The sequence below is a fragment of the Phragmites australis genome, chromosome 11 (genome assembly GCF_958298935.1).
Source record: "Phragmites australis chromosome 11, lpPhrAust1.1, whole genome shotgun sequence".
Lineage (NCBI taxonomy): Eukaryota > Viridiplantae > Streptophyta > Magnoliopsida > Poales > Poaceae > Phragmites > Phragmites australis.
The window spans coordinates 24,101,429-24,172,356 of record NC_084931.1 but is presented as its reverse complement, the minus strand read 5'-3'; the positions used below and the strand labels follow the sequence as shown (position 1 = coordinate 24,172,356).

The following is a 70,928-nucleotide window of genomic DNA, read 5'->3' as shown; positions in this document are numbered from 1 at the left end:
AAAAATCTAAGCCCATACCTCTGTTCGGTTTCCCTCTGACTCTGAGCGTCCGCCGTCCGCGTGACCGCGTGCGGCGTCACGGGCGTCCGCCGTCCGCGTGACCGCGTGCGGCGTCACGGGCGTCCGCGTCACGGCCTCACGGGCGTCTGCATGGCTGGCGACTCGCGATTCGTGAAGACCCGCGGGCAGCCGGCAGCGACGCAACGTGCCAGCGTCTGGGCGTCCGGCCGTGCGCAGTAGCGCTGGCGCTGACGCGCTGTGGCGTGAGGTGTCCCATCCGGCCGTCCGGCGTTCGCACTCCGCAGAGCGGCAGAGTCGCATATGATAATCGCAATCGCCAGATGAGTTTGTGACCGCGTCAGGCGAGGATTACGAGGAGTCGAGGAGGCGTTGATTTGGGCTGTTTCCATTTTTTTAATCGGACTAAATATTTTAGAATGGGCTAAATTTTGGGCTGGATCAGGGTAGTCCTGGGCCTACCAGGACCACCCTGTGGGTCCGCCCCTGTTCGTACGCTTCCCTTCTTCACCGTGTGCTTATGTCGACCCATCACTTCTGGTCCTCATTTTGCTCCATATCGAGCTATTCCATAAAGTCACAGATAGGTGTAGGAGACTGGACAAATAAAATAAGATGGGAGATTAGTAAGACAGTGTATGAAATTGTATGAAAAGTATCACATGAGTGATCTATGTCGCTATACCGATGGGTACTCACACGGTCCATGTTGAGACTTGTCGTATTGATAGTTGGCACATATAAAAAAGCATAGGCTATAGGTGTAGGAGATATCCTAGGACTCACAAAGCCTTCAAAGATCGCTATAGAAGCACATCGGCAATTTGACCCCCTGAGGGATGAAAATCCCCCAATATTTATTGGGTGGGCTTGGTGGAGCTGGCCAAGACATTACAATTGAGAGAGCCGAGGAAGGAGTGGTCTATCCATGAAAGAGGGTTGAGTAATTTATGGTGGATGATGGCTGGTGCATGGACTGAATGCATGAGCTTGGCTGGGGGCTGGAGCTTAGGATTCCCTGTGAAAGCTGAAAAATTATGGCATTGATACTAGACAGAGATTCCCTGTGTGAGGATAGATGTGCTGTCATTTAATTTACGATTGAAGCTCTATTGTGTGGTCGCTTCATGTCTATAGCCTGATCTCTAAGTAATGCTTTTCATATATTGGAAATAATTGTGATGGGATAATACGTTCATATAATAAACTTACCATAACATTGATTAGACATAAAGTTCACAAATAGTTCATAACATAGTATGTTAATATAAGACACTAACCATATACCTATTGAACTAAACTAATGAAATAGAAATGTAAACAGAATAAATAGTCGTGGCTGGTATTTGCATAGTTCTTAGTACATAGATGTTGAATACCTAGATCATCTGAAGATGGTGGAGGAAAGTACCGACGCAAATTAGTGAAATAATGCAAGCTGTGCCAGTCAATGCTATTAGGGTAATATGGTTGTCATCTCCGAGGTGGTGATGAAAAGTTGTAAGGATGAGTACTAGCAAATCTATCATCATTTTTAGGGTCGTCAATGTCCTCCGAAGATGGAGGCGCCGAAGGGAGGGGTCGTTGTGGCATGAAATCGTCATTGTCATGATCAACTTGAGCTATCTCGGTAGTAGCATGTTCTATTTCGTTGTCAATTTTATGTCATCTCGATATGGTGCTTGAACGTCCTCTTGCAGTGTTTCTTGAACCTTCTCCTGTATTGCTGCTGGAACATCGAGGCATTGGGGGCATGAAATCATCATCTTTATCGTCCTCATTACTTTCTGGATGAGTAGTAGATGGTGCCCCTTAGGTTCGCTGACCATCATCGTCTTCTACGCAAACCAGGCATCACAACTCCGCCGAAGAGCATATACATTGCCAATAAGTTTGGAATTTCTTTGTTGATCAACTCTGTGTCTTTCGGGAATGCCTAACATAAAAGAGGAGCGTTCGAATCAATGGAAAAAAGATAAGTAAAGTGACCAAATAGAATATGGTGAACCTGAATATGGGATGTATACTGGTCGGGCAACATCGCTATCCTTCTTTGGCTTCTAGAGAAACCTAACACTAAAGGATAGTAGGCTAGTTCGTACACCATGAGGTACCTTTGACGCCGCTCGTACAATAGGATCCTAAGGTCATCAATGGTTACATGTTAGAGCGGAATTGTTAACGCAGAACACAAGGGTCTTGCATGAAAGTTAGACATGGCTTGAATTAGGTTGTTCTTCTTGAAGGGATCATCCTTCCCTCCACGTACAACCTGCAATGAGGCATTAAGTGCTATATCAATCATTATAGGTGTCCATGGAAAACATATACTAGAAGATTCTACCGTAGATTTATTGATCCGTGCCTGCAACGATCTGCCTCTGCACTAAAGCACAAATCCTTAAATATTTAAGAAACATTAAACTAGTACTAAATATCACAATTAATATGTAAAAATACTTAAGAAATAACTAATAAATAAAGTTATGTGCCATAATTATTTGACAAAAGGTAAATAAATTAAAAATAATTACATTAATAATACAGTCAATAAGACATAGTAGGGATGACTATGACATTAAAATGAATAATACATGTTTCATGAACAAGTACAAGTACACTGATGGAAGAAGTGGTCTATCTATGGATGAGGGTGGGGTTATTTATGGCATGTCTAAAGCATGAGTTAGGACAGAGGTGTTGTTATTTCATAGTTAACACTGAGTCATGTGGTCACTTCGTGTCTAAAGCCTGACTCACGACAGATGTGTTGTCGTTTCATGCTTAAAGCTTAGTCTTGTGGTAACTTCGTGTCTAAAGTGTGGGTCACGATAGAGATACTGTGTTGGCAGCAAGGAGTTGTCACTTCTTGCTTAAAGCTAAGACGTGCGGTGGAGATGAAGTACTCGGTCTGTATGCACTGAAGCGTATAGTGAATGCATTGGATGCCAACTTGAAGTGAGAGGTCAGTGGACGCTGAGTAGTTGGCAGCGTCCAGTCATATCGCTCAGAAAAGGTGGCAGTATGCGGTCACATCCCTCAGAAAAGGTGGTTTCGTCCATATCTAAGAAGCCACTAGCGTGCGGTTACATGGGATTAAGAAATACATTAATGACATAGTAAGTAGTACATAGAAAGTACACACGTCTGAATATGTAAGAGTAGTTCATGAATCGAAGATGCATAATTAAACAAACATGCAAGTTACAAAAACAAAAGTAAAATCCTACTGTTGTCTTCTCCGCTACCGTCTCCCGTTCCCACCATCATGGTCTCATAGCCACTGCCTCTGGTTCGCCCTCACGTGGCCCCTAGAGTAGGTTAGGGCATCCGATGGACGAACCTGCCTGGTAGGCCTCGTAGCGATCACAGGTGTCAAGGCCTCCTCCTGGGTCTGCCACGTCAGTAGTGGAGCATTGGGCAACTAGGACCGTATGACGACATCGTAGTTCGGTGTGCCCCCCCCAAGAAGTCCATCACGAGATCGACGAGGGTCTAACCCAGGTATCCTCCTGACTTGGGTATGATAACTGCGATGGTGCCGCCGTCGTCCATGCATAATCACTCGAGGGGCCTGGGAACACATGAATTTATTAAATACGGTAAATGTGAAAATGAATGTATTAGTATAAAATGCAATGTTTTACCTGTATGGTATGCATGTGCAGTAGTAGACAGCCAGGCATGAGTGACGAAGTAGGGTGCGACCGGTGGAGGTTCGAATGGTGGAGGTGCGAACGCTTGAGGTGCAGATGAAGATGTCTTGGCTTCATCACCGTAGTAACCGGTGGACGGATGATTATATTAGATATACTATTGAATATATTTAATACAAAAGTATATTGGTGCCTTTACCTGAGAGGCATTCGAATGGTGAAGGTGTCGGCACTGTCCATGGTCTATGTGTTAGCATCGATAAGTGTGTAGATGCACCTAATACATTTTTAAAAAAGTGACGCATTAGTAAAAAAAATATCGCTTACCACCATGCGTAAGAAAAATTCGTACCTATTGTGTCCAACCCTGGAGGCCATGGTCGAGGTGGCGGTGTGGATGCCGGTCCCGGTGGAGGTCGTTTCACATTAGACCTCCTGGACGACTCTGCGTGGACCCCACTGGACTTGGAAGGAGCACTAGTGACGTCTACGGTGGATCGGCATGAGGTAAGCTTTAGGGCCCACACGATCTTGTCAAAAATCTGCTTAACAAATCCCGCTACATCCGCTGCACGAAGCTGAATCTCTTGCCCGAGGCGCTCCATGGTTCTATCCGTGTCCCTATAGATATTGTATATGATATCGATCTCTTGAAACAAACATGAAATATGAATTTCAGTTTATGGTGGTTCTTATGAGATTATATGATAAACAATGAGACGTAAATTAAACATACCTCTAATGCAGCATCCTCGTCTCAATGGCCCGGGTAGGCCTCCGTAGTCGAAGCGACGTGAGACCGGACAATATCTGGGGTGTAGGTGGCTTATGTACGTGTATGCGGGACGTACCACCATAGATACTATTCGAATCTCGGGTTGGAGAAAGGATGAGGTTCCTCGATGACATCCTCAAGGGCATAGGCCCACGCCGAGACGTATGGCGCCAAACGATCTGCCCAGAAGTTGCCACCTGGTTGGCCCTTACGTGTATATTTGCAAGTCAACCATGTTAGATAGACTATAAATGAGATGAATGCTATGGATTATATATTTGATTTTAGTTACTTGTTAACATGGCCCGGAACTGTGCAAACGTTGATGAGGGGGAACGCCTAGAAGCGTATGAACTGCCTCATGACGCGGTGGGGTGAGTACTCCTCGACGTAGATATCGAAGACAAGTGGCTTCTTCGTAAGGCAGTAGTCCAAGTCACGTTCGCAAAATAGAGACAAAACAAAAGGCGCACAGACTTATATAATCAAGTTTTAGCTTGCAGGGGGTCCAGACCACATCCTTTGGATTCAGATGGCCGAACTACAACCTAAAATGCTCGTACGTGTTGTGGGTCTACTCGTGCGCCTAGTGCAGCTATGGAGAAAAATAGTAAGAAATCGGACTCAAAACATGTGGAAAGTAAAACATAGCTATGTTTCTTACGTACGTGATGTCGACACCACAACGAACCTATGGCGGGCCTATCCTCCTCTAGTTCCCTGTACCATTCCTCAGGGTACGGGGACTGATCCACAACGGGTCGATCGACCATGAACCACTCATATGACCACAATTGCTGTAGCAGTGGGCACCCAACAAATGTGGCCTACGGCTCCTTCTTCGTGCACACATCGCACAAGACCCAATACATCGCCGCTAGGACAACGGAGGTCCAGCTCAACTAGGGGACATCATTGGGCTCCACATCTGTGATCCTCCTTGCGTACGGAACAAGGGTCCTCGACACTAGGTGGTCTTGGCTGCTGGTGAACATAACCCAGTCGAACAACCAAAGCAGGTAGGCCTCCATGTACCTTGAGACTGAGTACGCACCGGCGTTCGGGTGCATGTATGCCGACTTGAAGTAATGCAAATGATGATGAGTAAAATATCTTGCAAATCATAAAGTAAATGGCAAGGTACTTGGAACCGGAGGATACACTTCTTTGTGGGCCCTCATAGATCTGACAAGAACAACAGGGGTGAACCGCGCGAGCATGACGTTCATCTAGTCTGCATCCACGTCGACAACTCCAACGACGACTCGAATGCAAGGTAAGCCTAACAGGTAGGCTACATCCTGCAACGTTAGAGCCATCTCACCACAGGGGAGATGGAAAGTGTGGGTTTGAGGCCTCCACCGATCGACCAATGCAGCAATCAGCGAGCGATCAAAATATGCCTCACGGCTGCCTCAGGGTTCTCTGTCGCTAGGGCCTCCACCAAACGACACAACAGAAGGACTCCAGATGTTCCCAACCTGTACCATTTGGAATATTAAGTGAATGTAATACATGTAATAAATAAATAATCAGGCACATACGCAGCTAACTCGCAACATATTGGTGCTTCCAACGATCATCGATCGTAAGTAGCTCCCCAGAGGCACGTGGTCGGAAAACTCCTAACTCTATTTGGTGAACCGCATACAAGAAGCTGCGGTGCTTCTTATTCACTATAGATCAAGAAGCTCAGGGGTCGGTGGGTGCACAATATCTGCATTGAAACACAATATAAACATTCTGTTATATGAACATATTACATATACACACAATTACGTGAACAATATATAACATACAAGTACATAAAGTTACATGAACATATTACATATACACACAGTTACGTGAACAAAATATAATATACAGGTACACAAAGTTACATGAACATATTACAATATATAGATACAGAATCAAATACAAATGTAAAGTCCAACAACAACGTACATACGTAAGGTAAAAACTTTACAAATATAACATCGAGATACACTAAACACATTCACACCTGACAGCTGTCTTGACCCCAACTACACACCAAGTGCATTTTTCGGACAATACTTGTATGTGTGACCTGTTTCATCGCACTTGCTCCATCGCTTCACCCTTGGACCCAGCTCAGATTCATCCATATTGTTCTGAATCTGTCGAGTTTGTCGACGTCCCGGTGTTTACTTCATCTTCTCTTTGTCTACAACGTAGATTCACGTGGGACCTTGGTTACTTATAAACGTATCAACAATGTCATAGCTATAAAGCTCATGGTTCTATGTGTTCAGTATCTGATTCTTCATAAAGTAAGGGGAAACATATTATCGGGGTAGCATATTGTGCTCCCCACATGTAGCTATGACGTGTGTACACGGCCTGTGTAGCAATTGTGGCTTCTGGCACATACAGATGCATGTTCCAATCCTAAGTACGCACTCTTGCACATGGCGCTCTCGTCTGTCTTCCCTACGACCCTTATCCCGGTACAAGATACTGAACCTATGTTCCGTAGTTCCCTCCTGATTTGCGTGGTGCATATGTGCCTTCTTTGTGGCATTTTTCATGTACTCACATAGCATTGATCCATACAGTATACGGTCATCTGTCATTGCCTTTGAAGCAGCTGCGTAGCAATCAATGGAATATCTGCAAGTTTCATGTAGAATACCTTAAATAATTCTAACAAGTGGGAGGGACCTGATACCCCGCATAACCCAGTTGTAGATCTCAGCAAGATTAGTTGTCATTATCCCATACCTTGCCCCTCCATTGTCGTACATCAATGCTCATTTCTCTCTTGTCTCATTTTGTATCCACTGAGAAAAGTTCCTAACAGTTGACACTGACCAAGTTTCTATCTGGGGAGTATCTGTTGGGATGGATCCAAGAGCAACCAGTTCATCTCCAGTGTCTGCTACATCAGCTGTCTGCTTCGTAGTTAGTTCATCTAGTCTTGCACATAGTGTGTTGAACTTTCTCTGCTGGTTTTGGCTGCATAATTTCTTGAAAAGACTCATCAAGTCTTTATTTTTGAATTGTCTGTAAAAGTTTGTACCCATATGCCTTATGCACCACCTACTATTCAAGTCGGGCCACTTTGCTCTTACACACCATCGAACACTGCCATATTGCATATCCAACAAAGCCTGCAACAACCATGTATGTCTATCATGAATCAAACACACATCGGGCTAGTCCAGAACAATTGCATGCTTGACCTGCTAAAGGAACCAATACTAGCTCTCTCTGTTCTCGTTCTCCACGAAGGCAAACCCTAGTGGTATAACTTGGTTGTTCCCGTCTACCTCAATTGCAGACAATATCTGTCCTTTATACGTCCTAGTGAGAAACATCCCGTCCAAACAAATAATGGGACAAAAATACCTAAATACCTTGATGGTTGCAGCAAATGCAAAGAAAACATGCTGCAATACTCGCTTTCCAAGCTTCTCACTTGAGGGATAATACTTGATGTCAAAGTAACTTCTAATGTTTCTCACACATATTGTGGCTAGTTGACGTGGTAAGTTATCATATGAATCTTCATATGTCCCAAACCTCATCTCAATAACCTTCTATTTCGCCCTTCATGCTTTGGCGTAGTTTATTGTGTATTGGAACCTTTCCTCAATAATTGGATTATTGATCATGGCTCATACTTTAAGTTGTCCACAATATCTCCGTACAGAACATTGGCAACAAAATCAGATGACAGGTTCTGATGGAAGAATTCTATTTCCTCAATGTGACAGTTATGCTCCCTAACTATTGAGCACTGCTAGTGGCCAACCCACTTCCCCCTAAATGCGGGCACATGCCACGAACAATTAGGAACCAAACACTTGACGTCGTACTTCCTTTTGCTTGACTTCACAAACTTGAACTGTCTCTGAAGAGACAGTGACCAGAATTTCACTGCATCAATAACAACCTCCTTACTAGGGCACATAGCACCCTAGGACACCTCGTTCTCATGATATTTCCAAGGTGTCCGATGACCCTCACTGACCACCAGCTTTGAAAAGTCCTGATTTCTCCACTTTGCACGAACATGAGCATTTCCCTACTCGTTGGATGATCATCATCGACAATAGCTTCCTCTAGCTCCTGATCCTCCATCTCCATTTATTCAATTATGTTAGGGATTTACTCCCCCTCATCGGCTACACCCCTCAGTTGCATCTCTCGCACATTCCCACGTCTTGCTCGTCCCTCACAGTTGTTGAGTCTACTTCATTCACCATTGCCTAATTTATTCCTGCTGCTGCTTCCCCAACGTTTATCTCTGTTGGATCCTTCTGGTACGCCTCAGCTAGTAGCATAAGAGGGAAACCACGTTCACATGCTATATCTATGTACTACCTCCAAGTAGATGTCGTATTAATTGGGATGAGCTCTACGAAATACCCCTGAGTAGCACGGCTTGGCACAGCTCTTAGCTTAAGCTCATGTTACTGGGGATCTAGTTGAAAATAGTGCATCAGCCACTTGCACACGCTCACTATTGGTCCTCTCATTAGCTCTACTAAGTCTCTTCACGACTTGCTGAAATTCAGAGAGGTCTACACCGTTAGTACCATAACCATATGATCTTCACCATAATATGTCTGAAAATATAGCTTATCGGACATCCCTGAAAACATACAAAAATATGTCAAATGTTAATACCGAAAAACAACTTCTGATTATCGAAACTCTGACAAAATTACCGAAACCAATAATCACCTAACAATACGTTTAGTTCACTACAACCAATATTGCTCCTAAGCAAACTAACCAACCTCACTAATTTACTATTCATCTACTTAATAAAGTTTCTAATTATATATAATTATAAGGTACATTATTATTTTATAAAATCTAGATAATGGATACTACCGTACTCTTAATACCACTATATATCTGATGGCTATCCTATTATATTGAAATAGATCTTTATAATATACTATAAAAGACAGAAAATATCATTTCTGATTATCCTTCTAATCCCTAGTCTCATATAATGCAACTACTGTTATCTTGCTAAACCCTAGATCTAGTGGTACTTTAATTACTAATAAAAACATAAGTCTAGAAAAATTACAAAAAACTGAGATCCAAAATCCACAGATAAAAAACAGTAGGGCTTCGCTGCACTACCTCCCTCTACTCTCCTCCCCTCACCTCCCCCTCCCTTTCTTTTTTTTTCTGGATTTAAATTGATATTTTAGCTGATTTTGAACCATTTTATAGTATGTGGGCAGTGAGGGCGGCGTGAGTGCAGGGGCCTAACCGCCCACTGAGAGGGTGGCAAGGGGCTACCCATCCACCCTCTTAGTGGGCAGTAAGTGGTAGTACGACCGACGGGCTCGGTGGGGCCTACCCACCATTTCAGAGGGCGGTAAGGACTAAGCCCCTTCTGAGAAGACGGTAAGGGGCTCTGTTGTCACGTTGTCGTCCTCACCGCCCTCTGAAAGGACTGTAACCCTTTCAAATGGTTGTATGCGCCTATTTATGTAAATATTGTCTTGCAACTCTTTCAGAGAACAGTAGATACCTATTATTATAAATATTGTCATCAAAAATCTATTTATTTAAATATTAATGTTAGAAAATATAAAATTAAAAAAAACTCTGAAAGAGGCAGCCGCGCAAAGATGCACCCATCTTGGCTAGTCCCTTTCTCCTCTTTAACTCCACACTTTATATATATATCGTCGCCAAATTATATGTCGTCGCTGACGTTGCGTGTCGTCAAGCGGTTGCTATGTAAAAAGGATTTCCGTTACACCATCAAGGTCTGTTGGGTAGGCAGATTTGGACTATATATACTAGAGTCCTTACGATTTAATTCAAAATTCAGCAAAATAAATATTTTGAGCAATCTCACTCGTCCAATGCCCCCTTAATACCCATTAATTTAGAAATCAACTTATATGAATTTTTTCGCAATCCGAGCTAGTAGGATGAATTTATGAAATGTCCTGACACTACTACAGAAATAGTCATTAGTGCTGACTCAAAAACAATATCAGTTGCGGTTTTTTAACCGACACTAATAATAGCTGACTATCAGTATCAGTTTATTAACCAACACTGATAATGAGTATCAGTACCAGCTCATTAAAAAAGGTACTGATACTGAGAATATCAGTTCCGGTTCATAACAAGTAACTGGCCCTGATACTAAACTATTAAACGATTTTTGGTACAAGACGGTACTGATGGCCTCCGTATCAGTGCCGATTTTTTTTCATGAGCCAGCACTGATGGCCCCTCCCATGTACAAAATCTATTTAGAGGTGATTTTAATTTTTTTACTAATTCACAATTGGAGTTAGGTTTTAATCTATTTAGAGGTGATTTTAATATTTTTTCCTTAAATCACTACTGAAAAATTAGAGATCTAAGTAATAATGGCATAATCATATACTTTTATGGCTTACCAATAATCAATATGCAGTTTCACCAATTTTAGACATACTAATAATTAATTCTGAATAACCTAAACTTAAACACATTTAAATAATTAAAAGAATTTCAGTACATATATCATGGCTCCTAGTATTTTTAATATGAATAGCATGATAAAAAAAAAGCTAACAAAATTGGTTTCACATTTGGAGCTATTTTTAAATTCCTATGTATTTTGCAAGTTTCAGATGATTTAATGGTTGAACAATAATTCTGTTTGGTAATTTTTGAATTAACCGATTATTAAAAAGGCTCTAATTCATTTTTCACCAGGGACTGGCTAGCAATCATCACTGACCGTGGGGCCAAGCTACGCTGACCTGGGTCAAATTCGACCCACACCTGGAGGCACTGGCGAGCTCGCCGACGTTGAACGACGGCGCGACTCAGCCATCGAGCGGCACCAGCAGCACCAACACACTCTCACGAACTAGCCTGAGGTACAGGTGGTTGACAGCGGTGGCCGGAAGGCGGCTAGCAATGACGCAGAGTGGCGATGATGGCTTGATTGACGGGGACAAACATGCCGGCAGCGAGCGACGGCAAAAACGGCCCTACCGAGAACAGCTAGAGCATCTACATGAGCATGCAGTCTCAATGGCGTGCCTATTAACCGATGGACCCAGCTACGACTTGGTCGGCGGTGAGCACACAAGGGCGGTGAAAGCTCGTCCAACGTGGGGACCTGCGCTGGCATCGGGCAAACGGGAAAGCGACGCATACTAAAGGAAGAGAACGACTCAAGCAAGCTCACCACGAGCTCGGTCATGGTGGAGGAGGTTAGAGGTGATAGTGCGGCGGTGATGTGGTGGAAAGGGGCACCGGAGTTAGGGATGACACGTTAGGGGGAGAATAAGACGCTTTTTTAGACTATAGACTTATTAGTTCCAGCCTGTAATATGAATTGGCAGTAATACTCAGTATTAGTGTCGGCTCATGGTTACCAGTCAACACTGTAGTATCAGTGCTGGTTTGATCCAAGAGCCAACACTGATATTGAGTATCAGTGTCGGTTCAATCCGACTCGATCGTTAATTGAGCATGAGAAGTTATGACCTGACATTGATACTTGATCAGTGTCGGTTTTATCCTAACTGGTACTTACCAAGTGACACGAATGATTGTTTCTATTGTAGTGTGAGTATAAAAAAATCATGATTTTTTGATATAAATTTGTCATCAGGAGAGTACTTTACCATTGTTGTTGGTGAAGTTATTATTATTCTATATGACAATACCTATAGGTTTTAGAACTGCAAAAGCATTATTAGAAATATTTAATATTCTCATTAATTAATTACTAATTAGTGTCGATAGCAAAACAAACGCTTGGCCTTGTATACTAAGAAGTTGGTAGAAATTTAAATCGATTTATTGCAGACTGCGGTTTCAATGTGATGGTATATGCATTTATGGCTAGTTTTTCTTTAGTCCTAGATCTTTAATTGCAGGAGTTTATTTCTAGCAGAAAGTTTGAAAATAATATCACTAGCAAAGGACATTCAGTCTTGTTTGGCCAATCTCCATCAAAGATTTTTAGAATCTAGAGCCTGTGTTACCGAAGAACTTAGCTTTTTTTTTTTTATCGTGCGATGTTATCTACATGATTTTTATTAGAGATCTTAGAGTGAAACCTTAGCTAAAGCTCGACTACACTGTAGAGTCAAACCTCCACGTTCCGTGCATGCCCGCGAGAAAAAAAAATCGAGCTGGCGCATATCTGTATGAGCACCCGCGCTCGAGCACGGGCTAGCTTCTACAGAAGCTGAGGACCTGAAATAAAGCTTGTGGTTATTTCAGTCTAAATTTTGGCTTTCTACGGTTTGCGTCACATAGGTGGAGGAGAGAAAAACCTACTTTGGGTCAATGGTATATAGTACCTTCTCAGCTCTAAAGAAGTGCTAGACTTCTCCGGAGCATGGCCTCAGAGCTGGCCCAGATGTCATCTCATTTTTTCTCTCAGAAAGAACTGCATATCGTTGCATTAAAGAATGGGAAGAAAACCAGTCAAAATCACAAACTTAATGATGGCGTCTCCGAGCATCTCGCACAACATATATAGCTCTTATCTATAAAAGTAGTACATATCACTGATAGATAAATATAATAATTAATTTCTCTTGTATCATAGTTACAGTATTGGCTATAAAATTAATATTTGCTGGCATGCAATAGACTACAATATTTTAATGAGTAGACTATTTACTAATCAGTAGTTAGCATTTTCCTCTCTTCATTCATCATGTCCTCAACATAGGCAAATTAACTCTTACGCAATGTTCATGTAGATGATATCTAGTCGCTAGTTGAAGCCTCGATGTCAAGTTTATGACTTAGACGCAACTCTAGATGGCTAGACTGTCTAGACAGTGAACTCTAGTCAAAGATGAACTAGTCAGTGAATTTAGACGGTAGCTAGACACGACTAGTCGGCTAAACGAACGACTAGACACCTATCTTGGATATGTAGAGTTTGGCGGGTCCACGTAAGAGGATTGGTTTGGCCGTGCGTGGGACCAAAATTGGGCCCTAAAACTATTCCCTTCATCGCACATAATCTAAACTAATCCATCCATTCCCCACTCATCTCTCTCCTCTCATTTGTGGTGACGGCGCCAGTTGCAACCCCCGCGCCTATGCCCGAGCCGTCATTGTCACCTACGCCATCACCCACACCGGTGGCCTCGTTCGAGCCATCTCCTGCTCCCGCACTATCGTTGGTCGCCTGCGCCTGCGACCTTGTCTGAGTTGTCGCCCATGGCCGTGCTAGAGCCATCGCTTTGCTGACGCGCCCACAACGTTACCCGCGCTCGCACCGTCAGCTCTCCGCTCTACAAATCCCTTGCCATGAACAGGTACTAGCTCTAACCCATGAATCTATATATGCTCCTCCTCCATCGGATCTATACTCTAGCTTCCCTCAGATGGCACGCTCCAGCAACCCACGTGCGCTTGCCACGGCTAGCTCAGGCACTAATCCAGCACCCACATCTTGGGTGCTGTCTTCATGTGTGTGGAGTGCGTGCTCTACTTTGTATCTTCTATGTTATAATAATTATTGATTAATGAACTAGAGGATAAGAGATGATTGAAGTTGTATTTTTATTTTTGAAAGGTATACCTCAAATCTCACTTAAAAATATATTTATTTGTATTTTTACTACAGTACAAAATAGTCTAAACAGTCTAGTCCCGAGTCATGAGGTGGCTGGCTATCTACGTCTAACGTCTAAATGAACATGGCTCCTATGTGACTTCCGCTGTACTGTTTAGTCATTAGCCTCGAAAAGAAGTGGTCACTGCATATATATCATTAATTAAACAAGACGCGTCAACTATCAACAGAAAATGATCGATTCGTATGTTGTTTGCAAATTAACATAAATCATTGCAACCTCAAATAGTAGCAAACTGTACAAATAGTCGAATAGTACGCCTAGTCTCTACCATAGAGGTAGAAGGGCAGTAGCCATCACCAAGTGGACACTGGGTGGCGGCAACAATGGCCGATCAGTAACCAAAACCTCCACTCCAGTATATATCATTCATCAATCGTGCAAGCACCACCCTCTTATCCTCTTGTCCCACTAGCTTGCAACCCCCAAATCCCTCGCCGTCTCCTCCTCGTCCTCCTACTCTCAGCGTTGCCCTAGCTCTCGCTTGCTTGCCGGCTCTGCCGGCCGCGCTATGCCATGAGCGGGGACCTCGAGGACGGGCACGGCGCCGCCGGCAGCGCTGGTGCGGCAGGGAGAGGGCCGGGGAACAATAGCGAGGCGGGGGACTCGCACGACAGCGACCTGGTGATGCCGGGGTTCCGGTTCCACCCGACGGAGGAGGAGCTGATCGGGTTCTACCTCCGGCGCAAGGTCGAGGGCAAGCGCTTCAACGTCGACCTCATCGCCGACCTCGACCTCTACCGCTTCGACCCATGGGAGCTCCCCGGTAACTAACACATGCATCAGCACGCTTCGCTGCTCCATCGATCAGCTCAAATGGTCTCAATCGGCCGGCGCTAATTCCTTGTAATTAACTGTGTTGCTCGCTCGGCGGCGCAGCAATGGCGGTGATGGGCGGGAAGGAGTTGTTCTTCTACGTGCCGAGGGACCGCAAGTACCGGAACGGTGACCGGCCGAACAGGGTGACGGCGTCAGGGTACTGGAAGGCCACGGGCGCCGACCGTATGATCCGCGGCGAGAACAGCTGCCCCATCGGGCTCAAGAAGACGCTCGTATTTTACTCCGGCAAGGCCCCCAAGGGCGTCCGCAGCAGCTGGATCATGAACGAGTACCGCCTCCCCCCGCCCGCCGCCGACGCCGACCCCTTGATCCACAAGGTAGTGAATTGAGTCCGGAATATATCCCCAAAGATTAGGGTTTTCAGGAGTCCAATTCCTATCTGCACAGTTCTTGCTTCGTTGCTTCCAAAATCCGATTTCCGTTTTTTTTAATTATCGAGTTACAGCTAGCTATAGTTGTTTGGTGTGCTTGATAATTAAAATTGATCTACTTTTCGTTCGGTACTTTTACTTTTGTCGCTTGATCTGTATGAATATGCAAGATGCCTTTTCCTTTTCTTTTCAGATCTACGAGTTAGGGTTTGCTTTTTGCTCCTTGTTCTTTTTGGCACACGTATGCGTAGCCACCCGACATGCGTAAAAGCTAAAAAGTTTAGAATTCACCTCCTAGCTAGATACCATGTCCTACAGATTCTGCAAGATCTTTGCATCCTCAAACTAAAGTGATTAGTAATTTGGTTTCCCTTCGCTAAATTATCTAATCAAATTATCACTTAACCAGCCTCCTGTCTCAAACTCTCAAGTCTCAACTCATCTTTAAACTTTGTTGAGGAGTAATTCATCGTAAAGTTCATATATATAGCCTATTTACTCGATCTCGATCTGTTTTCTGTACTGTCAATGGAACTCGTCTTTCTCCTATCCATGTTTGCTATATTAACGTCATATTTGTTTTTTTATTTCGATTATGGATTCTACCTTTAAAAATGAAATACAGTTATAATATAAAAACGAATTCTTATAATTCATAAGCTAAATTATACAATAAATTCTCAATTCATAATATGATGAAAAGAAGTTTTCACAAATAATTATACAGATTAAACTGGATTCTCACAATCTAAAACTAAAACAAACAAACTCTAATTACTAAATTTCTTCAGCTATGGGATTCTAGTAATTCAATTCTACGATGCTTAATTTTCAAGAGTATATACCTTGCCTCACAAGTCACGATGTTTGCTCATGCAGTCCGAGATCTCGCTCTGCCGCGTCTACAAGCGCTCCGGCATCGACGACGGCCAGCCTTCATCCAGCAGTCACACTTCCTCGGCGCGGCGGACCGCCTCCCCCACCGACGTGCCATCGCCGACTTCGTCCACACCACTGTCAAGTACGCAGCTGCCCAGCTTCTACCTGCTCCAAGGCGAGCGCTCGTCGGCGTCACCGCCGGTCATCATGGACCAAGTGGTCACCGCGCACAATGGGCCGCAGCTTCTGCCTCCCCCAAGGCCACGGGCTTACGCGCCTTTGGCGAGCTCAACAGCGGCCGTTGCCCTGCAACCGCCACAGGACCCGACCGTCCTCTCCTCCACGTACTCGCTGCTCAATATGGCGGCCGCGCCTATGGGCAGCTCCAGGCCTGTCGACGAGCTGAGCACGCTGGTTGGTCACAGCCAGAGCGCCTACACTAACCACCAGGCCGCTGTCGGCAGCCACTTCCTCCCCTTGCCGCCACCGCAACCAATGTCGTCCCAACAGATGACGCCGCTTGGTGTGCTGCCAATGGCGGCGCCGCTGGCCTCCGTCGTTGACAAGCTCAGCTGGGACTGGAAACCCGTCCCCGACACGACGGCTAGGGATTACAGTGCTTCTGATTTTAAGTACATGTGAGCCCAAACTCAGTTAATTCTGAAAACCTACCATCAGTGTAGGCTATTTATATACACCCTTATATCAATCTGGCCACAAGCATAATGCAAAGTAGCATATTTGATCAAAAGAACTGAACAGGATTCAGGAACTGAAAATAGGTGATTTGTAAGCATTGCGGCATCGGTTTCAATATGCAGCATGCATGTCCTTAACTCGCTCCTGTTTAAGAGCCTGTTTAGACTGCAGACATTTCACAGGAAACAGTTCCGTACTTGCAGGAATATATAGGAAATTTACCTGTGTTTCAAGCAGGGCGCAACTTATTTCATTTATTGCTCACTCAAAATTTACCTGTGTTTAACTACTAATATGATCGGTGGATAACTCACTCAAAAGCTTTTGCTGGTAGGTTTTTCTTTTTGACAGTTAAACTGCATGGCACATGAAATAATGTCAGCGTGATTGGAAGGAGACCGTTGCAGCAGGGGGTTGTTTCTTTCTGCATGATTGGGAGGAAGACTTTGCAGGGGGTGGGTGTCAGATAAAAGCTAGCATGCATGCATGTGTCCACAGGAATTGTAATCTTTCGGAGAGGTCAGGTTAAGTTGGCTTGTGCTGTGGTGCATGCATGGAATTAATAAATTCATGTGATCATTGCAGCGGCTTTTGTTCTTCACCTTTGCAACAGTATTTGCTAGCTCATTGCTGTCAGTTACGATTACCAACTGTGAGTGCGCTTTCTGCTAATTGCTTGCTGGAGAAGGGCAAAAACTAGACAAGCTCAAGATGCATGCATGGGTAAGATTGAGATTCTCTCTCCGTTGTATATATCTACAATATGATTGATGGAAAGGACAATCTATCTGGCATATGATCAAAAGACTACTGAGGTTGTCTTATCGATCAATTCAGATATATGAGTCGTCCAAGTGGCAAGTTGGGTGCTCTAGATTTTTGGTGTGTTCTCTGAAGTATATAATTCTTGTTACAACTTATATTCTTTCTCAATTGTACGCCGGTTTCATGTATGAAAGCTGAAATTAGGATTTACACTTAGTATCTGATTGCTGGTGTAATGGGAATTGGGATATTCAGCTCAAAAGAAGCCTAGTTGAGAGGAACATGCCACAGTGGGAAGAGCTAATGAATAGATTGCAGTTTGGTCAGCTGAATGAGGAAGAGGATGAAGTCCGCTTTGGATAAATCAAGGAGATTTACCGTTAAATCTTTATATAGACTTCTCATTGAGGGTGTATCCAGCAAGGGTACCAATTATTTGGAGCTGTATACTTCCCTTCAGGAATAAAGTCTTCTTGTGGCAAATAATTCACAATAAACTTCATGCAGCCACTTCCCTTAAGAAAAGGGGGTAGAAGGAGAGTGAGAGATGTAGCCTATGTGGTAACCAAGGAAAATACCAACCACATTTTTCTTTGGTTGTGTGATAGCACAATGCGTACGGAGCGCCATGCGAGAGATTTTCAGATGGAACACTTTCCCTTGCTCGATGGCTGACTTATGGGCAAACTGGTTACAGGGGATCTTTAAAAACTCTAAAAAATTAGATCTGTTCCTTTTTGCAGGTCTAGTGTGGGCCTTATGGCGTTCTAAGAACAAAATGGCGATCTAGATGTATCCAAACAAGCCTCATGATGTCTTATACCTCGTTGTCTCATTCATGCAAAAGTGGAGCTCGCTACTCAAAGAAGATGACAAGATGAACACTACTGTAGAAATTCTTAACACTGTCGGCTCCAAAACCTTTTTCACTGTCGGTTTTGGAACTGATAGTGGGCAACAAGCAGTGATAGTCCTCAACTATCACTACCGGCTGAAGGTTTTAGCTGACAGTGGAAGGGGTTATCATTGTCGTCTGAAGGCGTCAGCCGACAGTGATTGCTGGTCCCCGATTCAACATGTTTGTGGTTGAAAAAAGCAAAAAAAAAAAATATTTTTTGACCAGAGACGCTCAATCAACTACTGCTCACTTGCCCTCGACTAGAAGCCCGAGTACCGATCACTGCTCACTCGCTATTTTTTCACATGAGTTCTAGGACTCGAACTCATGATCTCGATCAGAAGCTCCGCGTGCGTGACCTCTCTAACCATCTCACCTCTCATTCGTTTTTGAGTACAATAGCAAAACCAATCCTTTTGATATCTTCTCATTGAACGTTTTTACTCATGCAATCATGCTAGCACTAGATATGAACCATAGGACATATATCATCAATATATGCAATTAAGTAGGTTTTCTGCGGATCTTATACTAAGGTCGTACTTTGAATAGAGTATCAATACAATCAAAGATACCTGAAGTGTGTGGCCCACATGTCAGCCACTAGTTCTCATGCATATTGAACAGTTGACTTTTGCCTTCCTACTCCTACGGCAAGCAACTCTCGGTGAAAAATTATCCCATCTCTTCGACGATCTTCCAGGGGATCCACATATCATGCACCTTCATCAAAAGTTGCAAAAAGCTAGCATCACCTCTATCATGACTCATGAGCGAGCGAGCTGCAATTGAGCGATATGTACTGGTCCAGCTTCTCCAAGCCAATTTATGCATGCCGTTTGGCGAATGCAATGGTACGTGATGATGAACACGGATTCACGGAACACGACAACCTCCAGTTGTGCATTTTCTCGTTTCATTTCTAGCCCCACTGATCATGATTACACACACATGCATACCACCGCAAAGCTCGATGGTCACCGCTATCACATGCGTAAGATCAGGAACTGCTTTTTTGGATGTGAAGAATGTGAATTCAAGGTCGCGCGCGGTTTTACGTCATGAAATTGAAATCCCAGTTCCTCACAAGTACTAGCCAGATTCTGAAATATCAGACTTAGGAAAGAAATAAAGCTTGTAGAGAATTAATTGTTGACGCTTGCTTGAAACGGAGAAAATGCTGATTTCTCCTTGCATATAGTTCGTATATATATAGTTCATGGCTTCATATCAAATGATGCATAAGCTAGCGACTGTTCGGCTCCAGTGTAGACGGCACCTTTGATTCTGCATTCTTCTGTGACCATTGAGCTCAAATGTGAGTTTCTTGCGAAAGGTTTGTCAGAGAGAAAGAGTCAGGACATGCCTGCCATCACCCACCATCACCTTGCAATCAGCTAGGTTCTATTGATACACAGATGCTATACTAGTACCATGAAAGTGATCCTTAATTAGTTTCAGCTTTCGGAAACACAAACAGCCCCAAAGAGAAATCAATAGGTAACTAGTTCAAAAGAGAAATTCAGAGAATGCTGGTACCTTAGTGTTCCACTTCCATCTCCGAAAAGGGGTTCAACCCCAGCTGTCTTAGTTCACTCACCGCACTATTTTCTGTCCTTGCAGCGTGGCGTATGCATCAAGTGCAGGAGCAGGACATGCCTGAAGAAGGGCTGGATTACATCGCTGTAGAACTTCCAGAACTTCTGCAGTGTTCTGCACCAGAAGTTCCGTTACAGGAGGATGCTCAGGCTGGGTCCATGCACACAGAGCGTCATCTGAAGACTAGAGGAAAACAAAAGGTGGAATTTTTAGATTTTTGCCCTTTTAAAAACTTTTTTAAGTACGGATCTACGAGGAAACAAAGTTAAAAATAGACTATTTTTATGGCGTCAGGACATTCGGCGTCTTGTATGATTTTTTAAGTTCAAAATAGAAAATCGATAGTATAACACCAATATCACGGAACCGTGCTATTCAACAACGACGCTAAATGTAGTAACATCGTGCAAAATGATCTATTTTCATAAAATATTTTTTTTAGAAGTGTACCATTAAAATATATTTTTTAAAAAAATTAAAATATAAAAATTCCACGAAAACCAAGAGTCCCAAGTATATCTCACCATATACTTCACGTGATCAGAATTCAGAATTAGCATACTACCTTTTTATTTTTCGAACAGCGGGAAACCGGTCTTTCCATTTCGGCGTTGTTTGGGAGGCCAAATCCACGCCGGGGTCCCAGGATTGGCTGGAGTTTCGGCCCATCCAAACAAGGCCTTGGGTAGTTGCGTCGTAAACAAATAGAACATAAAGTACACAAGAAGTTTACAGCTTGTGTACACCGACATGTATGTAGTGGGCTGGCATCACACAGCAAAGTATCTAACAGTGAAATGTTGTATAAAGTGCGACAAAATGAGCATGAAACAATCCCGCATATAAAATTGAGATAGCACAAAAGCACGTCATTGAACATGATCTTACATGAGTGTATAAACAGATCAGAAGTAAAAGCATTCACTATCTTTAGTTAATGAACTGAACAATAAGGTGTTGTAATAAAACTGCTCTCAAAAGGTTCTAAGCAACTGTCCCAAAACAACAAGATTTTGCTCACTAGTTGATCATATTACACATCAAAGACTAGATATGTAACTAAGATCATACGTAGAAATAGAACCTGACAAATATTCTTTGAAACTTAGCAAAGCTTAATAGACAGAGCTACTGAATAAATTCAAAAATACAGAATAAAACAAAATCTGCGGAGACTAACATTAACTGAGTACCAGACTAACAGATCAAATAGAGAATAGACCATCAAATTATACTACTCTAGCAATTATAGTGGCACCATATCCAGGAATTCAGGTTAGCATACAATGCATAGAGAAGCAACCAAGTCACAGAACTCGGTATACAGGAACTAAACCGAGAGTCCCAACACACAACCCTCGTAATCTGCCAAAATTAGCAAAGCAATAGAAAACTACACAGGTTCAATCTATTGTACTTAGAATGCATGCCCAGTTTCAGTGAATTTTATCATCATCAAGCATTAAGACATGCAACCCTATTGTTTAGGACAAAGAGGAGGTAAAACTCACAGAGAGATTTGATAGAACGAGTTGAAATTGAGGCAAGACACGACTCATAGGTCACAGTCCAAGAAATTATATCGCCCATCATTGTCGCCGAAGGAAGATGAAGATAATAACACCTATTAATACCAAAAGCTAGGTGAAGCCTTATGCCCTTATGCTCTACCTAAAAGCATGCCACATGAGTAATTTGCACTATTTATTTCCGCTACCTACATTTGGCGGGCGTGAAGTAGTCAAACACGAGCTCCTCCTTATCGATAAAACTTAAAAGAACAACGTGAGTACGAAGGCACATATAAATAACCCGACTCTAAGGATTACGCATTGAGTCATTAGCAAGAAATAAGCCACAAGATTAAGTAAATTCACATGCGTAAGCAATCTTAACACCTATGTGTTAGCACCTATATTTAACCACTTATACTTTTCTACTCTGTAACCCTCGACTTACATATAAACGTAAATGGAATCATCTCATGAACATAATTGTAAATCGAACCATCTTAAATCCATCCCATCCAACTATACCACACAACTCACATTCGCAACTCTACGAATGCTGCAAATGGACAGAAGCATGCTCATAACCCAGAGCGCGGTAATTCGAATTATTCTTACACCCTGCAGGAGGTACAACTTTACCCACATGATTTGAGGACCATTCGGCTTGAGTGGCCACACAAGGGGTATACGTGTCAATATTTCTCATACCCAAAACTACCCACTTGCATATGCCCCTATGACACCAAGGTTACCGCGAGTGTGTCCCGGATACCTCCGGCTCCCCGCCACCTTGCTTCTACTTTTCTTTTTTTCTCTTATGCGTCATAGGGACGCACGGTAAGCGTCAGCATGATGTATGGTAATCAACTTGTCTTACTATTAGATCAACATGTGGTTAGTACGAAAAGTGCTAGAGCTAACTACAACAACAAATGATGCTTAAACGATGTAAGCGGTCTATGACATCCGGGTTCCTCTCCCGAACTACACCGAGAACTCCTCCGATGAAGAAGATACCCTAAACACTGTCAACATCCCGTCTCATACTCACAACTCATACAACCCACATTATTATCATTGCATTTGTAAATAATTAGTAAGCCATAAGCTCGTAAACAATAGTTGTACCATCTCTCGATTTCTATCAGGGACCTATGCATTGCTAAGCATTTAGAATAACTTAAGTTAGACATCGACAAGGTGAACAGGGTTATAAGGATATAGATAATCAACAACTCAAGGTAAAGGTAATGCAATTCAATATAGATTCTACCTATATGAACCCGACATCGACTCGCTAACCATGCAAAAGTACATAAGCGACAGCTTATCAATTTAGACTCCATTCAATTCAAACAAAGGTGTAATATGCTTAGATGCTTGCCTTGCTGCTCTGGTGTTTGACTGATACTCCTGATGCAACACTCACAGAACTCAGGTAGATTGGCATCGCCTTCACTCTCTTGGACTCTCGACGCAATGCTCTCTAAATGAATAAAGAATGTATTGTATAAACAAATAAACGATGGAAAATGTGCAAATGATGCATGCTTGGATAATAATAGAGTATCGTGTTTTGAAAACATTTGCAAAAGACTGCCAAATGATTAAGATTCTAAAGTTTGAAACCCCGGTTAAGATAACCTAAGTGCACAAAGCCTTGAAGAGCTGGCGGTCAGACCGCGAGAGTGCAGAGAGTTTAGGGCCCTATCGGTTAGACCGAAGGCATGGTGGCAGTCAGATCATCGACCAACAATCAGACTAGCCCTAACGGCGGTCTGACTCCTAAATTCAGATTTTTTGAACCGATCTACTAGTGGTCAGATCGGCCCTAATGGCAGTGAGACCGCCAGACCCTGCCGACAGCACCTTCGTGGGGTCACCGGCGAGGACTCCAGCGAAACCTTTGACGACGAAGGGCACCAAAATACTCCATAGGACTATGGAAACATATTATATGATTTTTTGGACGACATGCATGGTCCGAACACATAAGACCCTAAAAATGAGATCTAGACCTAGTATTCACCAGGGTTCATAGCGAAAATCGAAACGGCGATCGCGTAGGGCTAGGAAATAATGGGAAAATGGTAAGGGGATGTTAACCTCGGTGTAGAGGAATTTTTTATTGGATCAGAATCCTCCAGGGAAGCTTCAAATCACCGATATGACTCCTGGAGGGTGAATAAACTCGTGGAGGAAGAAACAGCGAGGAAACCCCTCCAGCAGGGAGGAAAGGGGGAAGAAGCTTAGGGAAGTCCTCCGAGAAGCTCGTGGGAGTCCCCATCTCTGATCTTTGGCCGTCGACACATCGATTTGGAGCTCTCTCTCTAGGGTTTGTTGGAGTGAGAGAGTGTGAGTGTGAATGAGAGGGAAAGAGAGAGGCAAATGAGAGAGAGAAGGAGTGAGGGATGCGATCGACCACTTAAGGGAGTCTCTGTGTGCTGGCGGTTAGACCGTAGGAAGGGTCGATCAGACAGCTAGAAGCCCATGTGGCAAGCCTACATAACTGTCCACGTGACGGTCAGCCCGTGGTTGAGCCTGGTCAGACCGCGAGAAGGGTTTTTGCTGAATTTTGTTCTAACTTCCCCTCTTTTCTTTCTTCTTTCTTTTCTTCTTTTCTCCAAGGTATTTAGGGTCTTCCTATCTCTTACTATACCATTTTCACTCCAAAAATATCCAAAATAATAACCAATCACATAAAACATACCGCCATGACGATTATGCATGCTTAGTCCTATAATTAGCATTTTGGGATGTGGCAATACAAAGTCTCACCACACCGCAACAGCACGTGTGGACGAGCCTTAGCTACGCAGCTCTGTACACTAGCAACTTCTTCTTCCTAGCACCATGTACACCAACCAAGCACGAGGTGACCTCGGGCTCAACCTCACCGATGTAAACCGAGAAGGAACATAGGGAAAAAAATGTGATTCAATTTGTTTCCACCAAGGAGAGGAGAGGGGTAGATAAAAGGGAAGTAGTTCAAGCATGCACGCACGAGGCTGAGGGATTTTCACCTCCGAATCGTGTGCGCCCCCCTCTAATCGAGTAGGCCCTGGGCGAATCCGGTGGCTAGTATCCGCACCAGCCACGCTTGACACCCTAGAGCGCCCCACAGACGTGCACAGGACTCGGGCATGGCCGTTTCGCTGCCGCCATCCAACGCTTGACCCAAGCACTCCCAACCTTATCCTCAACTGGTGAAACCCATGTTGAACGCTAGTAGTCGGTCGCTGCTTATGACGGGCCACCGCGGGCCTAGGCCAAGCAAAAGAAAGAAGGCCCAACCAATTACTAGGATTTGACCCACAAAAGAATTTTTCTCACATTAAAAATTACAAAATTTGCAACATTCCCCACCAAATTTTAATATTGGAAGTATCCGGTTTTATATACAGGATTTGAGTAGAGTGTACCTGTCGGGTTTGAACACAATACCTAGTCATATAGACTTTGGCTTGAACAGACAGAGGAGAATTACACCTTGATCCTCTATTTTGGTGTAAGAGCTTCCATCAATGTAACAATCTGTACTAGGCTGCCAATCCATTAGCTCTTGGGTTAGATGTTATGGTCATGTCTGTGTATCATTATTCATGAGTACCATGTAGAAAAGTACCCTGCTTCTCCATCATTGCAACCACACAATCATACGTATATAGATGAATTCTCTTAGAGGTCCTGTAGGATGATTTCTATTGCCATTTGGCACTAAATTCATTAAGAGTTGTTAGCTCATCCTTTCCTATAGAAGAGTAATGCAGCCAATAGGATCTAATTGCTCTTATGCCCACACAGCTTGTTGTCCTAGAGACTAGTTCGAGGGATCTTCGGTCTCTTAGGATAGGTTACTGTCAGTGTGAATCTTATCAGTGGGTAGTAATCCCATTTCTCTTGATGCTGTCTGAATGACCTTTCTAATCATTCCTTTTGTGAAAGGATCTTTAAGGTTCTTTTCAGACTGAATATAATCTACAACAATTATACCCGTCTCTAATGAATGCCTGAGCAAATTGAGTCATCATTTTATATTGTGCTTCCTACTCTTCACCTTAACCAAAATGGTTTGGTTATCGTAGTAGGTGAGAACGGCCAGAATTGGCTTATCCAATATCGACAAATCAGAAAGGAGCTCTCGGATCCATTTTGCCTCTACGACTGTTGAGTCTAGCGCCACTAGCTCAGTCTCCATCATGGAGCGAGTAAGGATGGTCTGTTTAGAAGCCCTTCAAGATACAGCTTCGCCCACTAGAGTGAAAATATATCCACTCGTAGCCTTCATATCACCCATTCACTAATCCATTTGGAATCACTGGATCCTTCTATAACTACAGAATGGCTAGAATATAGAATTTCTAGGTTCTTTGTCCCTTTTAGGTACTTTAGTACCCTCTCCAGTGATATGCAATGATCATCTTCTGGGTTGGACGTATAACGACTCAACCTGCATACTGCATACGAGATATCAGGCCTAGTTGCACTGGCCAAGTATATGAGGGAACATACCACCTATGAATATTTTAAACCAAAACGTGTAAGCACCTTGCTCTATCATACCAAAACGTGTAAGCACCTTGTCCACATAATGAGATTGGCTTAAAGTTATCCCATTCTCACTCTTTAGTAGCTTGATGTTTAAAATTACATGATCCTCTCCCAGATCCTTCATATCGAAATTCTAAGATAGAAAAGACTTGATCTGGTTAATCATTTCCAAGTCCGTCCTAAACAATAATATATCATCCACATATAAACATAGAATGACACCTCGTCCCCTACCATAACGATATTACACGCACTTATCGACTTTATTAACACAGAAGCTTACCGAGGTCAGTATAGTATAAAACTTTTCATGCCACTGCTTAGGGGTCTGTTTGAGACCATACAGGGATTTGATTAGCATGCATACTTTGCCCTCCTGTCCTGTTACCATGAATCCGTCCGGTTGCTACATATAATAAATCTCCTCATTCAACTCTCCATTAAGAAAAGCGATCTTGACATCCATTTGATGAACAAGGAGATTATACAAAGCTACCAGTGCTAAGAACACATGAATAGTGGGCAATCTAACAATATGAGAATACGTATCGAAATAGTCTTCACCTTCCTTGTGCGTAAAACCCTTAGCCACCAAACGAGCCTTGTACTTCTCTATAGTACCATCAGGTCTACGCTTCCTCTTGAAGATCCATTTGTAGCCGACCGGTTTGCAGCCAACTGGAAGGTCTGCTAACTCCCAGGTTCCGTTAGCGATGATTGAATCCATCTCATTACGAACTATTTCCTTCCAGTACTCCGCTTCTAGAGAAGCGGATGCCTCTGGAAGGTTTCATGGTTCATCATCCACGACCAAAGTGAAAGTCATTTCCCAATGATTTTTTAGTTCTTTGCCTCTTGCTCCTTCTAAGTTCTAGTTCAGGAACCATGTCACTGACACTCTGAGAAGCAGGTCCATCAATTAAAAGATTAGGGATATCAACCTCCTTTGCTCGCATAGGAAAGATGTGCTCATAAAATGCCGCATCACGAGACTTCATTATCAAGTTTATGGTAATGTCAGAGACCTCAGAATGGACTACTAAAAATCTATAAGTGGTACTCTGGTGTGTGTACCCTAGAAAGACACAGTCGATAGTCTCCGGTTTTAATTGTCTTTTCTTCAGCAAGGGAACATGTGCTTTGGCTAAACAGTCCCAAGTGCGAAGAAAGGACATATTCCGTTTTCTCCCCTTCCATCCTTCACAAGGTGTTGCATCGCGTTTTCGAGGAGTGACCCTATTTAGGATGAAGTTAACTGTGAGAACCGCCTCACCCCACCATGAATTAGCCATACAAAAACTTTGTAACAAGACGTTAATTAAGTTACAAATCGTTTGGTTCTCTCTTGGGTACTCCGTTGGCCTGTGGTGAGTATAGTGATGTAAACTCGTGGATTATGCCACTTTCTTCACAGAACTCAGAGAAATCTCTAGGAATATATTGTCCACCTTTGTCAGACCTTAATCTTTTTATTGTCTTCCCTAGCTAGTTTTCCACCTTGGCCTTATAGATCTTAAAGTATTCTAATACTTCATCTTTTGTTCTAAGCAAATAGATATAGCAAAACCTAGTAGCATCATCTATAAGAGTAAAGAAGTATCTTTTGCCACCCTTAGTCAATATTCCATTCATCTCACAAAGATCAAAATGGACTAGCTCAAGTGGCGTGGTGATTCTCCCCTCAACCGAGCGAAACGGTTTGCAGGGCTTCTTAGCTTGCACACATACCTCGCACTTGTGGCTCTTGTCATAATTATATGAGAGAATAATATCCATCTTGCTCAAACGCACAATTGCTTCATTATTAACATGACAAAGACGAGAATGCATATATCAATGTTCTTATTAGAATATGAAGAATAGAAAATATTTGCAGAACTATCAAGAGTAGAAATGTGGAATATGCCTTCACAATCATAGCCTTTTCCTACAAACAACACGCACCTAATAAACACTACTTTATTTGACTCGAAGACTAACTTTATTCCTTGTCGGCACAACATTGATCCGCTGAGTAGATTATGAGTCATGGCAGGCACAAGCAGCATGTCCTTCAGGACAAGAGCCTTGCTGAAAGTCAACTTCAGGCTCACTTGTCCTACTCTACGTACTGCTACAGAGACCCTGTTCCCCATTAATATGGATCCACCATTTGTGCCATGTAGGGAAGTAAAACAAGTATGATGAGCATAAATATATCTTGTAGCACATGTATTAACCCACCAATTTACTGGTGAGTTTGCCACAAAGGCCTTAGATACATACCCACTAATGGAGTCGCCTTTGCCGATATCATCAGTCGTCGCAACCGCCACATGCACTTAGGCTTTGGCTACCTTCTGCTGCTCAGGCATCGACCCCTTGCCCTTATGATCACGGTATCTGTTGGCCTTGTGGTCCAACCCACCGCAGATGTAGCAAACAATCTAGGGTTTCTTCTTTTTCTTCATAGCATTAGCCTTCGGTCCTAAAGATCCAAGCTTGATCTTCTCTTTCTTCACATTCCTCCCAGGATGATTCTTATGCTTGACAAGGTTAGCTTGAGCGGGCGCCTTCACCCCACCATAGCCTGCTTTATACTTCTCCTCGACATTTATAGCAGCGATGAGCTCATTAAGAGTCAGCTGTTGCTTCAAGTGCTGACGCGCAGTGACAAAGTCATGCTAAGAAGTTGGTAGCTTGGCTAGGATGTTATTAACCTAAAAATTTTCAGGGAGGACACAACTATACTGACCTAAGTGTCGCACGATCAATTGCAACTCATGGATCTGTTCCATGACTAATCTGTCATATCCCATACAAAAATTCAGGTAACTAACCATCATGAAGGACTCACTGCCATTATCACTTTCAGCATACTTATCATTCAGTTCTGTCCATACCTTCTATGCATCCTGAACCCCACGTAGACATCGAAGAGTCTGTTCGATAGGACGGCCAAGAGGCATACCAGGGCTGAGGAATTGGCCTTCTCTCAATGGGCCCTTAATGCATTGAGACGTGTTCTTTCAACCTCGTCTTGCATGACTTCCCTGGAGGGGCGGGCAGCTCTTCGGTGAGGACCTAGAATAATCCGAGCTCCATCAATTATAGCCTCGTCCAGGCCTGCCAGCGCTTAAAGCCGGTCCCATCAAAGCTTTCAGGCTTAATCGCATTCGAGGACGACAGTGGTAGGGCAGAGGATCTAGAACCAGCCATCTCAGAAGCAATATGATTTCTGAATTATTGTATAGAGTGCGATAAAATGAGCAATGAAACAATCCCGCATATAAAATTGAGGTAGCACAAAAGCACATAGTCATTGAACATGGTCTTACATGAGTGTATAAACAGTTCAGAAGTAAAAGCATTCACCATCTTTAGTTAATAAATTGAACAGTAAGATGATGTAACAAAATTGCTCTCAAAAGGTTCTAAGCAGCTAGGCCCATAACAATAAGGTTATGCTCCCTAGCTGATCATATTACACATCAAAGGCCGGTCATGTAACTAAGATCACGTCTAGAAATAGAACTTGCAAATATTCTCTTAAACTTAGCAAAGCTTCCTAGATAGGGCTACTGAATAGATTCGAAAATACATAATAAAACAAAATCTGCAGAGACTAAAATTAACTGAGCAACAAACCAATAGGTCAAATAGAGAATAAACCATCAAATTCTACAGCTCCAACAATTACAATGGCACCATATCTAGGAATTCAGGTTAGCGGACAGTGCACAGAGAAGCAACCGAGTCACATAATTTGATATACAATAACTAAACCGAAAGTCCTAATACACAACCCTCACAATCTGCCAGAATTAGCAAAACAACAAAGAACTACACATGTTCAGTTTATTGTACTTAGAATACACACCCAATTTTAGTGATTTTCACCATTAGACACATGCAACCTTATTATTAAGGACAAAGAGGAGGTAAAACTCACCGAGAGATTTGATGAAACGAGTTGATAATTGAGGCAACGCACGACTCAAAGGTCGCAGTCCCAGAAATGCTATCACCCACCGTTACCACCGATGAGAAGGAAGACGAAGATATAAAGTCTCATCACACTGCAACGGCATGTGTGGGTGAGCATCAGTTGCGCAGCTTGGGACACCACCAACTTCTTTTTCACAGCACCAAGTACATCGACCAAGCACGAGGTGACCTTGGGCTCAACCTCACTGATGCAAACTGAGAAGAGGGAAAAAATGTGATTCAATCTGTTTCCACCAAGAGGAGATAGGTAGATAAAGAGGAAACAACTCATGCACACATGCACGAGGCTGATGGATTTTCACCTCTGATTGAGTGGGCCCTGGGCGAATGTGGTGGCCAGCAGCCGCATCAACCGCGCTTGCCGCGCCTAGAGCCCCCCCCCCCAACGTGCAAAGGACTCGAGCACGGCCGTTTCGTCGCCACCATCCAGTGCCTAGCACAGGCGCTCCCAACCTCATCCTCAACTGGTGCAACTCACACCGAACCCTAGCAACTAGCCACTGTTTATGCTGGGCGACCGTGGGCTTAGGCCAAACAAAAGAAAGAAGGCCTAACCAACTGCTACTTGGTCCAAAAAAAATCTCACATTAAAATTTCCAAAATGTACAACATGAAATTCCTGCATCATACACCAATTTACTGCATAAATATCCGAATTACCTGTATAGGTATTGCAGGAACCTTTTGTCATACTATAACTAGAATTTTATTTTTAAAAAAATGCCGTGACCATCGCTGTAGTTGCCGTAATGCCTTATTCTCGAAAAAGCGAACAGAACCCAATAATATATGTGCAGCTGGAAAGACAGAAATATTCTTGTCGCATCCTCACTGCTAGCCGGCACTCTGCAATAGACTGATGCTGGCATGCTGCTGCTAATGCTGCCATGCTTTACTAAATGCCAACGAGTCTTGTTCTCGACAGCCATGCGAATTGCAGACAGCTTTTGGACAGATGCATTCTCAAGTCAATGATCATGGAGCTATCCAAATGATTTACTGTACCATATGATTTACCAAGACAGGTTAGATACGTTCTTGTATATTAGAGACTGAGATATATTTATTTACTTAGTGAAATAAAACTCATCTTATCTAAAAAGGCAAGACTCGTAGTCGTAGGCCATTATTAAGACAGAAAGGTTCTCTGTACCTTGCAAAAATGCAGAGGAAACAGCAAAGATGCTACTGTAAGGCTAACTCCAATAGCACCTCTATTCAGTGCTACAGTACTCCGCAAAGTACTGTAGCACTGGAAAAATACACTTCAGCAGATACCTCATCCAGTACTACAGTGCCAAACAGTGATACTACAGGTTGTGGAGAGAGTAGTACTGTAGCAACACTGCTCGTAGGGACTGTCAGTGGGCCCGGAGGCAGAAAACGCATCGGTACTGTAGCAAGACTGTTCACAGAGGTTGACAGACGGGTCTATAGGGAGGAAAAAAAAAAGTAGAAGATAGAAAATAGGGTAGTTACTGGAGATGAAAAAAATAAGACATGCTGTAATATTGATAGAGGATGCTGTAATAATATTTTTGAGGATAAAAATTTAGGTAGCTACTGGAGATGACCTAACACTGTATCCGTGTGGTAGAGAACAGCATTGCGCATAAACTGCACTGCGTCTGTGGATAGCAGCGCTTTCACTATTCAAGCACATCCGGTTATCAAGAACAGGGCAGGAGAGAAGATGGAGGGGAGAGAGAGAGAGAGGAGGGCTGCCAAGAAGCAGTGACAGAAGGGACCTCACTGTGCTGGCCGGTGAGCCGCCGGAGAGCGAGGAAGCGAACTGACCTGGCCGGCGGCGGCGCGGCCTATTCAGGTTTCGATGTGCGACAGTTGCGAAAGGACGAAATCCTGGCCGTCTAAACGGGATGAACGGCTCAGATATTTCAGATAACAAGGGGAAGGCACAGCGCCGTTTGAGCAGTAGACCAGTAGTGCGGCGGCCGTTTGAACGGCCCTCCTATGCATGCTCTCTCCCGCCGCCGTAGCCGCCGTCCGCGCCGCGGCAGGCTCGCCGCCGGCGGTCCGCCGAGCGCACGCGCGGCTTCTCAAGGAGGGCCTCGTCCACAGCCCTCCTGCCCCGGTGCTCCTCGTCTCCGCCTACGCCAGGTCAGGCCTCCTCCCCGACGCCCACCGCCTGTTCGGCGATGCTCCCCGCCGAGACCTCCACCTCTACTCCGCCCTCCTTGCCGCCGTCTCCCACTCCGCCACCCCCGCGCTCGCGCTCCCGTTCTTCCGTCGCATGCTCTCCGCCGACGCTCTCCGCCCCGACCACTTCGTCCTCGCCTCCCTCGTCAGCGTCGCCGCCAGGCTGCGCAGCCTCCACATCGGCAGGCAGCTCCACGCCCACTTTGTCGCCTCCCCGTACAGCGGCGACGACGTCGTCAAGTCGTCGCTGATCGATATGTACTGTAAGTGCGGCGTCCCGGAGGATGCCCGGAAAGTGTTCGACAGTATCGCTGTGAAGAACAGCGTCGTGTGGACTGCTCTGATTTCGGGGTACGCGTCAAACGGACGCAGCGATGAGGCACTGGAGCTCTTCCGGAGCATGCCTGGACGTGGCCTGTTCGCATGGACTGCACTCATCTGTGGGTTTGTTAAGGCTGGACACAATGCTAGAGCAGTGGAGTTGTTTGTCGAGATGAGGCGGGATGATGTCAGGATCGATGACGCGTTCGTGTTGTCGACTGTCATTGGCGGGGCGGCAGACCTGGCTGCTCTTGCGTTGGGTAGACAGCTGCATGGTTTTGCAATGAGGCTCGGGTTCTTGTCCAGTATGATCATGGGGAATGCGCTGGTTGACATGTACTCCAAATGCAGTGACATACACTCTGCTAGGGAAGTATTTGAGGGGATTGCAATCCGTGACATCATCTCATGGACGACGATTGTTGTTGGAGAGGCACAACATGGTCGAGCTCAGGAGGTATTGGCTCTTTATGACAGAATGGTTCTTGCAGGAGTAAAGCCCAATGAGGTGACATTTGTTGGGTTGATCTATGCTTGTAGTCATGCTGGTCTTGTTCAGAAAGGGCGGCAACTGTTTGACTCAATGAAGCGGGAATATGGCATCAATCCTGGTCTGCAACACTATACTTGCTATCTGGACCTTCTTAGTCGCTCGGGCTATTTGTCAGAAGCTGAAGAACTCATCACTACAATGCCATACGAACCAGATGAAGCTACTTGGGGGGCCCTATTGAGCGCCTGTAAGAAACACAAAGATGCTGAAATGTGTCTCAGGGTTGCTGATAATTTGCTTGAGCTGAGACCAAAAGATCCTTCGACATATATCTTGTTATCCAACGTCTATGCATTGAATGGCAAGTGGGATTCTGTGTCCAAGGTAAGAATGCTCATGTCTGAGATGGAGATAAGAAAAGAGCCAGGGTATAGCAGGATTGAAGCTGGAAAGGAATCCCGTCTGTTTCATGCTGGGGAAGTACCACCTGATTTTAGAGAAGAAATTGTTAGCTTTGTTGAGGAATTGGTCTCAGAGATGCGCAAGAGGGGTTATGTCCCTGATACTAGTTCTGTGATGCATGACTTGGAGGAGCATGAAAAGGAGCAGCATCTGTTCTTGCACAGCGAGAGGCTGGCTGTAGCTTTTGGAATACTAAAGTCTCCTCCAGGTTCGGTGATCCGGGTGGTGAAGAATCTTCGGGTATGTGGGGACTGCCATACAGTAATGAAGCTAATTAGTGAAATTACGCAGAGGAAGATCATTTTGAGAGATGCTAGTCGTTTTCACCATTTTGAGGGTGGGAAGTGCTCTTGTAGTGAATTCTGGTAGCTGGTCTGCTGATGTTCAGTTGTGCTTCTAGTCCTCTTGGTAAGGTATAAGTTCTTTCCTTGCTTTGGGGATCTACTTCTTTGGCATGTCTGTAAGGAACAACAAAGATACGGAATACGTAATTTCACTCTTACAGAGCAAGCTTATCCTGTCGTGTGAGGAACTGACATTTTACTTTTTTAATTTTTTGTTTACTTCATGAAGAACCGACTTTTCAAAAAGATAAAACTGAAATAATCTTTCGCATCTATACAAAACAGAGAAGAGTGTAGAACATGTTCCATCTGGCTATTTAGAAACGCCAAAAACTTATTTTAGTTGACATGTACTTCACAGGACTTCCACAGCCAGTGAACCATGATGCACAGGTTAGTAATATTAAATGAATTTCTTTCCTTTTTCTTTATGTCCTCGGCTATAGTTAATTCTAGCAAACTACTTTAAGAAGGTAAGCATGCAAAGGTAAATTACAAGTATATAAATGCGGAAACATAAATAGGTAGAGAGAACAAACTCGGTACAAGATATTTTTATAACATAATATCGATGGCATACACGTCACCCTTAGTCCATGTTGAAAAGCCACTAGGCTCGGATGGCACCGGTCACAGCCCTTGAGCCACCTAGGTCTGAAGTAGGTTGAGCCATCAAACTATCAAAGCAAGGTTTCACCATAAGCCTCTCTTCCGGTCACTTGCTGTTGTCTTCACTTCGGAGTTTGAGCCGTCAAGGCAAAGGTCTCTGCGTTCCCGTACAAGCTTCTTGTCGCCGCTTCACATCAAATCGGAGGGTCAACAAGCTTGAGCCACCAAGGCTGAAGGTGTCAGCGAGTCACCAAGACTCCAAGGTACCAGCGTACTACTTAGTACAATATAGTAACACCTTGATCCCCTCAAACTTGGTACAATCACTCCTTTATCCCCTCTCTAGACAATAATACCTAGACACAACTTTCTCTATGCCTATTAACACTACTTCCTAATCTTGTGCTTAATTACTTTGAATGATCACTTTTAGCACTTTGATGGCTTGGATGTCTTCTCAAATGTCTATAAGCTTTTCTGGATTCCAGCACTCTTAAATGACTGAATGGATGGGTATTTATATTCTTAAACCCGCGCACTAGCAATTGCTTCAACGGTCATAAAAGATTGTGAACATCAAATGATTCAGCGTCAATAGCAGTACTAACACCGGACCATCCGATGTGTACAACAATAGCAACTAGCCGTTGGAACTCCACCCAAACTCATTTTTTTCCTTAACGCCGGATGTTCCGGTGTGTAGCTTCTCTGAACACCAGATCATCCGGTGTGTAGTCTACCCTCGCAGCCTACCGATGCCAGTTATCACTAGCCGTTAATCCTCCGGTGATTCCTCCGATGCTATTGCCAGACCATCCGGTCTGTGCAATTCTATCTCTATTGGACCCTTCTGGAAAATGCTCTGACGAAGCTTCCGGTCTGCACAACTTCATGATGATCAAAGCAAGTTCAAGTTGCATGATGCAAGATTGTTGAAGATTATTGACAAAGGGATAAGCATGATACAAGACACGCCCAAAGCAAAGAGTTCTTGTATAGGTTGATCCAAAGAGATAACGATGATGGAGAAAAGGGGGAGAATTGTCTCCATGACAATCACAACAAAAGAGGAACAAAGTGAAAGTAAGAATAAGGTATGACAAAGATGAGATCTTTCCTGTACAATTGATCTATCTTGAATTGGTATCAATGATTCATTTTCGTAAACACTTCAATTGATATTAATGGTTCATTTTCAATTAGTATTATCATTGATTTTCTTACAATTGGTATTATTGGTTGTTCTTACTATGCATACATTCAGTTTTTAGCCGCTTGTGCACTTTACATTTGATATCTTTTATATTTTGCTACTTGTTTTGGCTGTGTTATCATCAATCACAAAAAAGAGGAGATTGTAGCGAACATGACCCTTTTAGGACATGCATGCGATTTTAATGATTAATGATAATATAGTTAATGAGACTAACATGTTTGTAAAGTATGTGCCTTAGTAGGTTTCATAAATGCAATACATGAAAAAGTCATCGCAGTCGGGACAAAGATTGATTGAATTGAAGAAGTCTTAATAAAACTGTACACGCCAAATGGTCTGACGTTGAGATAATTGTACATACTAGAGTGTTTTCTTAGGTGTTTTGTACACGCCAAATGCTGCGGCGAAGCCTCTGGTGTGCACAACTTCATGCGCCTAACCATCCAGTGTGTGGAACACTTGAACTCCTTCTGGAATGCTTCGGTGTGCACAACTTCATATCGCCGGACTATTCGGCGTGTACAAAACACCCGGGAAAACATTCCGGCGTGTACAATTACCTCTACGTCGGACCATCCGGTGTGTACATTTTTCCTAGGACTTTTTCAATTCAATTAATCTTTGTCCCGGCTACGGTGGCTACTTCATTAGACCTACTAAGATATATACTTGACAAATTTGTTAGGTCTATTGAATATGTTGTTATTAATTACCAAAATCACATATATATATCCTAAAAGGATCATATTCGCTACATCGGTTCTGTTTTTGTCTTAGGAAACATAGAACAATGCAACCATGTGTGTCTCTCTTTTCTTGTGTACATGCACTACCTAACAAGTGAGAATAATATAAATAATGGAGCTACCCATGTGGTAAGAGTGGGGATGGAATTTTAGTACTACTGACACCATTAACATACTAGGATGATCTGTTTAACTCTATTTAATAATAAAAGCGTTGAAGAGCATGCACTTCAGTTATTTTCTCTTGTTTTCCTTTTATTTTCTAAGCACTGATGAGAGATGTCATGGTGGGCCGCACCTACGGCCGGCGTGCCAAGAAGCCTGCATCGGCTGGCTCAGCAAAGTAGGCCAGTTTAGTCCAGCTACTTGCAAGTTGCTTAGGGATTTAGTTAGTTAAATTGGTAAGTCAGTTGGTTAGTTGCTTTGAGATTTCCTTTGTTAAGATCAGTCTGTTAGGAGATCGGTTAGTGCCGCCCTTGCTCTATGAAAGGGATAGGCTTCAATGGATAAAGCAAGCAGAAATTATCCTAAATCTTCTCCCTGACTTGGTGGCGCGGTAGCCGATCATGGCTCCACAGCCGTGCCGGTGAGGTCTAGGGCCACGGCCTCCCATCATCCACAGCTATCCCATTCGATCTAATCCTCCCCCATGACACAGCCCATAACACGAGGGTTGCAAGAAAGATCATTACAGGGTAAATACTGCCGGGAGAATAGCCGGATGGTAGTGGCTATTTGGGAATGTATTGTGCCTGTCTTGGAAGTCCGGCTGATTGAATATTGATCTTAAGAAGAGTAGACAGGCATATAATTATACTAATTTAGAAAAATAATTAACATTCAAGTAGCTTTATTCCAAGTTCCTCTTAAATTTCTTTATCCTAGTTCTGTTCCTCTTCCTTGAAGCTACGCATTTATTTCACTTTTTGTATATGTTGTGCCTATGGCACATATGATCTTCAATGTTCCTACCATGGTTTCTGGAGCTGATAAGGTAAACAGACATGCTTTGTTTTTACATTACAGGATTTCTAACTTCATTGCTACATTATTTTTACATAATTTGATTACTCGGATATGTCGGTGCAGACACTTGAGGGATTAAATTCAAGAATACATGAAAATGGCATCAGAGCCTCTATTTTTTATCATTCTTTGGTGAAATGATGTAAATTGTAGTCTTAATCTGATCTGTTTGGCACTTGCAGTTTTAGACTTTAATCACATGGAATTGCTGGGTCTAACAGGATATGCATTCATTGAGTTGAATTTATCGCAGAACATTTTAAGGGTGCTGGCAGAGATTTCGCAATATTATTGATCAGCTAACAAGCGGTGCAAGACATGTGCTTCTCTACCAGTATGCCAATTGGTATCGTGCAACCTACATTATCATGTTTGCAAATGCACTTGCCACTCTATGCCTATGTTTGTGCAATGCTGTAAGTGTTGAGAGATGTAAGAAAGCACATACTCTACTTCATAAGAAGAGAGGAACACAGATATAGCACATAAGGGAAATATCTAGGCGCTGAATTATCGTTGATTTGTGATTTAAGTGACTAATAGCTCTTTACCGACAAATTAGCCTTTTCTCTTCAGTCCAGTGTCCTTTTGTTAAGCAGTTTTATTGATCAGAGGCAGGCTATGCCATGGCGCCTTGTCTTTTATCATAGTAAGCATTATCTCCAAACAGTTTCATATCACATTATTTTCTATAACCGAATCATGTGTCTTTTTTTTTCATGGCAGGCAGGCAGGCACACTTGCATGGGCAAAATTTGATCGCAGAAGAAATCTGATGCAAGTCATGGAGGTTGATTTTAAGAAACCGGTTGTGATTGCATAAGTTAACCCGGAATTGTATTTTCATTGGTCTTCACATGATATTTATCCAATACGGTACAACATGTTGATCCCATTTTTTTTTCCTAAATGGTAATAAATTGATGATTTGACATTAAAAAGATTGATCATTTGATTATGATGCCACTTATGTCATTGAAATGTGAGACTATTTGAGTCGATGACCGGCCAGAGTGGTAAATAAGCGAAGCCATTTCTTAGCGGTGGTAAAAAATCAATTGACACCTTATGATGTTATTTAGTCTTGAGAATGTTAGTTGCTCTGATTAAGAGTTCAGTTGCTCGACTAGACTGGGCATGTGTTTGCCGCTGTCGTTCCAGCCTCCGGGCATCCTGCGACGATCACATGAACCGGGAATCCTCGGTAAGCGGTTGTGCAGGTGGGTTGTGGCAATGGTGGTGAGTGATGACTGATGAGGTTGCATATCACGGGGGCAATTCTATTTTTTATTTCTACATATATTTCAAAACTGCTGCAGATTAACATCTGAACTTACAAAATTCACTAATATAAAAACTATTTTTTAATATCTAGAGTGTCTTTTCACATATGGCTAATATGAAAAATTGATTGAGCAGTTAACGGAGGTCCTCTGTGGTTTCAGTCTATTTGTAGAAATAAATTTTTACATACGGTTCCTTATATGAACCGTCTCTGAAAATAAGATATTATCATAGTCAATTATTTATATGAATCGTTTGTGAAAATTTTTAAAGACGAATTCTTATGTGAATCGCCTACAACAACCGCCTCTTGTGATGAATGATAATTTATTTTAAAAAATATATAAATTTTTCATATGAAATCGGATGATGACAAATTTTATATGAAAATTATAGCCTTGATGAGATCTATAACTTTGTAGTTAAAAACTTTTTTATTTAAAGTTATTTAGATATTCAAACAATCATTTAAAGTTTAAAATAGAAGATATCAAAATGATTTCATATGCTATTAGTATCACTAATAGTTTTATGGTTGGATGGTAAAGAGCCTTTGCGCGAGCTGAGAGGTTTCGGGTTTGAGTGTCAAGAACTCCATGCACGCGTATTTCACACGAAAAATCATGTAACTTGTAACTTGCGATATGTGGTCGCGGAAGATGCCTGGTTGGGCAAAAAAAAATCACTTTTTTTAGGTCAAAAAATGTAAATTCAGGGATAGATTACCACAAACTGTCTACTTAAGAAACCACCAGTAGAAATAGGAATTACCACAGACGGTTCCTTAAGTAAACCACCTGTGATAATCGGTTTTCACATGCGATCTTTTTTACGCCGGTGGAAATTGTCAATTTTCACAGGCCTTCGATCAGAGGTAAGTGGCTAAACGTCTCTGTAAATAAGTTACAACTCGCCTGTGAAAATAGTTTTTGTAGTAGTGATTAGGAATTTCTTAGAGCTTTTTAGAAAATCCCTCTCTTTTGAGAAACCATTGTGGATAAGGATGGCAATGGGTGTGCTCCCGTCGAGTTTGACCGCCCACACACGACCCGAAATCTAATTCTTTAAATCTAACCTGGCCCCCAAATCAATACCGGGCACAAAAATACCCTCGCCCTCGGCCCCAACGAGGACCCGAAACAGGCCCTCCTGCCCCGGTTCGAGTGCTGGGGAGGGCACTAGAGAGGGCTCACCGAGGAGGGCGGCACAAGCGCCAAGGAGGGCACTGGAGCTGGGGAGGAGGAGACTGGGATGGAAGCCTCTCCCGTCGCCGCTCCCGTCGCCGCCCGCGCCGGTGCCGACGCCGTCCCGTGCTGCCCGTGATTGCGCCCTCCCGCACCCACACGCACCGTTCACGGCTCCCAGCTGTGGTGTCGTGTACGCCCACCACCTGCGGGCAAGGTCGAGGTGGTGTGACCTCAGGAAGAAGCCGATGAGGGAGCCAGATGGGCCACCTGCTAGGCAGCAAACACGAAGGAGAGCGTGGCGATGTCAGGGAGGATGTTGTCATCCGTGACAGTGATGACGGTAGTGCGGATGAAGGGGTCAGGGAGGAAGTGGGAGTTGAGGGACGCGGAGGCAGCGCGGCAGAGCGTGACGTGGGCGAGAACCCACCGTGGAGGAGGCGGTCGGGGGTGAAGGGGTTGCACCAGAGCACGACCACGGTGAGGACCAGCGGGAGTGCAGCGTACGCGCCCGTGATTGCGCGGAGGAGCGGAAGATGACACTCCGAGTACTCTAATCCTTTATGACTCATTCACAGGCATCATCGACGTAGAAACCATCTTATAACGAACCACCTTCAGCGTATTCCTCGATACCTTCTCTAACTGGGTGTTTGGTGATAGCAAGAGTGACCACTTAACGTACTCAACAAGTTGTGAAGGAAATAGTATGAATATGTAAGGCTTGACAAGAATAACACTAATATGGCTCTCTTGCATAAATCAATATTTAAGTAAAAAATATTTGAAAATTAATAATAATTAAGTGAATAACAAACTACCTCAAGATTTTATCCATCTTGACTTAACCAACTAACCATCACCTCAACCAAAGTTTCATCCACTAAGGTTGAACCCTCAATCATAGTTTCCACCACTATAATTGCCATCCTCAACCTTGATTCTCACTATTACAGTTGACCCGACTAACCAAAACATCAAGTTATAATCATGGTAGGTTTTAGTGCCGCTTATGACCGTGAGCACGGCTGAATATTCAATTTTAATGTTCATTACCCATAAGACGTATCATCCTGTTTAGCCGAGCATCCGTTGGCCAACGGATAACACTTACACACTATCGAGGTGTGCACTAGGAATCCACTACAACCTTTACAATGTCCCCTCTCAGCACATGTCTACCCGCTGAGGTTTCACTGCCGCGTGATTCCACCTCAACAATGGAAGCCCCCTCTTGCGCCTTTCGAATTCCAAGTCATTATCCATTCACCGCTCTTCTACTTAGTCTATACTATGCTGAGAGTAAGCAAATTACTTGGCTAGGTCCGTCCCATATTAGGCTTGTGGTTGTACTATAAACACAGAAAGGTCACCCCACGAATCGGTTCTTAGATTTGAGCAAGACTACCACTTTTCCAACCATACATCTCATCATACCACCTGCTCAAATTCCTAAACCATGTTGCTAAAATATATTTATTCTATCATATTTATTCATTGTTGCATATAACCATTATCAAGTTCATTGAATAATTATCATGATTACCATCCCAAAACAAGGCTAAGCATCATCTGCCCATCCATAACCTAAAACTATACTATAGCGACAAGAATGATAAGGGAAAAACTAAGGTAAAACCTAACTCTTGGGATTCCCAATAATTTATTAGCATGCATGTTTATAAAACAAAATATTTATAAAACTGGGATGAAAAATGATCAAAAACACTGCTTGCCTTCACTGAACTCAGTTGGGTCTTCAAAATCTTAATCCTGCAGACCTTCTAGCTCCTCCTGAACGTTGGCGTCTACCCACAACATACGCAGAAAAACAACAACACATAAACATCAAGATCCAAAAAGAATCAAACATCACACAACAAACATCATCATCACAAGATTACACTATTCCGGACTATTCGGTGAAAGAACGGATTAGAACAGAACTACGGTTTATAAGTTATGATTTTCTAAAGATTAAAATAGGACTGAAAAGATTATCTACAAAAGAAATTATGTTGCTAGGAATTTTTAAGGATTTTTCCATAGTCATCTATGATTTTTTAGGATTTTTCTAGAATTTTCTAGCATTTATTAAAATTATAAAACTATTAAACAAAATCAAATAAACCTATTAAACATTTTCAAAAATTAATTATTATTATTATTAGGATTATTTTTATACTGAAAACTACTTATTGCGCAATATCCAACTATTATGATGTCATCAAAGCAATTAAAATAATTAAAAAAGAAAAACAACAATGACTGGGCAATACAAGCTAAGGTGGCTTGACACGTAAGCAAAAATGCTGATGTGACTGGATGAATTGGCTTGGTGACATGGCATCCAATTGATTGGGATTATGACTTGACACGTGGCACCTCATGATTGGCTACCGAAGGGGTATGAGGGGCTTCTAATCTTCGCTCTTGGTCTCGGATCGGACGGCTCACGTGTATTGGCTCCCATCTTCGGTTGAACAGAGGCGGCGACGACGGCTTCCGCGACGGCACAACACCAGAATCTTGCTACAACGACGCTCTGTTGACATATCTACTCCAACGAGCAGCAGAGCAGGGTCGGGGAAGCACGAGGAACTCACCTAGGACACGTATTGGCGCCGGCGAAACTCCATGGATGCGGGCGATGACACACGGTGGCAAACCTCCTCGGAGCTCGTCAGAACTCAGTCCTAGGCGATGATTGGCGGTCGGGATCGCGTTGGGAAGCTTGCTTGCACCCTTACGATGCTAGAGAACTCCTCGGTGGTGGCTTTCGGGCTACGGTGGTCGAGATCGATGGCGGCAGCGTCCTCTTCTGATGTAACGGCAAAATCGTGGCTTTAGACCGGAGGCTTGGTTTGGGATGCTTGGGGGGGGGGGGTCTAAGGTGCTATTTAGACCCGGAGGAGATAGAGTACGAGGGCAGCTTGGCTTCGATTTGAACGGTGGCGGCATCTACTCGGACTCCAATTTGAGCTTGGTTCCGATTGGAGATAGGGCATACTCATCCAAGACTTTTGCTTATCTTTGAGCTAGCAAGCTTCTAGAAGCTCCTCTCCATTTTATGCACGTCAGGTTTCATCCTTGGCTCGTGGTCGGCTCGGTCTTCTCGGTGGTGCAGCGCGGTGGCGGGAGAGAGAGAGAGAGAGAGAGAGAGAGAGAGAGAGAGAGAGAGAGAGAGAGAGAGAGAGGCTGGAGGTAGGGGATGAGCTCGGCGTGTCGGGCAAGAGAAGTGGGCTGCAGCCTAGAGAAAGAGAGAGGAGGGGAAAGATGGTGGCGGGCTGGGCTGAAACCAAGAGAGGGAGAGAAGGGGGATGGGCTTAGCTCAAAAGCTTTTCTATTTCTTCTCTAATTCTCTCATGTATATACACTTGTATAATTATACATACAACATATACAATACCTATACAAATACATTGGCTCACATAATCAAGCAATTAAAAATATATGGATATACATACATATATATATATATCTTTGAAAAAGCTTTTGATTTCTGTGGTTTTAAGAACTTGGGCTGTTACAAAACCTACCCCCTTCTTGTTCCCAGGTTGATCTGCGAATAGGTGAGGGAACTCTACCTTTAGCTCTTCTTCTTGTTCCCAGGTTGCCTCATCTTCAATGTGGTGGCTCCACTGTACTTTGCTCATACGTATGACCTTTCTCCGAGTCACACGCTCCGTTGTTTCCAGAATCTTAACAAGGTATTCTGAATATGTCAAGTCCTCTTGTGGTTCCACTTCTTCCAAAGGTAATTGTTCCTCTGGCACTCACAAACACTTCTTCAACTGTGATATGTGAAACACATTATGCACATCTGCTAGATTGGACGGCAATTCCAACTGGTAGGCCACTTCTCCACGTCCGGCACTTACTCTGAACGGTTCAATGTACCTAGGTGCCAACTTTCCTCTAACCTTGAAGCGACGAAGTCCTCTTAGAGGCGAGACCTTGAGATACACATAATCTCCAACCTTGAAGGTTAACTCTCGGCGTTGATTATCTGCATAACTCTTCTATCTGGATTGGGTTGTCTTTAACTTTTCTTGTATTGCCTTGACTTGTTCCTCGACTTCCTTGAGTATTTTTAGTCCAAACACTTGACCTTCTCCAGTTTCACTCCATTGTAGAGGCGTTCTACACTTCCTTCCATATAATGCCTCGAACGGGGTCATCTGTAAACTGGACTGATAACTATCGTTATACGAAAACTCTGCATATGACAAGTTCTTATCCCAACTATTGCGATTCTAAAGAGCACACGCTCCCAACATATCCTCAAGTATCTGATTTATTCTTTTTGTTTGTCCATCTGTTTGTGGGTGATATGCCGAGTTGAAACTCAACTTTGTGTCCAACGATTAATGAAGTTTCTGCCAAAACCTTGAGGTAAACTGGGTCCCTCGATTTGATACTATTCTCTTCGGAACTCCATGTAAACACACAATCCTAGATATATATATAACTCTGCCAACTTATCTCCTTTATAGGTTGTTTTAACCTTCGTGAGGCGATCCATAATGACCCATATTGAATCATAGCATGATTGGGTACGAAGTAATCCAACTATGAAATCCATCCCAATTTCTTCTCATTTCCATTCTAGTATCTTCAATGGCTGTAGTAATCCTGCTAGTTTCTGAAGTTCTGCTTTCACACCCTGACATACATCACATAGTGCCACAAACTCGACTATTTCTCGCTTTATACCAGGCCACCAATAATGATTCGTCAAATCCTAATACATCTTGCTACTATCTAGGTAAATAGAGTAAGCTGACTCATGAGCTTCTCTTAAGATTATCCGCTTAAGCTCTTTCTAGTCTGGTACATAGATGCGCTTGCCAAACCAGACTATGCCTCTCTCATCTTTTGAGAACTTTGGGGCTTTGCCAGCTTCGATATTCGCTTTAATCCCTTTGATATTTTCATCTTCCATCTGTCCTTTTCGGATGTCCTCATCCAAAGTAGGTTCCACTTCCATGGTTACTGCCTCAAAATCCCAGAACAAAACCTAGGTTAAGTCATCGGAATTCTTCACATAAAGTCAGTTGAGCTTCTTGCAACATAGCCATAGTACTGTATTATTTACGACTTAATGTGTCCGTAACCATGTTTGCTTTTCTCAGGTGAATGGATTCCTACATCATAATCCTTGATCAATTCTAGCCATCTTCGTTGCCTCAAGTTAATATCCGTCTGGGTGAATATATACTTCAAACTCTTATGATCCGTGTATATTTCACATCTTTTCCCAAGAAGATAATGCCTCCATATCTTCAATGCATGTATCACTGTTGCTAACTCCAGGTCATGAGGTGGATAATTCTTCTCATGAGTCCTCAACTATCTCGAGGTGTACGCTACTACTTGTCTTTCTTGCATCAAAACACATCCAAGACCTTGTCGAGATGCGTCGCAGTATATATCGAAATTCTTTTGGATATCCGGCAACACTAGCATTGGGGCTGTAGTTAACTTTTTCTTAAGCTCATTGAAACTCACTTCACAATCGCTTGTCCATTCATACCTCTTTTCTTTTTTTAGCAACTCTGTAAGTGGCTTAGCTATCTTCGAGAATCCTTCTATGAAATAACGGTAATAGCCTGCTAGACTAAGAAAACTTCTCACTTCTGTAACGCTGGTATGTGATTTTCAATTCAACACATCTTTCGTCAAGGTAGAGTTCGTGGCAGACACACCGTCAGCAGAGCAATGCAAGTTGAACCATCTTGCATAAATAAGCATTTAAGTAAAAAAATATTTGAAAAGCAATACTAATTAAGTGAATAACAAACCACCTCAAGATTCCATCTATCTTGACCCAACCAACTAACCATCACCTCAACCAAAGTTCCATCTACTAAGGTTGAACCCTTAATTATAGTTCCCACCACTATGATTGACCATCCTCAACCATGATTCCCACCATCACAGTTGACCCGACTAACCAAAATATCAAGTTATAATCATAGTAGGTTTTCAGTGCTGCCTATAATCGTGAGCGCAGCTGAATATTCAGTTTTAACTCTGCAGAGGTTGTACTTTACCCATAAGACGCATCATCCCATTTTGCCGAGCATCCTTTGACCGATGGATAACTCTTACACACTACCAAGGTATGTGCTAGGAATCCACCATAAAGCCTTTACAATGCCCCTCTCAGCACATGTCTACTCGCTAAGATTTCACTGCCGTGTGATTCCACCTCTACAACGGAAGCCCCCTCTTGAGCCTTTCGGATCCCAAGACATCATCGTTTCACAGCTCTTCTGCTTGGTCTACACTATGCTGAGAGTAAGCAAATTACTTAGCTTGGCCCGTCCCATACCAGACTTGTGGTTGTACTTTAAACACATAAAGGTCACCCTATGAACCGATCCTTAGATTTGAGCAAGACTACCACTTTCCCAACCATACATCTCATCATACCACCTACTCAAATCCTTATACCATATTGCTAAAAAAAATTATTCCATCATATTTTATCATTGTTGCATAGGACCATTATCAAGTTCGTGAAACAATTATCATAATTACCATCCCAAAGCAAGGCTAAGCATCATCTACCCATCCATAATCCAAAATCATACAATGACGACAAGAATGATAAGGGAAACACTAGAGTAAAACCTAACTCTTAGGGTTCTCAACAATTTATTAGCATGCATGTTTATAAAATAAAATATTTGAAAAACTGGGATAAAAATGATCAAGAACACAACTTGCCTTCACTGAACTTAGTTGGGTCTTCAAAATCCTGATACTGTAGACCTTCTAGTTCCTCCGTAACGTTGGCGTCTACTTGCAACATATGCAGAAAAACAAGAACACATAAACATCAAGATCCAAAAAGAACCAAACATTACACAACAAACATCATCATCACAAGATTACATTATTCCAGACTATTAAAAAAAGGATCAGAACAAAGCTACGATTTACAAGTTGTGATTTTTTTTAAGATTAAAACAGGACTGAAAAGATTATCTACAAAAGAAATTATGTTGCTAGGAGTATTCTAGAATTTTTTTCAAAGTCATTTATGATTTTCTGGGATTTTTTTGAATTTTTCTAGCATTTATTTAAATTATAAACTATTAAATAGAATTAAATAAACCTATATTTTTTTTCATAAATTAATTTCCTATTTATTATTATTTTTCAAGATTATTTTTATACTAAAAACTATTTATTGTGTAATATTCAACTATTATGATGTCATCAAAGCAATTAAAACAATCCAGAAAGAAAAATAACACTGATTGGGCACTACAAGGTAAGGTGGCTTGACATGTAAGCAAAAACGTTGACGTGGTTGGATGACTTGGCTCGGTGATGTGGCGTATGGCTGGTTGGGATTATGACTTGACACGTGGCACTTCATGATTGGCTACCGAAGGGATATGAGGGGCTTCTAATCTCGGCTTTTAGTCTTGGATCGAACGACTCATGTGCACTAGCTCTCATCTCTAGCTGAACAGAGGCGGTGACAACAGCTTCCGCGACGGCGCAACGCTGAAATCTCATCAACAACGCTCCGGTGACTTATCTACTCCGGCGAGCGGTGGAACAGGGTCGGGAAAGCACGGGGAACTCACCTAGGGCATGTATCGGTGTCGGCGAAGCTCCAGGGATGCGGGTGACGATTGGTGTCTGGGATCGCGTCGGGAAGCTTGCTTGCGCCCTTGCGATGCTAGAGAACTCCTTGGTGGCGGCTTTCGGGCTACGGTGGTCGAGATAGACGGCGGCGGCTTCCTCTTTCGATGCGGCGGCAAAATCATGGCTCTAGACTGAAGGCTTGGTTTGGGATGCTCTACGGGAGGGGTCTAACGTGCTATTTATACCTGGAGGAGATAGAGTTCGAGAGCGGCTCGACTTCGATTTGAAAGGCGGCGGTGGCATCTACTCAGACTCCAATTTGAGCTTGGTTCCGATTGGAGATAGGGTGTACTCATCCGGGACTTTTGCTTATCCGTGAGCTAGCAAGCTTCTAGAATCTCCTCTCTGTCATATGCACGTCGGGTTCATCCTTGGCTCATGGCTGGCTCGATCTTCTCGGTGTTGCAACACGGCGGCGGGAGAGAGCGGGAGAGAGAGAGGCTGGAGGTAGGGGATGAGCTCGACGGGCCGGGCAAAAGAAGTGGGCTGCAACCCAAAGAAAGAGAGGGGAGGGGAAAGATGGTGGCAGGCTGGATTGAAACCGAGAGGGGGAGAGAAGGGAGATGGGCTTAGCTTCTATTTCTTCTCTAATTTTCTCGTGTATATGCACTTGTATAATTATACATACAGCATATATACTACCTATACAAATATATTAGCTCACATAATCGAGCAATCAAATAGACAATAAAAAATATATGCATATAAATATATATATATATATATAAATTTTTATTTTTCTTTGAAAAAGTTTTTTATTTCTATGGTTTTAAGAACTTGGGTTATTACAGGTGGTCCAGCCAGCGTCATGAGGACGAGGACGAGATGGAGACGGTGATGCGAGCGTGGTAGCATGGATGGTGACGCGGCGGTGAGACCTGCTCGATGCTTCAACCAAATGAGTTGGGTGTGGAGAATAAGGCGCCACATGAGTGGATAAGGCATGCTAGAATTTTGTGGTTTTGGGTGTCTCAAAGATGGAAAATCAGATCTAAATTCAAACCCGGTTTGGATCGGGATCCTAACCCGACGGCCCTGTAGAGCTATTTTTTTACCCAAATTTAACCTACGGAGATCCAACCTGACAAGACCAACTACCATCTCTAATTGTGGATTCTCCCTTATTGGAGAGTATATCCTGATAGCTGCCTGGACAATAGAGAAATTCTCAGCCGTGCTTGACTTGTTTAATGTCTATCGATTAAGATTATATTTACGACCGTTTGTTCATGACCACGCGCAAGCTAAAAGAAGGAAGATTTTTGCGCGGCAACTGATCAGTATGTTTTCACCGAATCTGTGTTCAGCTCGAATACTGGCATGCGGCCTCGGAACGGACAGAGCAGTCTCCCTCGCCGCCGTCCACCGGTTTAAAATTCCGAGGGAGAAGACAAAGAAGTCCCTCCCGCCCGTTGCCGTCCGCACAATTCCATACTGCCGGGCCCACGCCCACATGTCTGGTCGGCCCCACAAGTGGGTGAGGATCGCTGGCCAACAACGCGTTGGAGGAGGCGACGTGCCCCTGTGATGCTGACTGACAGTGGCGTGCAGACCTGAGCGGAAAAGGACACGGGAGATCACGCCACGCGTTGCCTTCGCTCGAGGTCTTGCGCTTCGCGACGGTTGATTTTCTACTTGAGGAGCGTGGCTGTGATTCGTTTCGTGGTAATAGAGATAATATAATAGTAGATTGAATGAATTCTGGTTTTTTTTAGTGTACTCATGTTAATTTATATAAAATGAAGAGATAAGTTTATGTTTCTCTGGGAGACATCTATTTTAAATAGGTGTTCTTTGGAGAGATATCTCTTCCCCACAGGTATTTTTAAGGAGATATCTTTTTTAAATAGGTGTCTAATTGATCATTAAGATTTGTGTTATAATACTCCCTCTCCACCAATTTGTTCATCTATATATAACACAATAAATCTCCTCTAAAACTCTATAGAAAAAATATGAGAAGAAATAATCATAATATGCTATCGAATACTCTTTAAAAACTAAGTTGAAAAAATTAGAAGAAAATGATATGACATATTTGCTTTATTACTTTATCTATAATATTTATCACATGATATTATTTATGAAGTGTATATCTCCATATTTTTTATGTAATTCATGAGGATAAAATCATTTTAGGCAATATGATATGTGATATTTTACTTTATATAATATGCATGTATTTGAGTGATACAAGCATCATTATCTTTATAGATAATGGTTGATGATTCTAAGGAATCAATATCATATAATTCTTTTATATAATTAATCATTCTGTGAAACTATACACATTTATGTGATGCTTTATATAATTGTAATTATTTCAGAATGATTAGTGGAAGTAGCAAGAGAATCCGATTTTGATGGCTTCTATTAGAAGACTTTTTTACCATATAAGAATACAAAATATATCTGTAATTTGGTATTATGAGGATCAAATAAATAGCCAGTATATGTATATTCAACTATAGTCGTATCTTTGTTTTTCTGATAGAATAAATCAAGATTCTTTGTATTTTGAAAATATCTAAGGATATTCTTTCCTCACGCCCAATGGTGTCGGTTGGAATTGCGCTATATTAAATTAGCAAGTTATCCGCAAATGCAATATCAGACTTGTTATAATTTGCAAGACATATTAGCGCTCCGAAGATATGAGATATGGAACTTTAGATCCAAATATTTCTTTACCATTATCTCGATGTTTGAATATATTTTTATCCATATCAAGGGATTGAACAGCCATAGGTATTTATATTATATATCCATATTGAATTTCTTTAATATCTTTTGAATATATGCAGTCTAGTATATAAGTATTTCTGAGGTAATATATTTAAGTGGTAGACTTAAGCAAAATTTGATTTTGTCCAAATTATTCATCTTAAATTCCGTCTTAAGATAATTGCGTGCTTCTTATGTGTTTCTGATTATATTGAGATCATCTATATACACTGAGATGATACAAAATCCTTTTGAGGATTTTTTTATAAGCACATATGAGTAATTATCATTATTTGAGTAACTCTCCTGTAGAATAAACTTATTCGATTGACTTGTACCATATTTTATTCGTTTGTTTTAAGTCATAGAGTGACTTTACATAATATATGTTACGATTTATTTTCAGATTCGTGCTGATAACGTGCTACGGTATATTATAATAGAGACAATAGAACACTAAGTAGAATGAACTCTTGCTATCCCTTTTATTGCACTCATGTTGATTTATACATAATGAAAGGACAAGTTCATGTTCCTTGGATGAGATATCCCTCTCCAATAAATACCTAATTGATCATTAAAATTTGTGTCCTAACAATTTGAGCTGAGTAAATTGCTCGAAAGTTTCAAAAAATGCATTGAGATTTTCTCTATTTGCTCATGAGGATAAAACAAAACAACCACCCATAACCGCAACACGATTAGGACCAACAATGGGACGAGTTGAGTCCCCGCGGATTTTAGACCCGCCCTCGCTCCTGCTGCACGGCCACCGTTGTCGCACCCGCCCGCCGAGCCATCGCTCACCCGTAACACCACCGCCCGCACCGTCTCGGCACCGGCACTCAGATAGTCAGATCCCACCCGCGGGGTCCTCACCGGATTCGAGACTGGAGATGAATTCTCACCCGTTAACAATTTTGAAGTCAAGTTAGGTTTTACATGTCGGAGCCGGTGCCGAGTCTGCCAACCGCGCAGTTGCGCCTACCCACTCCTCTCCTCTTCTAGCCGTTTCTAGTTCCACTCCTGTCCTCTCCGTCGCCGCGCCCGAACGCCTCCGGTAGTGGCGGTTTCCGTGTAAAGGCGAGCCCTTTGGCTTCGGCGGGAGGGAGGGGACGGGCGATGGTGGGCGGGGGCGGCGACGGGGAGGAGGCGGCGCTGGAGTTCACGCCGACGTGGATCGTGGCGGCGGTATGCTCGGTCATCGTGCTCCTCTCGCTCGTCGCCGAGCGGTGCCTCCATTACCTCGGCAAGGTGCGTAGGCACACGTCCCTGCTTGGAGCCGTTCCATTTCCATGCGGTTTTGCGCTGCCTCTGACGCTGACCTGAGAGAGCTGTGGTGTTCTTGGCAGACGCTCAAGAAGAAGGATCAGAAACCGCTCTTTGAGGCGCTCCTCAAGGTGAAAGAAGGTACTCGTGCCACATGTCCCCGTTTCTTCTTCTTTGTCCGCTAGCTCTTCTCTCTTTTGAAATGGCCGGCATTATGGTGTGGTTACCACTTACCAAGAAGCAGAGGATTCGGTGTTCTTTTTGGTTCACAGATAATTGCGATTTGAGCCCAATGTCGATTGCTTCAGAAAAACGCGTTCTTTGTCTGTTCCCAGTTTACCTGGAACTAGGATGATTGACTAGTTGGGCGTGGTGGTGAAATTTCTCGACGAGATGGGCTCTCTAGTGCAAAATACACCTTGAATTATTTGATTCCGCTGCAAAAGAAGAATCTTTTTGCAGTTTTGCGATGACCCAGTGGGATTGATGCGAAATATTATGCTTCATGGCCTTTTCTCCTGCCTTGGTCCCTTTGCAGTTTTGCAATTACTGGAGAAGATAATTGATCTCTTTGTCTTGGTGTAATGCAGAGCTGATGCTGCTCGGGTTCATCTCCCTGCTGCTGACGGTGTTCCAGGGGATAATCCAGAGGACATGCATTCCTTCCGGCTGGACAAACCACATGCTGCCATGCCAGAGGCTGGATGAGAAGGCTAGTGAGGTGGGCGCCACAAAAGAGCATTTTGTTGCTGCCGAGGTCCTTGGACGGATCGGGAGGCGGCTGCTCAGCGAGGGCGGGGCTGCCGCTGAGCACTGTCAGAAGAAGGTGAGTGGATCATGCAGTGTGGAACAGCGATCGTTGTTCAAAAAAATTCTTTTGTTTTTGTGCGAGCTATGGTTTTCGATGAAAGCTAGTTAGGTATGATTGGACTTGTGAACTTGCGGGCACTCAATAAATTTGTAGGGCTTCCATCGCTAGTGTGCCACATGTTAGTTAGACCAAGTGGATAGGGACTCCGTTAATTGTTCCAATGATTTTGTTTCAATCTTAAGAAGTCATGAAGCCATGTTCTTTTTCTATATTTGCACTGACTAATGACTTCCAAGTGGGAGTAGTAGAAATCTTGGAGTGGAAATAATGATTACTTTACATTTGACAACTAGGGAGCACCATTGACAGACAAGGATAGCTGACCCTGTTGAATGGGGAATATTCTTAGTTAAGTCAAAGTGATGATTACAATACTTCTTTTTTATTTTTTTTGGATTACAATACTTAAGAAGATCAGTTGGGCACATAGCTTACGCTGTCACTCCTAAGTCCTAGGTTGAGAGCAATCTTCCCACAGCTGGTTTGTTTCTATGTACAATTCTACCTGAAATCATTTCTCTTTGAAGCAACAAACGATGCTGATAAGGAGATTATGTGTAACACCCGGGGACCACCACAAGCCTGGAGTGCTACAAAACTAACCTTCAAGCTCGCTGAACCTTAAAAAAATTCGGCAGCACCTCCCTTGCAACTAGAGATTTAACTAACTCATCCACACACAGAGAGAAATATATATATCATCATACTAACATAATTAAATATCCTAGGAAATGAGGAACGTGCCTCGATCATACACAAGTACCATGACGGGTCACTCATACAACAAAAGCGTCTAAAGTTCGCCAAAAAGACATCACGACGGATAAACCAAAAGGATGGAGGTATGCTCGCAAACACTTCAAAGCATACCTGGAAAGATAGTAAGAGTGAGATTCAAAAATCTCAGCAAGTGAATTACTTTAACAAGCTATTTAGCTATAATTGATTAAACATTCATCCTTAACATAGATAATAAGCTGAACAGATTAACAACATATGAAAACATAATTAATCCTAGCAATACAACAACAACCACATGCTATCATCCGCTAGCTATAATTCACCATAGCAATATCATCCCAAAATGGTATTAACGACTTCCTTGCAATACAAAGAGATAGCGAAACAGAATCGTCTCGACGAGATCTACGCATCTACGGTCTCCGATCGTCCATCCGAGCAACAGATCAAAAAGTCAAAATCTGCATTCCTCATGGGTCCCACGGTCAACATCTGAATTTTGCACATTTCCGGGTATTACATTATGCAATCTTGATGTTTCACTTTTATGATTTAATGGTATATATGAACTGTTGTGTTTGTTTTAACAGGGAAAAGTTCCACTGCTGTCCCTTGAAGCCATACATCAGTTGCACATTTTCATATTTGTTCTGGCTATCACACATGTTATTTTCAGCGTTACAACTATGATTTTGGGAGGTGCAAAGGTATGCAACTTATGACATGCCTTGCAGTTAAGCCGCATAACTCTTTTTGCTTATGCTAGCTGTTTCTCACTGTATTTTATTACTCAGATACACCAATGTAAACAGTGGGAGGATAAAATTCAGAAAGAGGCTCCAGGAAATGGTATCAGAACCTACCTTTTTTCTCATGTTTTAGTGCAACGATACATTTGGAGTTTGAATCACTATTTTATTAGTCAATAAACCTAGTGAAAAAAGCTGCTTTGTTTGTGACCTGTTTATATTCCTCTCAAAAGAATACCCTGTTTATTTGTGATAGGATGATAAAATCCTTTGAAATTGCAGGGCCTAAGAAGGTGACCCATCTGCATCAACTTGAATTTATCAGGAAACGTTTTAAGGGTATTGGCAAAGATTCTATAATATTGAGTTGGCTGGTAAGGAATGCGTGCTCTTCTATCAGAGATTTTTTTATATGGTGCAAAAATGCATGTATTTGTCAAGATGGCATACACAGTGTTTTATATGCGCTTGTGTCAATTGCTTTATTACGATGTATCTTGGGTTAATACTGAAAGTAATCACTAAATATTTATGAACTAATCTTCACAAAAGTAGGTACTTGTTAACTAATTAGCCTTTTTTCCATTCAGCATTCTTTTGGTAAGCAATTTTATGGATCAGTATCTAAGTCAGACTACACCACGATGCGCCTTGGTTTTATCATGGTAAGCATCAGCTGATGATAAACTAATGATGTGTTCTTTCCTTGTCTGTAAACATTAGATTTTTTTTGGATTGCAGACTCACTGCCCTGGAAACCCAAAATTTGATTTCCATAGATACATGGTGAGGGTTTTAGAGGCTGATTTTCGGAAAGTAGTTGGCATAAGGTAATTCAAAGAGTGGTATGCATGTTTATATATATTTTTAAATAATCGAAGCAAATTACATCGCAAATAAACTTGTTCACACTGTTTATGTCCCGTTTTAGCTGGTACTTGTGGATCTTCGTGGTGATATTTCTTTTGCTGAATGTTAACGGTAAGGCTTGGTTTGTAAAAGGCAACTTTATGGTTTCTATTTTCCTGTACAATGTTGTTATGGGATCAGTTTATCCCTTTCAACAGGCAGCTAGGTCCTGTGTTGATATTTCAGTATTTATGCTTCTCAAAACTAGTTAAACCTCGTTTCTTAATCTGCAGGTTGGCACGCATACTTTTGGATTGCCTTCCTTCCACTTCTTGTAAGTACATATATAATGTGTTGTTTTAAAGTGCCGACCCAGTTTTCTCTAAATTCTGAAGGTCACTGGAAAGGACCAATGACACTTGCATTGTAGATGTCACGAATCACATAACGGCATGCTGTTCGTTTTGAAACTTTTTAGATTGATTTTCAATGGGAACTAAACCTGGTACCTTTTTTATTCACAAACTTTCTCCAAAGCATTATGGACAGCAGCTAGTAAGATTATAGAACATGCCTTATGCATAATCTGAACAAATTGTGCCCTGGATTTGTTCTCACCACTGCGCATGTATTTGAATTAGATGCTTACTGCACACTTATTTACTTCTTGCAGCTTCTGTTAGCTATTGGCACTAAGCTGGAGCACATCATAGCTCAGTTAGCCCAAGATGTAGCTGAGAAGCACACGGCGATTGAGGGTGATTTGGTTGTAAAACCATCAGATGACCACTTCTGGTTCCGGCGGCCAAGGATTGTCCTTTACCTAATCCACTTCATTCTCTTCCAGAATGCATTTGAGATCGCATTCTTCTTCTGGATACTGGTACGCATTGCGACTCATCATTTGTGTAGTGTACTCGGATAAAATGGCTGATCACAAGTTCACAGCATTGTTTACCCACTTCCCTTTTTCTAGACAACTTACGGATTCAACTCCTGCATCATGGGGCAAGTCCATTTTATCGTGCCGAGGCTTGTTATCGGGTATTATTCATGCCTCCAGTTTTATCATCCCATACAAAAAAGGCAAGCACAATGTGTTGTTTAACTCCTGCATCCATCTTTCTGTTTGCAGGGTCATCATCCAACTTCTCTGCAGTTACAGCACCCTGCCTCTGTATGCAATCGTAACCCAGGTGCGTCGCTATTTTGATGTTGTTTGTCGATATAGTTGTTTCCTCGAAACTCCTATTTCAATGTTTAAATGCTTTGCTCTCTTGCGCTCAAAGATGGGGACCTGCTACAAGAAGGAGATCTTCAACGAGCATGTGCAGCAAGGTGTCCTGGGTTGGGCGCAGAAGGTTAAGATGAAGGGTTTGAAGGGGGCTGCGAGCATTGCCGAATCAACGAACAACGCCGATTCGGCAGGACCTTCTGTTAATATTGAAATGGCGAAAGCCGGGGAGGACAATGAGGATGTTGGAAACACAAGAGTGATAGGACAGTAGTGCGAGTGCGTGTACCTTGTTTTCATGATGTAGCATGTTCATATGCCATCATTTTTGCAGATAGCTGTACTCGCAGCAGCCGTAATATAGTTCCTTAGTTCGCCTTAATATCTTGAATTCATAGAACTAAGAGCCATGCAATGGCGAGAAGGCCGCTTGTAAATTAGAGGTGTTTCTGGAAAGTGGGGATGCTTGATGGAGGAAAGGAGTGGTCAACTCGCCAGCCAGGCGGCATTGCATTTGCACGCCGGCAATCGAAACACAAATGTCATTCTAGGTTGCAAACTTCGCTTTTTTTTTATCGGAAACATCGATGGAACAACATATTGATTTTATTGCCCTATTAGAGACAGGAAGAATTTCTTTTAGTGATGCAGAACTTAATCATATATGTGGCTGAAGACATTTCCTATGGAGTTGGACCCAACACTATGTTCGCTGTGGTGGTATTCTTTTAGGTATGAACTTAGAAGTATTTGATATTGGGAACATTTCTTAGGGGGACTTCTTTACAATTCAAGATTAAGAATAAGGATGATAGATTCGAATGAATTTTGGTAGCGGACCAGGACAACGAGAATTTAAATAGAGCTTTTTAATCGAATTAGTCCATGCTTGCATAATGGAATCTGTACCAATTATGATCGGAGCGGATTATAATATTATAAGAAGCCTAATGAAAAGAATAATGGTAAATATGATGACATATGGACCTTTGTATTCAATGATGTAATTCATAGTTGGATCTAACAAAACTTGAGTTATCAGGACGTAAGTATACACGGGCAAATTCACTCCGACTCTAACTTACAAAAAGTTAGATAGAATACTTGTTAGTATAGACTGGAAACTTAAATACCCTCGTGCCATGGTCGAAACTCTCTCTTATAAGGTTTTTGATCACATGTCTCTTCTTTTAGATTATGGGAATGCTACTCGTGTAGTTAACCAACCGTTGTTCAAGTTTGAATTAGGTTGGTTAACCAGAGAAGGTTTCTTTGAATTTGTAGCATATGTGTGGCACAAAGAATGGAAAGGAAATACACCACTCAAAAGATGGCATAATAAGATTAGAAGGATTCGCCAATATTTGAAGGGTTAGGCTAAAAATTCAATTGGCAAGTATAAGAAAGAAAATAAAGAACTCCTTAACAAGATTGGGAAAGTAGATAAGAAAGCAGAGTTTGTACTATTAGAACCACATGAGGTTAATCTTAAAGATTGTCTTAATGAGGTTGCTTCGTTTGTTAAGAAAGGAAGAAATCAAATGGTACCGACGTGGGAAAATAACAGATTTATTGTAAGGTGATTGTAACACAAAGTATTTTTAGCTAGTAGCGAATGGTAAATATAGCAAATCACATATTTTTCATTTAGAACATGTAACACAACTAATTAGGGGGAGGAAGTCATCAAGTCATACATTACTCAATATTATAAAGGTTAGGGATGGCAGTTTGCCTCGTCGAGTCAGGTCCCCACAGGTTTCAGACCCGATGGGGGCCGGGGTGGGTTTGGGTGGAAAAAATGGCCTCATGGGGCCTTCGGGTCGGGGGCCCTACCCGAACCGGGTTTGGGCTCAGATATGTTCTTTCACCCACGGGTGCCACCGAAACCCAAAATTTCGTGGGCCAAGTGCCAAATCACTTACAGCCTAGCCGATTCCATCGGCCCATTTCCCACCCCGACGCCCGCTAATTACCTCACTGCTCCTCAACACTCACCGGTCTCCGACGCGTCGAGCCACTTCAGACGATGTAGTGCCCGCCGAGCAGGTCCACGCGATACACAACCTCGTTGAAGTGCTCTGTCACTGCTAGGATGTCGCTGAAGGAGAACTCCACGTCCTTGCTCCATATGGAAACTGTCAGAGCCGTCGCGCCGCCGCTAGCCGTCATGTTTGCTCTGTCTTGATCGGTAACGGGGTCCCAACCCGACAAGGTGACCTTGGACGCGCTGGCGGAGTCTGGCGAGGGGGAGCGGTTCTTGCAGCGCGCGATCATGGAGCAAGGCTGTGGCAAGGTGCTAGGCATGGTGGTGGAGATCCAAGAGCGGCAACTGCAGCACAACGCAGCGGCGGAGATCCTGGAGCATAGCTTGCTGGAGCTGCAACAGGTGTTCAACGACATGGCGGTGCTGGTGGTGGCGCAGTGGCCCGACTACCAGGAGTCGCGAGCCGCCGCTAGGGAAGACAGATCTGGATCTAGGCATCTCCTCCCTTGGTTTTGGGTCCCCCATCGAATTTTAAGTTCTCGTTAGGGCCGGGGTTGGTTTTGCACCAGTAAGTATTTTGGGGCCGGGTCAAGTTTGCTATCTCAGGTTTCGAGTCGGGTGCATTCTCGCTCCACACGGCCCTGACCCAACCCATTGTCACCCTTAATAAAGGTATGTTTAGTCCTTCGAAGAGTCATCAGTTCTCTATAATCGAGAGTACTCGTTGGGAGGACAATCCATGAGAATGATATGTTAATTGTGATTTTTACTGAAAAAGAAGTGAAGGAGACAATATTTCCGATGAAACATAATAAAGCCTAGGTCCATATGGTTTCCTGATTAATTCTATTAGGCTTTCTGGGAATTCATTAAAGAGGACTAGATGGCTCTTTTTTGTGAATTCCATAGTGGTACGTTGCCTCTTTATAGTTTAAAGTTTGGAATAATTACTTTGCTATCAAATAAATCTGATGCCTGGCAAATTCAACAATTTAAGACTATTTGCTTTCTTAATGTGAGTTTTAAAATATTCACATAAGTGAGGTTAAATAGACTTGTTAGAATTGCACAAAATGTGATTGGACCTGCTCAAACTGCATTTATGCCATGAAGATACATTAGGGAGTGGTCATCCTACATGAGACTATCCATGAGTTACATAGGAAGAAGTTAAATGGTGTCATTTTTAAACTCAACTTTGAAAAGGCCTATGACAAGATCAAATGGCTTTTTCTAAAAAAAAAAACATTAAGAACGGAAGGTTTTTTTAGAATAGTGGTGGAATTGGATAGAACAATTTGTAATACGGTGAGTGTAGGTGTGAAGGTTAATCTGGAGGTTGGTCGGTTTCTTCAGACCAAGAAAGAGTGCTTGCGGATCTTGTAGTGATATTTCTGCTACTAAATGTTAATGGTAAAGCTTATTTCATCCTTTGTAAAAAGCACTTTTATGGTTTCTACTGTTCTTGTACATTCTTCTCGCGGAACCAATTTGTCTCTTTTAACAGGCAGCTAGGTGCTGAAGTGATATTTCAGTATTTTTTTAAGAAACAGAAAGGGAACTCCCCTTTCCGATTTTCATATTAAAACCGATAAAAAGTTACAAGTTCAGAAGTGAAAAAACAAGGAAGACAAAAGGAAAAGGCTGACATGCTACTGATGACTGATCAGCCCGCACGGCATCATCCCACAACACCCATACAGACTGTAATCAAAAGCTTGCGACACACATTCAGCTGAACAACTCCTACCAAAACATCACCGACTCATCAAAGGAACACCAAAGCATAACTAAGCGGATCCACATATATTTCAGTATTTGAGCTTCTCAAAACTGCTTACACTTCATTTTGTTAATTTGCAGGTTGGCACGCATACTTTTGGGTGGCTTTCCTTACCCTTCTTGTAAGTGCATATATAATCTGTTGTCTTAAAGTCCTTGTACATGGTCTGAACAAAAGCCCTTGTACATGGTCTGAACAAATAGGATTGTGCTGTGAACGATCCTTGAGCACTGTCTAAGCATTCAGGACACTTTACATATCTCTTGCAGCTTCTGTTAGCTATTGGCACTAAGCTGGAGCACGTCATAGCTCAGTTAGCCTATGATGTAACTGACAAGTACACGGCGATCGAGGGCCATTTGGTTGCCAAACCATCAGACGAGCACTTCTGGTTCAGGCGGCCGAGGATCGTCCTACAACCTGATCCACCTCATTCTCTTTCAGAATGCATTTGAGCTTGCATCCTTCTTCTGGATACTGGTAAGCATTGCAACGCGCCATTTTGTGGAGTGTGCTCAGATGTAATGGCTGATCACAACATTGTTTACCCTTCACTGTCTTTCCTTTCCTTTTCAAGGCTACTTACGGATTCCAATCCTGTTTCGTGGATCATGTTGGTTTTATGGTGCCGAGGCTTGAAATGTCAACCCTGAATCTCTTCTTCTGCGTTTTGACTCATGCGTCCATCCTTCTACTTGCAGGGTCGCTATTCAACTTCGCTGCAGCTGCAGCACCCTACCTCTGTATGCAATTGTAACCCAGGTGCGTCGGTATTTGGATATTGTTTGTTGATACAATTGTTATCCTCGACGCTGGTTAACGACTGTTTTGCTCCTTTTGTGCTCAAAGATGGGGAGCTACTACAAGAGATATTCAACCAGCATGTACAGCAGGGCGTCCTGGGCTGGGCTAGGATGCCAATGGGGACCCGATCCTCGATTCCCCACGGGGAATTTTCTTATTAGGGGACGGGGATAGAGAGATTTTATCACCCGTGAGGATATAAATGGTACAAATCATATCCCCGTCGGGTCTAGCGGGAACGAGTATGGGGAAACATTTCCCGTCCCTGTTTCCCCGCGAGGACCCGTTTCGACCCAGCGGTGGTGGCCCAGGCACGCGCGACCGGCCTAGGCGGGCGCTAGCGCGCAGCCCAGCCAGGCACTGCCTGGCGCCGTGGCATGGTACGGGTCGACCCAATGGGCTGCCTCGATCCAGGTGGGTAGAGACGGGTTCCCCGTCGGGTCTCCATTCCCCGTGCGGGGACGAGGATGGAGAGAAAATAGTCCCCGCGAGCGGGGGCGGGAGCGGGGACGGGGACAGGAAATTTTCCTTCGTGCGGGAACGGGGATAGAGAGCCATTCCCCGACGAGAAATTCCCCATTGATATCCTAGGCTGGGCGCAGAAGGCCAAGAAGAAATCAAGGTTGCCGGAGGGCAGCACCACCGTCGAATCCATGAACGGCGCCGATTCGGCTTAATATTGAAATGGTGAAACGGGCAGCGAGGGAAGACAGTGAGGCCGTTGGAGACAGAGTGGTGTATCAGCAGTAACCTGTGTCCTACTGAGCAACGGCTTGAATTGTGTAGTCTTCCTCTGCTGTAAAGCGTATTGATGTGACGACGTTTTTGCAGATAGCTTCACTCACAGCAGCCGCAAAACCGTGCTGATACATTTGTAATCTCATACATAGTCGTCTATGTCAAAAGAAAACTCCCCTAAAGTTTGTATGATCCAAAGACCCTGAGCCTGGTACCTTTGGGGGTGCTGTAAAGCGTATTGATGTGCCAACAGCAGCCACAACAAAGTTTCTGGACTCTGGTTCCGATGAGATCAACAGCAGCAACAAATCCTTAAGTTTCAACCAAGTTGTTATAGGCTAGAGCCAAAATTCAACAAGAGCCAAGGGGCTATTTGGTTTTTGGAGACCTAAGCCAAAATTTGATCAGAGATTAAATCAGTGCAGTGTCAAATTTTGACCGTTAAAATAGCATTTAGTTTAAAATCAAATCAAAATTTAGCCAACCAAAAATTTTAACAAACAATATGACCATCCGATATTTGTCTAAAAACACTAAAAAAAATTTGACTAGACAAACTTTTTCGAGACAACCAAATTTTAACCTCAAATTAAACGAATGCCAAATTTTCAGAACACGATTAAAGTTTAGCTTGGCTACCTTTACCCTTAACCAAACAACCCCCAAATCTTTCAACACCATACCAGTGCCATACAATTCTGCCACGATACGCCACCTGCCAAATTTCATAACTTGTGGCGACCAATATCTCCGCCACAAAAACCAAAAAGGTGTGGTTTGCCACGGGAGCAAAAATATTATGGCAGTGCATGGCATTGAAACTTCGACCGTTCAGCGTTCAGTACACCACGAGGCTCGTGAGCACCCAATAACACAAGGAGAACACAACATTGAAGAACCAGGCATGCAAATTTATTGACAGTTGTGATACATCACATAAAGCCACAATGGTCATAGTCGCGGCGTTCACTGTATACGGCTTTACGCCATTCGACCATTACTTTAGTAAATATAAATAAATAAAACCACCCATCATCCGATAAACTTGAGTCAACAATCTTGCATATTTCTGCTAGCAACAAACATGTAAACATTGGGTAGAACAGTATAACACAAGATGTAATCTGCACTGGAATAAACCATGACTAGTCATTCATTAAGGTTTCTCCTGTGTTTTCCATGACGTAAGTCTTTGGTGAACATGAGATTCTGATTATGGAATCTAGTATTCTTCAGCAGCACTAGCAGCACTCAAATCCACACTAAGATCAACCGTCTGCCATGAGAGTAGAGTTAGGATACAAAGGATAAATCCATATTTGCACCATAAAGTAGTGGATTGAGCAACTGGATTCATTTTTTTTTAAAAGAATGACACACAAGGAGACCTTTTGCTTAGCAAATATAACAGCATAATATGTGAGGAAATATGCAGTCCCTACTCTCTAGGTATCTAGATCCGCTCAAAATAAGTTTAAGTGTATTCATGAAAACATATTGATAATGCACTGTTAGCTGAAACTACTGCATAAAAGCATTGCAGGTCTTTTCAGAGCAAATATAAGGTTTGACCAACATTGGCACATTAGACTAACAAGAAAATAAAGATGAAGTGCATATTACCTTTCCAGTAATCATTGTATACATGTTAAGAACATCTGTCACAGTTGTCTCAAAATGTGTGGTGGCATCATAGCTCTGCACGGAGAAACCACCATAAAGATTTAGTACAATTCCATCACAGTGAAATTTCATGTTCATTTTATATGTACTACAACTCTCACCGTTGAGACAAAGCAATTATCGAGAGATGGTTCATTCACTGGTTCATATCTGTCATAGATATCATAAAATAGCTCATCTACAGAGCCAAGTAGATCAATTCCAGGCTTTAGCTCAGACTGGGGATTATCAGTCTCCGCTTCTGCAGACACAAATGCAATGAACTTCCCTCTCGGTGCAACATTGTGTGTGTATGAGCAACAGAAAACATACCTAACAAGAGAATACCGACAGAAATGTCAGAATGGTGGCTAGCATAGTGATCCATTTGACAAAAGTGTGCAAGTAAATCTAATCATTTGTGCAACAAAAAATAATTGAGCATGAGAAAAGGCTCACATGTCTGACTTGCGTCCGAGTTGTTTCTGTGGCAAAATAATTTGAACTGAGTGGGACTCATTTGCATTTGGGATTGGGTGGCTCATAATAGCAATTGCGCGTACGACTCGACCGATCTTTCTAACCTGTTGAGAAACATTAGCATGGCATCAGAACTGGGAAAAAACATATAGCAAAAATACCAGAAGGCATTGCAATTACTACTCAAGATGGGAATTAAAAAGAGAGAAAAAAAGATCAGAAGTTGCAATGAATTATCTTGTGATCCATCAAAATAAAAGTATATGGCACTGAAATGGCCATCTGAACCTTTCAAAAACTGAATACAGGGAAAGAGTATTCACCTTGTTGGGTAAATACGAAGGATCACAGACCACCTTCTTGCACTTTGCAGTTTCACCTTCTGATGTAACACCACACACCTTCCCTTCCATATCGAATTCAACCTATACAAATGAGGTAGCACAGATGAGGAGAGAGTTTCCTTGTCATCCAAATTGTATGAGCATGACAAGGGAGGTGATAAAGCAGACCTTGCACTCTGGCTTATTTAACATGTAAGTACCACCATAAACAGCACTCAGACGTGCAAAACCCTGTAGCATAACAAAGCATGGTAACATATGAGCAATGAACATGAATATGCCCATGCGATAAGTATTGGATTAACAGATTAAATATTGACTGACCTGTGGTAGCTCACCCAGCCCGTACAGTGGATAAATGTACGGTGAGCCTCCTTGAAAGCGTGCAAGAGACTCTGCATATAGCTATAAGCACATAACAGGTAAATTTAACTGAACTACATACATATAAAGAAAAGGCATTATGATAGATTTATCTGTAGCAACAACTAGGAATCAACTTTGACCAAGACTTACTTTCATCCTTTTTACGGTATCAAGTGCCGGTTCATCAAGATAACGATCATCTCTATGAAGAGCAAGCGCATGTCCAATGAAATCCACTGTATCATCGCTTAAACCATATTTTCTGAAGAAATAGTGAAGTACCAATGGAAACTGTGAGTTATTCTTGAGTAGAAAGATGCAACAGCAACTGACATAAGAAACATCTTTTCGCAACATATGGAAGGTTAAATGCTAATCCATGTTATAATCTGCAAGGCAGTAATGTTATAATCTGGACCATCTAGCCAGCCGGTTGTCAGGTTAATCGTCGAGTAATTGCGGTTAGCCGTCCGTTGTGGGCGATGGACAACTGGAACTTGCCAACTTGGGCCTCGGATTTTTGGCCCAGCGAAGCTTCAGCCCGGTAAAATATGAGTCCTATATAAACTGCAGCCCTTGTACTGTAACCCTGGCTCCAAATTTCATTGCCGCCACAGCCTGTAGCAAACCACAAGCAGCCGAGCGGGAGAGGAAAAAATTCTCCCACCCAGTTGCCGGGTCGCTGCTGCCCTTTTCTGGCATCTGGTCACCGGCCTGCCACTCTAGCCTGCCATCAGGCCTCCCTCCCCCCTCTCGCCGCCACCAGTGGTAGTGGCCCTCCGCCCTCAACGCCGGTTACTGCTGAATGCCGACGGTAGTCAGCATCAGCAGGAGTTCTCGAGAGTGAGCTTTGTGGGGGCAGGCGAAGCCAACGGCTGCAGCCAATTGACCGTCATGGCAAGCACCGCCTACTCCTCCAGGTTCCTCTCCTTCTAGATCTCCTTTTCCCCAAGCTCCTCTCTTCTCTCTGTTTTTCTGCTCTGCATTGCTCACCTTTCGTGTGGTAATAGCTGCAGCAAATAGTAGCAGATAGCATACTAGCAGTAGAGGCAGATGACGACTCATTAGCGACTAGTCGTCCCTCTAGTTGACCTAGTCGGCTAGTTGGTGCTGAGGCATCTAGACTCTAGACTCAACTTTCCGACTTGAAAACATTGCAAGGCAGCAATTTTCTTCAACTATTTTCCCAATGGATCTTTTAGGAGCACAACCCTGAAGATAGCAAGAGTTCCACTAGGGAAAAAATCTTGTTGCTACTAAAAAGTCAATCTATATGTAAGTAGGGTCCATATTAGGCAAGATGCGAGAATAAGATAAGCAATTGTCTACAATGAATTTGAAAAACCACAGTAAAAATTGTATTGGTGTGACACCCTAATACTCTAGGTAAGTCTTAACTCGCACTACATGCTTGTGTCCTCCATATGCCTAAAAGGTTATCCAGATTTAGCATTATGCTACTCTGACACTATCATAATTAGCCATGTGGGGCTAATCCCAAGCCCCCGACACTGCTAGGACTTGCTAGGTCAGTTTGGGTGTTACAGTTGGCCTACATAGCTGACAAAGGAATCAATATAATGAAACAAGCGCATAGGTACTCACGCGATAAGTTCTCTAGTTGTCACCCTAGTAAGGTCCAATCCTTGATGTGTTTTTGGATCAGCTTCATTGTAATCTTGGACATAAATGAAGAAGTTCCTTGCTCTGCGCTTCTCAAAGAGGCCCATCAATGGGGACTTCAGAGCCTCCATATCAGTAGCAGGGACCTTGTAAATCTGTTTGAAAATGAAAACAGAGAAAAGGTACGTTACACTACTACCATAGGATCAGAATACAGGAGATCAAAGAAGAACCACTGAACCACCTACAGAAAATTCAGGAAATGTGATGTTGATGAAAAATAAAGAAATGAAGTAAACTGAAGAGACTACCTTCCCTTTGCTGAAAACGTAGCTCCCATCAACAGCTTTGAATGACAAGTACTTTGTCACATCAGTGTGAATGAGGGTTCGAACCAATGTCCCATTTGCCATCATAAACTGATAATAGAAACGTATTTTTGACAATCAAGTCCACAAACAACTTCATTATGGTACATAGTAGTAAATAATATCAGCAAAAAATAACTATAGGTAATCAACTTAAAAATATGGACAGGATACTTTGCAATCTTTTTTTTCAGTAATTATGCATGGGATTTTCATAATTCTTTTACTGCCTGACAGCCTGAATGTGTGAACCACCACATTGATCACACAAGAAAACTACAAATGTTTCGCATCAAGATAAAGCAACGCACCATCATCAGGTCAGGGTTATATTGATGTCATCTCGCAAACATATCCGCATACATTACATGTGCTAACAAAAGTGGTAGAAAGGCACATTAGAATAATAAAAGGCTGTTGCACCTTTGGAACCATGTCTACGTTGTAATCTCTGCTTGCGCCAAGATGTGCTGGGGGCTTGTCTTCCCCTCTAAACTTCTTCCAGAGCTGATCCAAAAGGTGAAGTGAAAAGCATGGTCAGCATACAAAATCAAATATAATCAATTAAATGAGCGTGTACTGTGTAAGGACACAAGCTTTCCTAGACAAGAAATGGATTCACAAATCTGGAACCACCAGCATTTGGACTAAAATAGTTGGGAGTTGCTTACCTGGTTAAGGTTGAGCGAGGTGGAATCTCCTCCATAGTAGTCATTTCTATCCATGTGCAACACCTGCAATATATATCATCACAAGCACATCCTTGATGGTATCCTCAAAGTAAATTTACAACACTGTCACATTTAGACTTTGAATGCCGCAAGTTTAAGTAGTGCCATAAAAAAGGCACAAGGCTCAACATCAATTCAAGATCAGCTGACTCAGAATAAATCAACTCATATATGTGTGTATAATGTACAGAGAAAAGAGATATTTTTGGTTTGTGAGGGATTGTTGGATCAGTTGGTTATCCTTCCTTTTTTGCTCTTACAATGGACTCCTAATGCAGCATCCTCATTATGCCACACCATCTTTAAAACTGTAGCCATGATCATCAAATACAAGATATGAACCCTACGATTAAGAGATACAAAGATATCATTTCCACTTTCCAGAAAAGCACATTGCAATTCCAACCCTCCCAGTTTGGAGCCATAGTAGCTATCTCATTCTGGCAGAATCTATGTGTCACACAATGTAACACATAGCCATCCCACCGACCATCTCCAGTGCACCGCCGGCTTCCTATTCTCGGCCCACATCCCATACACCAAGTCCCCACCCCCTACTTGCCACAGCTTCCCTCTGTGCCACCACCTCCAGCCACCATCATAGATGAAACAACATCCGCTGCCACGCATATATGTCACCGCTGACACCTTTTCGCCCATCCCTTACCAGTTGGGCTCCTCGATGGCTGGACCAGTCCCATCTGCCGCACGCATTTCACCCGCCAGAAAACCAGCGGCTCCTTGCTGCCCCATAGCCGTCGCCGCCGCCCACCACAAGTCCAACCTACTCCCAGTCCCCGAAGCTAAGGCCTAAGGTAAGGGGGGGGGGGGGCTTGGGGAACCCTGAAAACCTAACCTAATTCTTCATCCTTCTCGTGTGGGCAACACATTGCTATCTGTCGTGTGCGCAACAGATATGGAAACCCATTAATTAAACTAACATGGAAAATCAGGTTACTACTAAGTTGCAAGCTTGGGCAAGCAACACAACACAACACAAGTACCCTTATAGTTTGGGCCTGGGAAAAGTATGCCCACCCGTCTCCCTCTCTACTTGGTCCTTACTTCATTATGTGTTCTTCCACCAAAACGCCAGCAAGCACTACAGCTACTCCACACCTCCTGATCCAGCAAGGCCTCTCAGCCCCGATCTCTAGAGAACTACACCTAAAAATTATCACAAAGTTCACTAACTTGGGGACCAATAGACGGTCGGCATGGATCCACCAAGGACTCAGGTGCTGGGGAATCTCTAGATACAATACAGAAGTGGACGAACACAACCCGTCAATAGCAAAGTAAAGCGTTTGTCTAAGCGCAGCGCGCCAAATCCAGATCAAAGGGGAGGCGCGGTCCGATCTAAGAGCTCGCGAGCTCAAGCGACCCAGTCCACCCCGAGCGAGGAAAAGCCCGAGCTCAAAGATTCGGGACGCGGACGCTGAATCAGAGCACGGAGGCAGCGGATCGGACGCGCAGCGGCGGAGGGGAGCGAGCGAGGGAGGGAGAGATCGGCCCACCTTGAGGCCGTCGACGGAGAGGAGGCCGCTGAGGATGCACTCCTTGAGCCCCGTGCCCAGCACGATCACGTCGTACTCTTCATCCATGGCTGACTGCTCGGCGAGCCGGCTGCTGCTACTTCGGTGGCCGCCGGAGAGCGAGGGGCAGGGAAGGGGGGGGGGGGTTGCGGTGGAACTTCCGTTTGGGAACCCGAGAGAGCCGGATGCGGATGGGATGCCTGTCGCTTTCGCGCGCAGGTCCTCGGCTCGCGAAATATTTGCGCAGCTGAGGCTTCAACTTTCTTTTCTTTTTCCGGCTCCTGATTGGTCAAATTTCCAGCCACTGGATGGCATACACGTCGCGAAGTGTGATCCGGTCTTGCTCCTGTTAAGAAAATATATACGACCACACTTCCTAATCTGTATTAGAACGTGCTAAACCTGACGAATTAGTGAGCGAGGTATGCAGTGGCGGAGTTTGGATCTAAATTCTAGGCTGGTGAAGTTAAATGGACTAACTGAATCACAGAAGGCCGAACAATAAAATATAAGAGTTTGACTCAAAATACACTACAAATACATAAAATTTGTTAAATTGAGAAAAAATACATTACAAAATAAATAAAATTTGTTGGGCCAAAGAGACCATGGCTCCATTGGCCACAAATATCCTCCGCCCTTGGAGGTACATGGGGGAGATTCAAGGTGTGCTTAGTTGTTAGAATAAGATAGGATATGATGGTCCAACTTGTATGGAATGATCTAATAAGTGGCATGTTTGCTCAGGAAATGAGATAATTTAATATTTTATTTGGTTAGTTGTATATGATCATGCAATACATGTTTAAAAGAATCACGTGTAAGTACTTATTAGTCGTCATTAAGGCATGCGATAATTTGGCAGGTGTTCTTGTGCTTCTTCCCTCATATCGTCTTCCCTGATCAATTCCGAGAGAGATGCCGAAGGTTCCATTGACACTAGTTGAACCCAAACCGAAAGAGACATGAGAGAGAAAGGGGAGTGGGCATGGGCCTCAAGAGGAGCGGGCACACATTCCATATGCGTGACACTTTCTACAAGCCGAACGAGCAAAGTTGTCGGTGTATTAAGAACTGGGGGTCCCTGAGTCCCGAGAACAGGCCGGCCGTCCGCCACGTGTCACCATCCCGCGAGGTCCCCCCTGCAGAATGAGGAAAATCTAAGTTCCGGGAGAAGGTGCTCGGGGCCACAGCCTCTGGTTCCCGAGCACCCCAGTTCCCCGATGACCCGCAGAGTCCAAGTACCGGGAAGAAAGTGCTCGGGGAGGTGCCCGCTCGCCCCCGAGTACCATAGTCCCCCGATGGGCCGAACAGCCAAGTGCTCGGGAGAGAGTGCTTGAGGCTGCACGTGGTAGCCCCCGAGCACTCGGTTCCCCGAAGGTTCTACAGAAGGGCTCGGGAGAGAGTGCTCGGGGCTGCACGTGGCAGCCCCCGAGCACTCGGTTCCTCAAAAGGTTCTGTAGAAGGGCTCGGGAGATAGTGCTCGGGGCTGCACGTGGCAGCCCCCGAGCACTCGGTTCCCCAAAGGTTCTGCAGAAGTGCTCGGGAGAGAGTGCTCGGGGCTGCACGTGGCAGCCCCCGAGCACCCGGTTCCTCGAAGGTTCGCACAAGATCACCCGACGCCCCGACGACCCGGAAGGACCCGTCGGCGAGGTGTCAACCAGTCAAAGGTCCGAAGCCGCATTTAATGGGCATGCGCGGCCTGACATCCTGACATCGTGACATTCCTAACTGCCCACGCCGCAGTGTCAGTCCCTGCCATGCTTTGGCAGAGGGGCGTGGGTCCATTAATTGCACGGGTCCCGTCCCGTATCATCCGGGGTATCTCGGGATAACGTTGTCAGGATCAAAATGTTCCGCCCGCCACCCTGCCCTGGCAGAAGAACAAGACAGGGTGGGCGCGCCGGGTGCCTTTGTGGCCGCCCGGTGGGCCCTCTCAACGGTGCCAGGGCGTCCACAGTGACGGGTGGTCGGATGCGCGTTGCGTTTTTCCACCGCCCCTGTCGCTTCGCCCAGGGGGAATGATGATGCCTTTCTCCATGGCGTCTTGGAACTTGCGCCCCCTCTTTCCCATTTGGGGTAAGTCGTGGTCGGCAAGTGTATAAAAGGAAGGGATCAACCTGGATCAAGCTGGATCAATCTATCTCTCCAAAAAGAAGCTATCGCCCCTGAAGCTCCCCTGAAGCATCCGAAGAACACCACAAGTAAGCTCGAGTAGAGCTAGAGCAAGGGAGCCTCAAGCTCTCCGTTAGACAATACACCCTTGTAACCAGATACATCCTTGAAGGATTCCCTTCAAGGAAGGATATTGCATCCACACAGGAGTAGGGTATTACGCCCTCGTGCGGGCCGAACCTGTCTAAACTCCGGTGCATTTATTTCTCTTTGCACTAGGTC

The 70,928-nt window shown here is 43.3% G+C and overlaps 4 protein-coding genes and 1 pseudogene across 5 annotated transcripts; 4 read left to right on the top strand and 1 right to left on the bottom strand.

Moving 5' to 3' along the window:
• Positions 1-14,340: 14,340 nt before the first annotated feature.
• Positions 14,341-16,906, top strand: LOC133883828 (NAC domain-containing protein 35-like). The gene is made up of 3 exons (XM_062323212.1): positions 14,341-14,829; positions 14,943-15,220; positions 16,154-16,906. Exons 1-3 carry the CDS (start codon positions 14,580-14,582, stop codon positions 16,793-16,795), a joined length of 1,170 nt encoding a protein of 389 aa, XP_062179196.1. The 5' UTR covers positions 14,341-14,579; the 3' UTR covers positions 16,796-16,906.
• A 14,898-nt stretch (positions 16,907-31,804) lies between these two features.
• LOC133885272 (pentatricopeptide repeat-containing protein At4g14050, mitochondrial-like) lies at positions 31,805-38,495 on the top strand. 2 transcript variants are annotated; one of them, XR_009903209.1, is made up of 3 exons: positions 31,805-34,009; positions 34,302-34,333; positions 38,264-38,495. XR_009903209.1 is itself a non-coding variant. In XM_062324959.1 (2 exons), the coding sequence occupies exon 1, from the start codon at positions 32,139-32,141 to the stop codon at positions 33,963-33,965; it is 1,827 nt and encodes a 608-aa protein (XP_062180943.1). In that variant the 5' UTR covers positions 31,805-32,138; the 3' UTR covers positions 33,966-34,009; positions 38,264-38,495. The 2 variants fall into 2 exon arrangements, 1 of the variants encoding a protein (XP_062180943.1); XM_062324959.1 differs by lacking the exon at positions 34,302-34,333.
• Positions 38,496-51,256: 12,761 nt separating this feature from the next.
• LOC133884456 (MLO-like protein 1) lies at positions 51,257-56,719 on the top strand. Its single transcript, XM_062323880.1, has 14 exons — positions 51,257-51,651; positions 51,750-51,807; positions 52,257-52,492; positions 53,869-53,985; positions 54,073-54,127; positions 54,310-54,401; positions 54,618-54,692; positions 54,769-54,857; positions 54,959-55,008; positions 55,170-55,210; positions 55,550-55,759; positions 55,853-55,920; positions 56,012-56,072; positions 56,166-56,719. The coding sequence occupies exons 1-14, from the start codon at positions 51,520-51,522 to the stop codon at positions 56,382-56,384; spliced, it is 1,503 nt and encodes a 500-aa protein (XP_062179864.1). The 5' UTR covers positions 51,257-51,519; the 3' UTR covers positions 56,385-56,719.
• Positions 56,720-58,385: 1,666 nt separating this feature from the next.
• Positions 58,386-61,532, top strand: LOC133884081 (MLO-like protein 1; annotated as a pseudogene).
• A 780-nt stretch (positions 61,533-62,312) lies between these two features.
• LOC133884380 (guanosine nucleotide diphosphate dissociation inhibitor 2) lies at positions 62,313-68,752 on the bottom strand. Its single transcript, XM_062323768.1, has 13 exons — positions 68,514-68,752; positions 66,937-66,999; positions 66,689-66,772; positions 66,209-66,316; positions 65,880-66,052; positions 64,425-64,536; positions 64,233-64,313; positions 64,077-64,139; positions 63,888-63,989; positions 63,544-63,668; positions 63,207-63,417; positions 63,046-63,120; positions 62,313-62,698 (listed from the first exon to the last, which is right to left on the bottom strand). The coding sequence occupies exons 1-13, from the start codon at positions 68,598-68,600 to the stop codon at positions 62,645-62,647; spliced, it is 1,338 nt and encodes a 445-aa protein (XP_062179752.1). The 5' UTR covers positions 68,601-68,752; the 3' UTR covers positions 62,313-62,644.
• Between the last annotated feature and the right edge of the window lie 2,176 nt (positions 68,753-70,928).

Excerpts from the sequence above, each read along its gene's own strand:
- LOC133883828 (XM_062323212.1), top strand. The coding sequence starts at position 14,580 with ATGAGCGGGGACCTCGAGGACGGGCACGGCGCCGCCGGCAGCGCTGGT. Across the intron at positions 14,830-14,942 it reads CGACCCATGGGAGCTCCCCG|CAATGGCGGTGATGGGCGGG; the intron begins GTAACTAACACA and ends TCGGCGGCGCAG. Across the intron at positions 15,221-16,153 it reads CCGACCCCTTGATCCACAAG|TCCGAGATCTCGCTCTGCCG; the intron begins GTAGTGAATTGA and ends TTGCTCATGCAG.
- LOC133885272 (XM_062324959.1), top strand. The coding sequence starts at position 32,139 with ATGCTCTCTCCCGCCGCCGTAGCCGCCGTCCGCGCCGCGGCAGGCTCG.
- LOC133884456 (XM_062323880.1), top strand. The coding sequence starts at position 51,520 with ATGGTGGGCGGGGGCGGCGACGGGGAGGAGGCGGCGCTGGAGTTCACG. Across the intron at positions 52,493-53,868 it reads CTGAGCACTGTCAGAAGAAG|GGAAAAGTTCCACTGCTGTC; the intron begins GTGAGTGGATCA and ends TTGTTTTAACAG. Across the intron at positions 54,858-54,958 it reads CGGAAAGTAGTTGGCATAAG|CTGGTACTTGTGGATCTTCG; the intron begins GTAATTCAAAGA and ends GTCCCGTTTTAG.
- LOC133884380 (XM_062323768.1), bottom strand. The coding sequence starts at position 68,600 with ATGGATGAAGAGTACGACGTGATCGTGCTGGGCACGGGGCTCAAGGAG. Across the intron at positions 66,773-66,936 it reads CCTCGCTCAACCTTAACCAG|CTCTGGAAGAAGTTTAGAGG; the intron begins GTAAGCAACTCC and ends CTTTTGGATCAG. Across the intron at positions 63,121-63,206 it reads ATAATTGCTTTGTCTCAACG|AGCTATGATGCCACCACACA; the intron begins GTGAGAGTTGTA and ends TTCTCCGTGCAG.